This window comes from Humulus lupulus, chromosome 4 (genome assembly GCF_963169125.1).
Source record: "Humulus lupulus chromosome 4, drHumLupu1.1, whole genome shotgun sequence".
NCBI lineage: Eukaryota > Viridiplantae > Streptophyta > Magnoliopsida > Rosales > Cannabaceae > Humulus > Humulus lupulus.
Window position 1 is genome coordinate 201,875,132 of NC_084796.1, and position 72,089 is coordinate 201,947,220.

Here is a 72,089-nt window from a genome sequence, read left to right on the forward strand (position 1 = left end):
GAACAAATGTTATAATAAATGAAAATGTTATAGCATCATGATGTAATCTTTTACACTGCAAGCATCACTACTTGGATGTAACTGTTCAAATAAAAGAAAAGGTTTGCTGCCCATGCAGCAAATTCAAAAAAGGTATTGTCTTTACATCACGACCCGTGGGTCGTATAATCAAAAGAAAGAAAAAATAATAAAGCTCAAGAGGCATTAGGAGTTGGAGGGTCTTTATCAGCATTCTGGTTGGCAGCATCCTCAGCAGCTCCTTCTTCCTCTACGCCAGCAATGCGTGGGGAAGCAGGGACCCTGGCTCTTGCCTCCTCTTCAGCCAGTTGAGCAGTGCAGCGAGCCAGCTCAGCAGTCCTGACATCTTCTGAAAGATAGCTGAAGTCGGCACCCTGATTGTGTTTCCAGAAGTTATAAAATCACCGAAGCATCGTCCTCTTATATCTTTCCAGATTCTTGGAGTTGTCAAGCTCCAGCTGCTTTACTTTGCCCTCAAGAGTAGCAATGGCCTTGTCCTTGGACTTATGCTCCTCTTCCAGTTTCTTGCGTTCGCGATACTGGACTCGGCTGGCCTCCTGATACTCCTCCCTCTGCTTTATTATAGCTGCATTCATAGCTTCAACCTCTGATAGCTTTGTCACTGCGGCATCCCTCTGCTGAGCCAGCGCCTCCAACTCCTTTGCATGCCTGGCCTCTGTAGCCAAAAGTTCTTCGGCCGCTTTCACCTAGTGCCTCTCGATAGCCTTTGCCCGAGCCTGTTCAATGGTGGATTAGGTGCGCGTATGAGCAGCAGTTGCAGACAGCAAAGCCTGAGGACAGAAGATAAAGTTAGAACCTGTTGCAAAGAATAAAAGACTAAGGCCTAAGAAATAAAGAAACACTTACGCTGGCTATTTCGTTTAAGGTCCTGTTCAGAATTTGGTCGACCGCCATACTCTCTGCCTCAACCAATGCATTTTTGACGCGGTCGTTCTTCGCGATGTGCGCGAGGCAGTCTTTGGCGGCTCGTAAGGCATGGCTCGAGAGTTTGACCCCAAGAGCTTCTTCCCGCTTGTTTTGTTCCCTGGTGGGCGCAGCCGGAGGGTTTGGCGGGGCAGGAGGAGTCTGCTTCTCAGCAGGAGCCGGGGGATGAGCAGAAGTTTGCCCAGTTGGCACGTCCTTGGGAGGGTCTTCTATTCGACTCTTTTTGGCCCGTCCCTGGCTTGTTTCGCCAGTGTGTCTCCTTGATGACTTTCGCCGAAGCTGAGGAACTTCCTCTTCCTCCTCAGCCTGGTATAAGTCCAAGATGTTGGGAGTGGCCATATCTGCACACAAGTAAAAACATGCAGAGGGTAAAGATAAAGGCAGATGAAAACTCTTTATTCAACGGAAAATAAGGTCACAAAGTTAATACCCGAGCTACAACTACTGGTCGCTATACTATTGACTCTATTAGTCACACACTCACTATCTGGCACGAAGAAGTCTGGCCCTAGATTTGGAGTATATGTAAAGTTGCCCTCCCCGTCAAACAAGTGACAGGGAATTGGAAAGCTATTTAAAAGCAAAATAATTTTACCGTTCTCATCAGAGGATTCCCCCAGGTCCACAACCAGCTCTTTGGCCTTTTGTTTCCCCTTGCCTTGGGGAGCAGAAGGCCTTTCTACAGAAGGATTGCCCATGGGCTCCCTGATTGTAACCCCTGTCGGCCTCCTTCGAGGAGGAGACGCAGGAGGTTGCTGCTCGGGAACCCCATCGGCAGTGGCATCAGCTACCACAGATCCTCTTGTTTCATGGCGAGGAGCCAGGAGGCCAGACAGCCTCATGTTTTCATCAGTAACCAGGGACTTGATGCTTTTTTCTGCATTTGTCATCCTGGCCAGTCTATTGGACCTCAACACCATGTCTGGTGTTGGGGTCGGACGTAACCATGGGCCTGAAAGACAAAGTACAGTTTGAGAAAAATGAAAGGAAACTCCTTGATTAAAAGTATCGACCAGTCAAAGACGGCACTTACCTCCTCGAGAGAAGGCTAGGTTGTTGCTGGTTATGTCTGGAGTAAGGAAGTACTCCTTACTGTACTGCCCCACGTTAGATATGTGTGTAGTGTCACTCAGGAACGTCCGGTTTGTCTCCTGGTGATAGAAGTGGAAGAAACCCGTCCCATATTGTTGCGGGTTGGATTTAAGGTCTAAAAGATAATTGACCTCGTGGGGAGTAGGTTCTGGCCATTTTTTAAGCTTGTACAGGATATAGAGTGCGGCCAGCATTCTATATGTGTTTGGAGTAATTTGGAAAGGGGCGACGTCAAAATAATTAGCCACCCCCTGATAAAAAGGATGTAGAGGGAGGAAAGCCCCTGCCTCTATGTGATACCGAGACCAGGAGCTATATATACCTCTGGGGAGGTTAGCCCTTTGGTCTGCAGCAGGAATTTTAATGGAAACCCCTGTGAGAGGGTACTTCCTGAAATAGTTAGCAACCATCCGAAGGGTCACTACGCTGGTCGGGGAGGTATACCACTCGACATCAGGCAGATTCTGATGGCGAGGGCGGGCTCTAATTTGGATGTTAGGGTCAGGAACAGGATTGTCTCGACCGCTGGTCGAGGGAGCCCTAGCCTGCGAATCAGGCTGGGTAGGAAGGTTTGGACTATTGTTGGATTCGGGTCTTTTCTTGCGTAGAGATTTGGAACGAGACATTTGTGATGGAAAAGGACGAGGTCTGAAAGAGGATCGTGCGAAGGGAATCTCGTGGATTTGGTCAGCCGGTTGTTCTTCGCCTTCGAGCAGCTGGGCGAGAAGATCATCGTCGATGGGCCGTTCACCTCCCCACAAATCTGGCATCAAGGTCTGCAAACAGAAGAATGGGGAGGTGAGGATAGGGAATTTTTAAAGGCTTTTTAGAATGGCGCTGGTCGAGTATAAAATTCGGGCTTTTATACAATAGCATTCTAACTAAAAGCTAAATTTTTCCACACGAACAGTTTGAGAAATGGATCAGAGGGTGAAAGTAAAAAGTTTTTCAAAAAAGCTTTTTCAACTCCCCTTAGGGCGGGAAAAACCTATTTTCCAACGAGCCTAAAGATCGAATTTTTACTTCGACTTTATGTCCTAAAAGTATCATCCTGACTATTAAACTAACTCGTAACCCTTTTTTCGCCTACAAGACATTCTACTCACAAGCATCTCAAACCAGAAACAGATGAACTCAAACAGTCTACATACAGAAGCATGCATTGCGAAAATATAAAACATAAAGATTCGAAGACTTACCAGAAAGAAGATCGTTGAGGAGGGTAAAGAGTCTTCGGAAGTCGAGGTGCTTTCAAAATGAACTAGGAAAGTGCAGAAGAATGGTTTCTGGGAGAAGACGAGAGCTCTGGTTTTAGGGTTTCTGGAGTGAGTAGTGGCGTGCGTAAAAAGAAAAGGAAGATTTCAGAGATATTATATAAGTTTGTCTGAGGCATTAAAAAGGTGTAATCATCAGTTTCCCTTTTTCGAAGTATGGGGAAGCGGAATAGCCGTCGAATTATTACTGGGGAACCAAAAAGTCATGATTAGACAGAAGTAGGTTACTTTTTCCAAGAACACACGAAGGGTTCTGACACGCATGGTGGGGTTACCAAAGGGTCGTTCGCTCAAAAGTTTATTTATTGCTCGTAATAAATAAACTTGGGGGGCAAATGTTATCCAAAAAATTGGCATTAATGACGTGTCAAGTGATCCCTGGACACGTGGCCGACACCTGGAAGAGCTTTGCTAATGTATCGACCAGAAGACGTATTAAAAGCAGTAAGCTGCCCAGTCTGACCTGCGACCAGTCTGGTCGATGGTTCCGCATGCAATGTAATATTACTGTAAAGATCTTTGTAGATCCCGAATTTAACTCACAGAATCTCCTGAATATCCGGTTATTCAGGAGAGAAAATCGGCAACTAAATCATGTAATCCCCCTTGAGCCTATAAATAGAGAAATATAGCTCAAGAGAGGGACTTTTGGCTTTGGCATTACTTGATACTAGTGTAATTCTATCTGAAACATCGTACTGTTCTTCAGAGGTTGGTGAAACTCATTGAACCCTTGTTCTTTGATCACTCCTTTGACTCACACATCAATAACAATCAAAGTGGACGTAGGTCATTACCAGATCCTGGGGCCGAACCACTATAAAACATCGTGTTCTTTTTACTTTTTGTCATCACGTTCTTCTCAAACACATTAATTCACATCAAGTGTATTCTGACTCCGTGTCAGTTGGCCAAAATCTGGGTCAACAAGTTGTAATCCTCTTTTCTTTATTTCAAACACTTTTACTTTACTTGTAATATTTTGCTTTGAGTTGTATTTTCACTATTCTATTCTTCTTGTTCTTTAGTTTATTTGTATTTTCAGTTATAGAGTTGTAACTCTTTTTAATCAATCATTATTATTTGTAATATATTGCATAGAGTTGTAATTTGTTATTATTTCCATTGAGGCAAAATACATATTTTCCTAACATATACTCATCTAGAATCTCCACCTCAACACCAGGTTCCATCAAATCACTCATCTGATCTTCATATCTTAACCCATTCATACTAAAATAGTAGGATTCTTAATCATTCCAAAAAGATCTCCTCTCTGAATTTCATTGTCCATAGAAATATATCTGCCAACTATCAACTACAGATACTATACCAATCTTGGTCATTACCTCGTCTAACTTTACTAAAATCTATGGCGTTTTATCCAACTAGCACAGACCTTTCTGTTGTCTGTGTTTTCATAAGGACACTTGATCACCCGAGTAAGACATGTGCCTCTTTTTATGAGGCAACGCCCAAGGGATATGTCCTCGGGAGGTCGGTTCCATAGTTGGAGATCTTTCTCCTCGGATAGTGAGAAGGCGTACACATCTCTTCTGGGCCATGTCCCAAGAGTTATGAATGTTTTCCCAAGTTTACATCCCAGGGACGCTTGGTAGTCTACGGTTTTCCTTGCCCTCAGTTATATTCTAGGTCGAGGACCTAGTCCTCGGGACACTAAGGATAAGCCAGGTGTCAGCCAATGCAGGTTGGCTGCCTCAGAGGAAGACCTGACAACCTTTTTTGGGTGATTCGCCTACAGTGTTGTCGATGGTATGACTCGACAACTTGCACTCCCACTGCGCTATCTGACACGAAAATACGTACAGCATGCCCTGATAGCACCAGGGGCTTGTTCCCCGTAAAGTGGTTACCTATCTGTAGTGGGCCCCCCAAATCTCGCTTGAGTCATGGTCTCTATTCAATGCAACCCAATGAATTGAAGTGTATTAATCCCCCAATAATGGGAATAATGTGTATTAATTACTTATGATTAATATTAATTACCCCAGCCACTATTAATGGGGCTGTGAGTTTTATTGTAAAGGGTTCGTGTTTTTGGAGAGAGAAAACACCTTGTACTCAGAGCAATCTAAACGCTGCTGAGAATACACCATTGGAGCTTGCAATCACAAGCTTACAATCCTCTTAATATCAGAGACTTATGGACTAGGCTTCTTTTATAACATGAACCACGTAAAAATCCTTGTGTTCTTATAGTTTGTTTCTTTAATCTCTCTTATTAAGGTTGATAGTGAAAAAGGCAGTCAACACTTTCCAACTCAAGATGTCAGCTTCCATGTCAATTTTCTCTATGCAATCAAAGATTTCCAATGAGAATCACCCATTAATTTCCACTAGGGCCTTGATCTCAAGGTTTTTCTTCTATGGGTGACCAAACACTTTAATTCTTTATACTAGTGTACGCACTACTATTCCATAGGTGTCGTCACCGCACCCTAATCGTGGCTATTTGACATTACCATCAACCTAACACCCCATGTAGAACATTTGTGTTCTTATCCCTTCATCTACCATGAAGCACAGACAACCATCATTTTCATTATGTACATGGGCGCACTCTAGTCTTTGACGCACCACCCTATAGTTTCGTGTCCTAAGCAAAGATAGTATCCATCATGCCGTCCTCCTGTATCAGTCCATTGCATACATATTCTAATACCATAGTATGCTAACCAATCCTTATTCTATCTTCTGAAAATCCAGTACGAAACTATCCATTCAGACAAATTTTAGGTTCTTTTGTTACCTCTATCTTGGGTATGGCTGTCTTCGAAGATCCTATAAGTAGTAGCTGGTGTATCTTACCGGTCTCACTGTACTTCTCACCCCTCAGGTGTTCTTTCAGCAATTCCTTTGTGGTTTCTAACTGAATTACTTCATACATGATTCCATCACCTCCCATAACGTGACCTTGAATACCCTTGAAGAAATCAAAGCTTACACTTTCTGGAGCCTTACCTGTAACCTTGCTTCATTAGTCTTAGTATTATCAACAAAATGGTCATTCACGTTCTGCTTCCAACTGGGAGTAGACCAACACATCCCTAATCAATATGAAGATGGCTTGTCCATCTCATTCTTGTACTCTCTCTACTTGTTGAACTTACTTGTGTCGTTGGAGCATTATTCAGTTAAGAACCTCCACTGATAGACCATCACATCCTACTTAGTGCAAGAAGTGATTCCTCAAATGTCTCATTCCTTGATCCTCAACTGGTAATAACCAAATCAAAGGTCAATTCTTGAGAGCATTGTCCTATCTTGCAACCTGTCGATTGAACCCTTCATTCTTAACAAGCGGTGTCAACGTGTCCCATGATGAGATGCTTCGTCTGATCAATCCTCAAATCAAATACTTCTTCAACTGAACCATTAATTCTTTCTGCTGAGCTAATATCGCCCTTCATGATGTCCCTGATACTGATTTTATCTGTACCTTAATCCCATAGCGTACTCTATGATTCTTTGTGCACCCATCTGAAACCTTACTGGCCAATCCATTTTTCATTCGGTTTAATTTATATATTCCAAGTGGTACCTACCACAATAATTAGGCATCCTGTAGATGCAACTGAGTCCTTTCCTTTTAAATCCAGACGTTACCATCATCTTTTGCAATCCATGGTTGTCCTTTATTTAACAAATTAATCCATACTCAGGATCATATCAAAATCCTCATATGACGAGATCAATCAATTCTATTGTAAGCCTTTTACCAATAGTACTCTAACCCTTCTCTTGGAGGTTACCAATTTTCCCAGCAGGCACTAATATCTCAAGCCCCATCGTATATCAATCTTAAAGCATGTGCCTTATATCTATGTCTCTTCTGGGAGATATGTAGCACCAAACTCATTCGACTCAATATATATTCAGGAACAAGAACTAACAAATCAATCAGTCGCCTCCAAGGGACTAGCCTCAGGCTCTGACTGTACCAAGGCAGACCCTCAAACTAGGGTCGAGTAATCCATACTCCTTGGTTCTTCTAACTTCAATTTAAGGAAATCCTTCCTGACATGCCCAATTGTTCCACATAGAAGACATGCCTTCACTCGGCGTCCTCCCAGATGGCGTCTCTCGCACTTGGCACATACTAGATAACTTCACCAGGCCTCATTACTGCCCTGGCTGTAATGCCCCGAAATCCTTAATGCGGTTTAGTGGCTGGATTAGTAGGCCGGGAGGGCCATAACTGTTTAATTATGCCATTAAATGAATATATGCATGTTTATGTGAATTATATTATAATATGATGTTATATGCATGCATGTGGGTCCACATTTGAATATTATGATGTTTTGATAATTTGGCTCATTGAGGGAAAATTTGTGTATTTGGGTGCATAATGTGATTTGTGAATGAGATTCCATTATTATGGAGATATATTCAAGCTATTCGGCCTAAGACGGTCCTATTTAGTGGATTAGCGGTTTTGTCATAGCGGGGTCAATTATTGGGTAATAAGAATGTTTATTTGATGATAAATTGGGAGTTATTGAGATTAGGATGAAATTCTGGAAGTTTTGACTATAATATTCCGGGTGGTTGTTTTTGGGACCCCGAGCACTAGGTTTTATTTGAGGTTACTTAAGCTTGAAGTAGCTTTTCAGATAGAACGTACATTAGAAAACTTCTCGTTCTTCCCCCTTAGCTCATTTTCATTGTTCGAAGCGTTTTCGAAGATATCTTGAGTTCTAAGAGTCGGAATCAAGCAAGGATCGAGGCATAGCGATCCTATGAAAGATTAGAAGCTTCTTGACCGAAGGATTTGACGAGAAACAACCCAATCGAAGGTAATCTAAGTTTAAAGTTTGAGTTTTTAGAGTTTCTAAGCTTTGAATTGGACTTTGTGAATCGTTGAGTTTTTGGTTTGATTGAACCTTGGGTTTTTATGGTTTTGGAGCATTGGGAAGCTTGGGAACTTTGATTTGATGATTTGGTAATGTTTAGGCATGATTTTGGAGGATTTGGGATGTTGGAGAACGAGTTTGGGCATGTTCTGGGTTGGGGGTCGCGACCCTGTTCTTGGAGTGTCGCGACCCTAGCTCGAAGAAGGAGGTGGGAGGATTTGTGCTTCCTGGGCGCCGCGGCCTTTGCTTCAGTGGTGGCTGGGGGCCACGGCCCAAGGTGCCAGGGCCGCAGCCCTTGAGCAGGGTTGAGCCCATTTGAGTGTTTTGGCCCCGGGAACATGGTTTTAGGCCTCAGAATCGTTCCTACTACCCGGATTAGTGGGGATTGATGTCCCGCAGGCTAGATCTTGGTTTGGGAACCCTTGATTATAATTTTTATTGATGGTGTCCCATATTTGGTTATGATTAGGTGACCGCTAAAGGACTAAAAGCTAGACCGTTCTCAAGGGTCGTTCCTCTATTCATTCTAGCTCGAATCAGAGGTAAGAAAACTGCACCCCGTATGTGACATGCATGATTATTCTTGAGGCATGTTGATTGTGTAAATGTGGACATGGATTGATTATTGAATGCTTAGAAAATCTTGCTCACTTGTGCATGGCACTGACTCATTAGTCAGAATTGGCATAGGTGTCAGTATCAACTGTGAAGCTGTGACTCATTAGTCAGGTTCGGCAGTGGTACTGGGCACTGGTCACATAGTGCTGACTCATAAGTCAGGACGGCCTTAGCATGTTCAACGCAAGCCAATAAAGATTAGATCTAATCGATATCTGCATTGGATAACTCAAAGAGCATTAATGCCGGACCGACCTCAAGTTCGATGAATACTATAAGCGCTTATGTGACTTACCCATCAGTCTATCATCTGTTTAAGGCTAGTGGCTCACCTAGCAGCCACTCTTCTGTTTAAATTAGTGACTTGCTTGTCAGTCACTCAGTATGGTTTTCTAGAACCTCAAGTGATATTCACTCATCTGTTTAAGAGCTATAAGCTTTGTGTGATTATAATGATAATCATTCGATAATGTTTATATTCAATACTGTGTTTTCTTGCTGGGCTTTAGCTCATGGGTGCTATGTGGTGCAGGTAAAGGGAAAGAAAAGCTCACCCAGCCTTGAGTGGAGAGCTTAGGTGGTGATGTGTACATATGCGGCCGCTTGACCACCATGGCCAAGGAATTCTCAGAGGAACTAGGGGGTTTACCCTATTTTTGCCGCTTAGGTCGGCGGGTTTGTAATTTTGAAACAGTAATGACCATTTTGAGTTGTAAATAACTTGTAAATGTTCTTGTGGGCCCATGAACAATTTTATGTATTAAATAAAACATATCCTTTCCTTTTTATTGATTTTCCACCTTAGCATGTTAATAACACTTAGAACACGTTTTTAACCAAAGGACTCGGGTAACGGGTCAAATTTCCGGTTCACCGTAACGGTTCTGGGGTAACCAAGGCGTTACACTGGCGGCCATCATGTAAACTATAACCCCTCCTGTCAGGTCTAGGAGTAATAGAACTATCAAGGGTCCTTCTTTTCCAGTTACTGGGCATCTGCCCCTGCCTGATGCCGCAAATGGGAATACCATTGACTGAACTTCCTGCCCTACAACACTCTCACTCCATATCTCACCTCTTGCGTCTTCTATAACAAGGCCCTCCCTACTACCCGAGCATAGATGGGAGTCTCATGCGCTAGATTGACCCTAACGCTCTGTGCCATCTCAGAGTTCAGCCCTCAAATGAATCGTTCCTTCCAGGCCACATCCGCTAATACCAAATCAAAAGCGGATTTGACCAACCCATCGTATTCATTAACATACTCCATCACTCTCGTACCATCCTGAACCAAGTCCGTAGACTCATTAGTCTTTGCTGTTCAGACGGCGTCGTGGTAGTCTCTTTCATCGAAGCACTGTCTGAATTCCTCCCAACCCATCATAGCAACATACCGGGTCTAAGGTACTACTTCCTTTCACGTCTGTGCATCCTTCTACCGCATATGCAGGCACAACCACTCTATCATGGCCTACCACTCTCATATCATCAAGGACAGAGCTAATCACGCCCATCTACTGATCAGTTCTGAACAGACCCAAACCTCCCTTCGAAACTGGAGGATAATGCTTCTAGAGTCTTTCATACGATAATTCTCATTTGTTTCCACCCTCAGGTTGAACCAACACTAGTGCCACTACTGTTAAGATATACAAAGAAATGTTTCCCCGACGGAACCCGCTGTCTCAACCATCTAATCTCCTCACTCTGATCTGGCAGTTTTGCTTGCATACCAGCAAACATCTGCTGCGAATTCCAGGGGCAGTTGGAGGGTTCTGACCCAAACTATCATCTGCAACCCCCATACTAATGGTACCAGGTCCAGTTGACTATCTTGAATACATAATTTATGAATCAGTCCGCAGTAAATGACTTAACCCCTCAACCCTGATATTCATATCCAGAATTATCCCACAGGCAGGTCCAAACAATCACAATAACCACACACACAATATACATATCAAAACACAAATCTACATTGTTCATGCATCAATTATCAAATCCCATTTTCACCAAATACATTCATACACACCATGCTTTCTATACTAGCATGCAGATAAGGCACAGAGGTTCAATTTAAACAATTAACCACATAATCAAGTCATTAGATACCTAACCAGGAGTCAAGCTTATCTTTAGTGGCGAGTGTACATGCCCAACTAGTCTTCAGTAACCCTTAAGCCTAGACCGCTCTGACACCAAGTTGTAATGCCCTAGTTAACCAAGATCGTAACATTATGTGTTTAAAAAAGTGCTTAACTTGCTAAGCAAGTCGTTTGACTTAAATGTGTAATTAAAGACTAAATCAAGGCCAAGTATTACAAGATTTGGTCAACGAAATGATCATTTTTCATTAAAATATTAAGCTTACACACGGGATCCCAAAATTAGTTTACAGACTTGTAAAAGATAAATAGAATACAGCCTAGCCGTCCTAAGTGGCAAAATAGGGTTTAACCGTAGTTCCTCCCAAGCTATCCCGACCGTGGCGATCGAGCAGGCTGCATATGTACACACCGCCCCTGAAGCTCTCCAACTCATGGCTAGTCCTGCTATCCCTTTCCCTTACTTGCACCACGTAGCACCCGTGAGACAAGGCTCAGCAAGAAAACTTAAACCAACATGCACAACTAGGCAACAATATAAAGGCAGTAAACATAAATCATTAGATTCAGATAGCAATAGGATATAAGTAACCAACAAACAATGATATTCAGCTCAGTCAAATACGTAAACCAAACTCATCAATCAATAGAAATAATTAAGTGTGAGCCACACTTCTATTTATGGTATAATATCCAAGCCTAGTGCCCTTAGGCCGAGTCCCCTGGTCTCTTAGTCGGCCACGACACCCTTAGGCTGACCTTCATTCTGCAAGCTTGCTATCGGCCCTCGACACCCTTAGGCCAACCAGCAAACAGATATAATCACAATTGCACAATGTATAGCAAGTAATCAATGGCAGCGTATACCAACGTGCCCCTCTAGAGATTCTCAGCTACAAATATGTTCATATTCATTAATAGGGACTTACCTCAAGTCGGGTGCAATTTTCTTACCTCAAGTCCCGAGCAGCTAGCGTATGGCAATCCCAAGCACGATCCCTAATCCTGAGCCCTTGCGGTATAACCTAGTCACAATACGATAGTGGATAACCATTAAAATCTTAAACCAATTAAAAGCATTGGAATAAAATACAAGTATCTAGGGCTTTGAATTCTACTAAACCGAGTAGTAGAAACAGTCCTAAGCGCTTAGGTTTAATTCCCCGATCCCCAAAAGCCTAATTGGGTTAAGGCTGTCTAGGTGGGCCGCGACCTAGCCCTAAGGGTCGCGACGCGCCCCCAAGTTAGAGGCGCCAACCCCCAAGACCCAAAGGTGGGCGGGCTGGGACTGGCCCTTTAGGGTTGCGGCGCGCCTGCAAAATATCAAGCCCCCAGGGCTCTTGGGGTCATGCGCGCCGCGACGCCCATGAACTGGGTCGCGGCGCGCCCCTGTGAACCTAGAAATTCTGGTGCTTTTCATTGTTTTCCCTCAACCAATTGCAACAGAAAGTCATTGTAACCTTACACCAAAACCAGAATTGAGTCCAAGACTCCTAACCACACAACCTACGCTTCATAATCACCCTAAACCAACCACATTTCTCACCTCAATTCAAAAATCAAAGCTAACATTAAACCCATCCAGCAATCCAAACTTATCATAGAATTTATAGTAAATTGTGGAACTTACCTCAGAAGTGATTTGGTCCTTGAGCTAATCCTTTGCTTACTCCCAGCTTAATTTCCCAAATTCCTAGCTCAATCCCAAGCTCTTCCTCAAGGATTTCCCTAAGCCTCCAAGCAGTCCAAAGGGAGAGAGAGAGAATGCGTAGAAAAGAGAGAGAGAGAGAGAGAGAAAGTGTTGCCTGATGCTTCTAGCTAACCTCTGAAGCCTTTCCTATCTGTATCCTCCAACATAAAGACCAAAATGCCCTTAGTGAAAGACTCAACCCTTTATTGACCATAGGGGCAAAATGTTCATTTGCCCCATTTCCTGCTAATTCCCCGAGTCGTCCAACAAGTTCCCAATTAATCCCAACATACCCGACTAATTACCAAATATCTGCACGTTAACCAATAAATCATAAATACACACCAAGTCCCTGAAATTTCCCCTAGGCTCGCCCCGTGCTGGGTATTGGACCCCGTTGTGACTTCTCCGCAAATCCGCTCACTAGGATCGTCTCGAGCCGAATATTGCAAATATATCAACATAATAATGTGGTCTCAATCATTTACAAACATATAATCACATTTATGTTCGCAACGGGCCAATACTAGGAATATGCCCTTATTATCAAGAACAGGCCCACATGCATATTTAATACATATAAACATGCATTTAAATCCACATTATCATATAAATCATGTATGCCATGTAGTCACACATTTATTCAATTAATTCAACATGTATATCCTATTATGCCCTCGAGGCACTGTAGTCTAGGATCTTATCCTTAACAGTAAATTCAGGACGTTATAGTTTTCTACGTCATTATTAGGTCTCCTCAGTGCAATGTTATCTAGTAATGTTTTTTTGGGATCGGATCCCCTTCTAAATTCACTACTATGGCGTACTCTCTAAGGCAACTATCTGAGACTATTGCGGTAGTATTGTTTGACTAGTGTACGTTTGAACAGTTCATTATGTCAAAATTTGGTGTGATTAGTGCAATGTTATCTAGTAATATTAGCTCGGAACTGGATCCCCTTCTAAAGTCTCTATTGTATCAACTAAAACCCTATTGTACAACTATCCGAGACTCTGAGATACTATTTGTGTTCTAGGTGAAAAGGGACATGAGAACTTTTCCTTATGTCATGATTCGGTATGCTTGGTGCAATATTATTTAGTAATTAAGATATTTTGTAATATAAGATCGAGATTGGATCACCATCTAAAGTCACAACTCTGTATTACTCTAAGGATAACTATTTGAGACTCTAGCGGTAGTATTTGTTAGCGCGGTGACTGGGTAGGTTGGAATGGTTTTCTAGGTCATAATTAGGTCTCCTTAGTGCAATGTTATCTATTAATATTTTTTCGGGAACGAATCCCCTTCTAAATTCACTACTATGCCTTATTCTCTAGGCCAACTATCTGAGATTGTTGCGGTAGTATTGTTTAACTAGTGTACGTTGGAACAGTTTATTATGTTATAATTAGGTATGCTTAGTGCAATGTTATCTAGTAATATTAGCTCGGGACTGGATCCCTTTCTAAAGTATCTATTGTATCAACTAAAAACCTAATGTACAATTATCCGAGACTCTGCGATACTATTTGTGTTATAGGTGAATAGGGACGTGAGAACTTTTCCTTATGTCATGATTAGTTATGCTTGATGTAATGTTATTTAATAATTTATATCTTTAGTAATATAAGATCGGGATTGAATCACCTTCTAAATTCACAATTCTGTATTACTTTATAGGATTACTATTTGAGACTCTAGCGGTAGTATTTGTTAGCACGGTGACTAGGGTAGGTTGGAACGTTTTGCTAGGTCATAATTAGGTCTGCTTAGTGTAATGTTATCTAGAAATATTTTTTTGGGATCGGACCCCCTTCTAAATTCACTACTGTGTCTTACTCTCTGGGACAACTATTTGAGACTCTATTTGTAGTATTGGTTGACTAGGGTATGTTGGAACGGTTCATTATGTCATAATTAGGTATGTTTAGTGCAATGTTATTCAGTAATATTTGCTTGGGATAGGATCCCCTTCTAAAGTCTCTATTGTATCAACTGAAAACATATTGTACAACTATCCGAGACTTTGTGATATTATATGAATCTCAAAATTTCAATCCAAGATTTCCCTAAAAAATGAAACTAACCATAGATTAATTACCCTCAACGAAAACTAAAATTTGTATGCATGTACACGTACATTTGGCCTTTTTATTTTAAAAAGTAGAGAAAAAAGTAACAATAATTGTTTATGCAATTTAATACAATTAGCACAATTTTTTAATTAAATGAATTTAAAAAAGTTGAAATTAAGTATAAATTTTTTAAGATAAAACTTTCTAATTTTATGATTGGAAGATATTTAAAAATTTAATTAATTTTTCTCAAAAACCAAATAAATTTTGAGAATTTAATAAAACAACCAAAATATAATATTATTTTAAACTTATTAATAAAAAAATTAAATTTAAAATTTTTCGGTTACCTTTTTTTAAATCTAAAAAATAATAAAAAAATTAAATAATCATGTTAATGAAAATGTCACCAAGTGACCACTATTTATCTTCCCTATGTTTTTATCATGTAACATATTTCAACCACTATTATTAATTGTACCGATAATATATATTTTTTTAAAACACAACAACTTCATTGATGTCTTTTATTCTCTCTATTTTATTTGAACACACAAGTTGCTTCTATATATTTTATAGATCTCTTCCTCTTATATTCTTTACATATCTCATCTTTTGCTTATAGTTATAATGCAAAAGTAACCATTCTAGCCCCGGATTATGGCTCCTCATGAAATTCTAGGTGATCCATATTACCAAATAGTAACAGGTGATATTAATAACACCATCAGACTAGGTGAAGGTTCTGATTCTTTCTTTATTATTTACCTTTTCGTAAAATTTTCACGACATCCACTGACTAGTAGGGAACCAAAAACGATAATGATGACTCTGTTTGTTGTGATTATATTGTATTTTTTTCACGACAAATGTAACGCCCTACTTCCTTAGAGCCGTTACTAAGTGAGTTTAAAAATGTGCATTCAACTCGCTAATCGAGGTTTTAAGTTAAATAGTGTAATTAAGCCATAACCAGAGGAAAAACTTTAGAAATAACTCCATTTCATTGAAATTCATAAAAGTTTAACACTTGGGATCCCAAAATACAGTTTAGAAATATTTACAACATATAAACTGAACCAAGTCGACTAAACGACAAAATCTAAGTTTATTTACAATCATCTCCCAAAAATCCACTGGCTGCGGCAGCTAGACAGGCCAAACATGTATACGCCGCTTCACGCCTGCTACACTCATGGTTGGTTGGCTTTCTCCTTGCCCTCACCTACACCACAGAGCATCTGTGAGCCGAAGCCCAGCAAGAAAACCCACAAACAGATAGCATATGCAAAACATACACCAAGTACATAAGCTGGCCACCAATAGGCTAAACACATATGACCTAGCCGTCCCAGGTGCCTTACCAGACCCTGGGTTCGCGGTTCACACCGTGAGGATATCCCAGGTATCCTTTAGGGACTCGCCCTGGCAACTTGCACTCCACGTGCTCAACGCTGCTCCCGGCCCCTTGCCGTACTTGGCCTTGCACTCAATGTGCCTAACGCCGTTTCCAGCCCCTGCCGACCTCGGCCTACACCGTTCCCGGCTCTTGCCGATCATTCACATAATTGCATTCATAGCATAATAAGCAAGTACAAAATACTAGCAAACTCAATCAAAGGGCTACGCCCTGCAATTCAAACACATTGGGCTCAGCCCTGCATACAAGCTCTATGGGAATAAGGGTTTTCTTACCTGAGTCCCGAGCTCTCCGAGCACCGATATCCCGAGCATAGTCCTCTAACTTGAGCCTCGCCGAAACCCTAGTCACAACACATTAACAATATCCATCCATCAAGTTCTAATCCATTAAATAACTTTGATCCATATCTCTAACCTTAGGGACCTTGAATTCTATCAATCCGGGTGATAAAATCCATCCCGAGCCTTAACCATTGAGTTCCCAAGCCTAAACACACTTAAAAACTCAGATTGGCACTAAGAGCCGCGACCCTACCCACAAGCGCTGTGGCTAGCCTCGAAACAGAGGCTAGCATCTCCCTAAAGCACACACGGGCCACACTGCGCTTGGTTAAGCGCCGCGGCGCGCATCAAACATCTCGGCCGCCCATGGCCGCACGCGTACACGGGCGCGGCATGCCCCTCCTAGGGCCGAGGCCCTAGCCTCCAACCCAGAAATCTTCATCATTTTTCGGCGTTTTTCCTCAAACCAATTCACCCAAAACTTAACTAACAGTCCCAGATTATCACCAAAAAAGTTCTAAACAGTCTCAACATCAAAACCTATCAAGATCCAGCTTCAAAACTCAATCAAGCCATCAAGAACGTCCCAAACATAGCTAACATGCAATCTCTAATAACCAGCAACAATTCTAAACATAATCTTTATAATTAAAGCTTACCCTTGCTGGATTGAACCACAGATCCAGCTATCTATGCTCCAAGCTTCAAGCCCCCCTAAATCCCCAGCTGAAATTCCTTAGGTTCAAGTTGATTTCCCCAAGTTTTCCTTGCTAAGCCTTAGAGGAAGATGAAGAGAAGAAAACCAAGTGATGAGGGAAATATATGGGTCTGATTCTATATTTTCTAAACTATTCCAAGTTTTGTTTTATTTAACTTAAGCTTTAAGGTTACCTCAAGGCTCGGGGTACCAAAACGTCCCCGGGGTAAAATGGTAAATTTCCTCGGTATTCCCTCCTAGACATTCTATCCTCAAATATATCTCCAAATATTTATTTCCACAACCCGATAACCCCATACAATAACTAAAGCCCAAATTACCCCTCGACTCGCCCCGAGTCGGATTCTCAACCCTGCTGTGACTTTCTGGCTAACCGCTCCCCAGGACTGTCTCGGATCGTGCTGCACAGATATATCACATATATATCGCATTTATACCCCTAATATCCAAACGAGGCCCACATGCACATTTAACTCAACTAAACATGCATCATTATCATATATTCGCATAAATTCACATATTAACATTTTAAATCATTTATTGCCCTCCAGGCACATTAATCAAGGCCCTAAGCCCTATTAGCAAATTCGGGTCATTACAACAAACGTTGATGGCCAATGAAAATAATCATGTGAAAGTTATCATTGACGAGATGCTAGATGAGGCTCATCTCCATCCTTCTATATTTTTTCTTTATGATGAAATTATTGATTGCGCTAGAAAGATGTGGAACGAAGAGGATTTTAATTTTTGTGTAAAAGTGGATGTTCATGTTTTTGTTTATGATCTTCCTTCACAACAAGATTCTGACATTGATGTTGACGTCGATAGTGAAGATTATATGGATAATATGACTATTAATTTTGTGGCGGAAAGTGAGCAATCCAGTGAAAGATTGGTGAAAGTTTTGATTAAAGATGATCAAATTGTATGTTCTATTTGTTTTGAGAATGCTCATGTTGATTTGGAAGCTACAAAGTTACCTTTCACACATGCACATATCATGAAAAATGTATTGTTTAGTGGCTACAAACTAGTAAATTTTTTCCAATATGTCAATTTGAGATAGTTTAAAAAAAATCGTTTTTATATTCATTACACAAATTTTAGCCTGTACTAAATCCTATTATTTACTAATAATCTGAATTTTATTTACAATTTTTAAATATAATTTCGAAAATGTGGGAACATTTGAATTTCAATATTCATAGATCAAAGCATTGCATGTTTAATTAGAAAGGCACCTATTCATCTTCCCAATAAAATAATAAAATAAATATAATAGTTATATATTTTTATAAATGAATCAATCACATTTATTCTATCAACACAACTTTATGTACACTTATTAAATGACATGTTCACATTAAAAGGCAAAGGTTCATAGAACCTATACATATTTTCGAAATACCCTATTTTAATGCAAAAAAAATCTAATAATATTTCGAAATTTATAATTTTTTACATCAAAGATAATTATTATGGATGTAAAATTTTCAACTTCTCATATTAATTTATGATATTCTCTATTTTTTTATTAATTTTTAATTGTTATTATCTAAATCCTATTATCATTATCATGTTTAAATATAATATAATATAATACTTTCAAATTTTCAACCACCTCACTAATGATATAAAATGCATATCTTCATATTCAAAGACTCTAACCAACTATCTATATCCTTGCATTAAAAAAAAAATACTAATATTGCAGAATTGTGGTTCTCTAAACCCTAATTTAAAAAATTATAATGAAAATTTTGAAATATTATTTGATTTATACATATTTTCAAATTTTCAAAATTATATTAAATGCTATTATAATTTCAAAATTTATAAGTATCAACTTTTCAACCACCCACTGATATATTAATTAATGCTATTTTAATTTCAAAATTTATAAGTATCTAATTTTCAACCACCCCACTAATTATATTAAATGCTATTATAATTTTTAAAAATTTAAGTGTAGTTCTATTGGTTAAACATTTTTGTGATTCTTAATTACAAAGTAAAGGTTCATAGAATCTACACATATTTTCGAATTACCTATTATTATGCCAAAAATTATATATAATTATTAAAATTACAACTTTTCAACTTCCCATCAAAACACAATGGTTTAAAAAATGATTTAATAATTTTTTAAAATAATTATAACAATTATATTATTATACAATAATTAATTTTATTAATTCTTTCATTTTTGTGTGAACTTTGAAATTAATTAATAAATATTATTGTGTAATTCCTATTGTCATGTGTATTTAATTAAAAGGAAAATGTTAATAGAACTTACACATATAGTTTTTTTTTTAAAATAAATAAATATAGTTTTGAGAATTGGGAAAGTTCAATTATTTTACATAATTAGGGCTTACACTAATTAATATTTTGAACAATTAATTATTGAATATGTGTTAAATATTAAATACACACCTTCATATTCAAAGACTCTAACCAACTATCTATATCCTAGCATTAAATAAAAAAAATTAATATTGCACAATTTTGGTTATCTAAATCCTAATTTCGAAAATTATAATGAAAATTTCAAAATATTATTGGATTTATACATATTTTCAAATTTTCAAAATTATATTAAATGCTATTATAATTTCGAAATTTATAAGTATCAACTTTTCAAACACCCCACTAATTATTATATAATTAATGCTATTATAATTTCAAAATTTATAAGTATTAACTTTTCAATCACCCCACTAATTATATTAATTAATGCGATTTTAATAATATAATCAATTTAAATATAAAAAAATATTGAATAGTGCTGCACACCATTCGAAAAAAAATAAGAAGGAATAGGTTGGAGAAATGACTAGTTGCGAAAATGGTTTGGAAGCTAAACAAGAAGATACAAAATCTTTATCTTCTGAACATGAAGTAGACCTTGCTGGGGGAACACATTTGGAAGAGACAAATAATGAAGATGTATCAGAAGAAAATGTTGAATGTGGCGTTAACGAAGAATGGATCGAACCTGATATTGCGCAATGGAGGAGCTTGCTTCAATTTTTGGATATTGACAAAAGAACCAGAACATATACAGTTTTTGGACTTCGAAGGGAAGGAGTTTGTAAGTATTGAACAAGCAGAATCTTTTTATTTTTTGTATGCAAAAATGATGGGGTTTAGTGTTAGAAAAAAACTGAAGAGGGAGGACAAAAAAAATATTTTATACATTAGAAGTTGGGTGTGTTCAAACAAAGGTTTTAGAGAACAAAAATATTGTAATCTTGATAATAGGTGTAAAGAAGCTCGTGCTCTAACAAGAACGAGTTGTAATGCAGAGTTTAGAATAAATTTAAATAGGGAAACTAATCACTGGATTACTAAGTGTTTTAATAACCACCACAACCATAAGTTTTCCTTCTTCTGTGAAAAACCATTTCTTAGATCTAATAGAATATTTAGGGACGAGATGAGGGAACAAGTTATGTCAATGAAGAGAGCCGGAATTAAGACATCTCGAATTTGGAATTACATGGTAGAAGTTCATGATGGTTGGGAAAATGTGGGATGTATCAAAGATGACTTGTACAAGAGAGTTTGTAAAAAATATTCAACTTGGGATAATTGTGACACATCCACAACAATGGGTTATCTCGAAGCAAAAAAAGGGCTGGACAATACGTTTTTCTACAAGTATGATGTAGATAAAGAAAATAGATTGACAAATTTATTATGGTCTGACAGGACTTCCCAAGTTGATTACCAATTATTTGGTGATTGTATGACTTTTGATTCTACTTACAAAACCAATAGGTATTTAATTTTTTTTTTACCTTATATCGATTTCTTAGTTAAATTTCAAATATCATATTAATTTTTTGTTCAACAGGTACGGAAAGCCATTAGTAATACTACTTGGGTCTAATAATCATGACAAAATGTGTGTGTTTGGAGCTGCACTTCTTGATAACGAGACTTCGACCACATATGATTGGGTATTGGAAACATTTTTAGAGTGCATGGGTGGTAAGATGCCTTCAGCAGTTTTGACGGACTGTTGCAAAGCAATGAACAAAGCACTGGATAATATTATGCCCGATGTTCCACATCGTATTTGCTCATGGCACATACTCAAAAATGCAATGCACCATGTACACAATATAACATTCCATCAAGAATTGAAATTTTTTATTTTTAGGTAATACATTAAATGGTGTTTTATCTTATTCTCTCAATTATAATATGAAAACATTTATATTTTTCCTTTTTACCAAAATATAGGTATTACAAGGAGGAAGAATGGGAGGATAATTGGAAAGTGACAGTGAATAAATATAGATTGACAAGAAATGCATTGGTGGAAGCACAATATGGCAAAAGAAAGCAGTGGACATATACTTTTCTTCGTGGTATTTATTTTGGTGGAGCTACTACTATCGGTAGATGCGAATCTATAAATGCATTCTTGAAAAGATATTTTCAAAATAAAATACCATTGTGGACCATGCTTTATTTATGCTACGCTACAACGAGATGAAAGAACACTACAAAACTAAATTGACTGAACCAGTTTTGAACCAGACAATTATGCCGTGTGTGGAGGATGAAATTTCTTCAATTTTCACAAGGGAAATTTTTACAAGGATAAGAAAGGAGATACGACATGGCGATAATTATATTGTCCTAAAGGATGATAAGATACCAGATTACACTCTTTGTTTGGTCAAAAAATACATTGGTTCTGAATTAAAGCGCAAAGTAATCTCCAATGATGGGGATGATGTTCGATGTGATTGCTATTCTTTTGAGACAAAAGGAATTCCATGTAGACATATTTTTATTTCATTGAAGAATTTGGAGAGAAGAAGTTTGCCAATTTGTTTGGTAACTAGACGTTGGCTAAAAGATGCTAAAGAAGTTCAATTGTTGACTCAAGGTAATGAAAGAAAGTGTCATCATCCTGAAGTTATTGAAAATTCTAGGTACGGTGGTGTAACCACACAAAATACTATTACATCGTACCTTGATACAAGATCGCGAGAAGCATTTCAAAAGGCTATGGAAGTTATATCAGAGTTGAATGCAGAATTGGAAAAAAAATGCCACCAGATGAAGAGTTAAAACATCATCAAAATGACGAGTGAGTGTTTCTTAATAATATTTTGGACTCTCTGATTAAAAAAATAAAAGGCAGACCAACTGTAATGACCTACAACCCAGGGACCGTTACATTGTGTATTTTAAATAGTGCTAAACTCGCTAAACGAGTCATTTGGCCATAATCGTGTAACTAAATGTGATTAACAGTTTAGGGTTAAATTTTTTTTGCGAAAGATACAAATGTTTCACTAAAACGTTTACTGTATACATTGGGATCCCAAAATACATTTAAAAGGTTAATTACAATAAAAGATTTACAACCACCCGACCTAAGTGACAAAATAGGGTTTAAAACCTAGTTCCTCTTGAAACCCTCGGCTGTGGTGGTCGAGCAGCCACATATGTACACATCGTCACCTAAGCTCTTCAACTCAAGGATGGTCCAACTTTCTCTTACCTTTACCTGCACCACATAGCACCCGTGAGCCGAGGATCAACAAGAAAAATTAAACATGCTCATAAGCAGTAAATAACATGTCACCAAATCATAATAAACATGCCTAGCAGTAATAACCTTACTAATGCATGCAGGCAAGTACAAATAAATGATTAGGGAATCATTCTGGCTTGACACCCTAGAACATGAGACTAATAAGTCACCTTGGGGCCATGTGCCCTGTCCTCTGTATAGCCAGCTTTCTAGCTGATCTAGCGTACTCGACGCTAGGTTTTCTTCGATCAATAGATCGGTCAAGCATGTGATGCGCTTCAGGTTAGGCTAGATAATATGGACTAGCGCTTAGCGCGCTATTGCCCTGCTTGACTAATAAGTCAATGTCTTACGACACGCATTCAATGTGTTATTGCTGTCCTTGACTAATAATTCAGTTCCTTTCGACCAACACTCACCGTGCTAATGTCGTCCTTGACTAATAAGTCAGTGCCTTTTGACCAGCGCTATTGCCGATCTTGACTAATAAGTCAATGCTAGGATATGTGACTATTAAGTCACCTCAGGTCTCTTAGCCATATCCTTTGTATAAGCGTACTTGGCGCTGACCAGTAGTCAACGTGCTAAGGCCATTCTTGACTAATAAGCCAATGCTAGGATATGTGACTATTAAGTCACCTCAGGTCTCTTAGCCCTATCCTCTGTGTGAGCATACCTGACGCTTCTGGTTAGCCTAACCAATATGACTAGCGCACAACGCTATTGCCGCTCATGACTGATAAGTCAGAGCTTTACAACTAGCACTCAGCACTATTGCCGCTCTTGACTCATAAGTCAATGCTCTTTGACCAGCACTCAGCGCTATTGTCGCTCATGACTGATAAGTCAGAGCTTTACAACTAGCACTTAGCACTATTGCTGCTCTTGATTGATAAGTCAATGATCTTCGACCAGCACTCATCACTATTGTCGCTCATGACTGATAAGTCAGAGCTTTACGACCAACACTCAGCACCATTGCCGCTCTTGGCTAATAAGTCAATGCTCTTCGACCAGCACTCAACACTATTGCCACTCATGATTGATAAGTCAGAGTTTTACGACCAATACTCAACACTATTGCTGTTTCTGACTGATAAGTCAGTGCATCATCAATGAGGTAATGAAACACATGCATATATCATATGTCAAATATCCAGATTTAAGGCATTCAACATGCTTAATCGATAATCACAAGCATAGTCATAATCATGCACATTTACAGAGACTCAAGCTCTAATCAATTCCATATTCAACATTCATGTCATGCCATAATCACATACATCACATGCATCATATACTGGGTGTAGTTTTCTTACCTTTGGTCTAAGCACAAGTTACCAATAAACGACCCTCGAACACGATCCTAATTCTGAACCCCTATCGAACACCTAGTCACAACCAGAATATAGAATCCTATACAAACGAGTATATAAATTCTTCCAGAATGAGTACTAGCCTCTGGGACGTCGAATCCTACCAAACCGGGTAGTAGGATCGATCCCAAGCCCTTAGGTTTAAGTTCCCATGACTAAAAACCCACTTTGTCCATTTTTCCCCTTTTGAGTTGCGACCCCAAACACTAGAGCCGCAGCCCTGCTAAAGTCAGGGGCCCAAAGCCCTTCTCTGCCTGCACTAGCGCCGCGACGCTCCTAGCAAGCGCCGCGGCTCAAATAGCCCAGCAACCCCCTTCATCTTCTTCGTTTAGCTTGTGCCGTGACACCCAAGAATAGGGTCGCGGCTCGACCTCGAAGCCAGCCATAAACCCTCAATTTTCTCATTTTAAATCCTCCATAAACCTATCCAAACATCTCAAAATCCAAAAAACAAAGTTCTCAAACATCTCAATGGCCCAAAACCATCAAAACTCAAGCTTTAGACAACTCAAAAACTTATCAAAACACAAAATCCAAATTCAAAACTTAAGAAACTTAGGAAACAGAAACTCAAAAATTCAAAGCTTAAATTACCTTTAATTATGTCGTTTCTCGCTAAATTCTCCGGCTAATAAGCTTCTAATCTTCCCTAGAATCACTATGACTTGATCCTTTCTTGAATCCAAGTCCTAAAACTCGAGTTTCCTTAAAAAATGCTAACGGCGCCAAAAAGAGAACAGGAGGGAGAGAGAACATACTAAATGTTCTTTTATGTTTCTGACAAGTTACTTCGAGCTTAAGTAACATCAAACAAATCCTAATGCTCGAGGTTTCAAAAACGCCCCTGGGGTAAAATAGTCAGAGTCCCAGAATTCCCTCATGATCTCACTAACTCCCAATATATCATCAAATAATCATTCCCATTACCCAATATCCCGGTAATGTGCTAAATACCCAATATATCCCTTGACTCACTCTGAGTCAAGTATGGGTCCCGTTGTGACTTTCCCACTAGCTTGCTCCCTAGGATTGTCTGGTGCCGAGTAACCCAAATATATCCTCATAATGTGGTCCCACACATATATGACATATATGCCAAATATACCCATAACGGGCCAAATTACAAAAATTGCCCAATTAATCATAAATGAGCCCACATGCATATTTAATACACCAAAACACGCATATAAAGTCATATTATAATATAACTCACATAATCACATATTGATACACATATATATCACATAATCACATCATTTTCATAATTTTCCATCCTGGCCCCCTAATCAAGGCCCTAAGCCTTATTAGGAAATTTGAGACGTTACACCAACTACAACCAGTTTGTCGAAATCATTCCCTAGAGGTGCAAAGAAGAGAAAAACAAAAAAATTGCTATTATATTGCAAGTATTGTGGTGAGGTTGGACATGATTCATGGAATTTTCCTATGGAGCCAAAGTCAACTACCGAGAAAAATGGTCATTCGCGAAGAAGAAGAAAAAAATCAATCCATGACTAGTGATGTCTTTTGTATAATTGTTTATAAACACTTTTTACATTGTAATTTTAATTTCGACTATAAAAAATAAAGCTGAATTGTTGTATTTTAAAAAATATATATTTTAAATATGGTATTGAGATTTGAGAAAGTTAATTCATTTGCATAATTAGGATTTAAAGTCATTACATCTTATTTATAATTAATTTTGGCTTCAAAAAAAAATATAGGGCTTATTATTTTTTTTTTAAAGTTAATTCATTTGCATAATTAGGGTTTAAAGTCATTATTTTTTTTAATAAATTCAAAATAGGAGAGAAGTAGTTTAAATATGGTATTGAGAATTGGGAATAGTTAATGCACCTCTTGAAATTGAAAGATTCAAAGGCTATCTATATCCTAGCATTTCATAAATAATTAATTATATAAAAATATATTTTTTTATCATTGATTTTGGCTACAATAAAATAGGGTTAATTATTATTTAAAAAAACAATAGTTTAAATATGGTATTGGTAATTAGGAAGGTTGATTCATTTGCATAAATTCATTATTTTATTTATTTTTAAAAAAATTTCAAAATAGGAGATAAGTAGTTTAAATATGGTATTTAGAATTGGGAATTGTTAATGCACCTCTTCAAATTGAAAGATTCAAAGAGTATCTGTTTACCCAAAAATTGACTACTTGATGACGTGGCAGAATTAGCCTACACGTGGGATACACGTGGCCGTTTAAGTAAGTATGGTCAGTTCGACCATCGACCAGAAGAGAATTGGCTCATCAGACAACATAATTATGGGCGACCAGTTTGGTCGTATATTTTCATTTATTTCCTTCAGATATGTAATCTTACAATTACGCATTAATTGTAATTTCCATTATTACTTAGATATGCATGTATTAAATGTAATTAAGGCACGTTTTCCCATGTAGAACTCCTTGAGCCTATAAATATGAATCAAAAGGCTCAAAAGAGGGGACTTTTGGACTTCAGAATTCTAAGAGAGAAATAGAGTATTTTTATCCACCACAATTGTATTCATCCAAGAGTTTGTGAAACTCGTGAACCCTTAGTTCATTGATCACAGTTTTTGGGATTTTATATCAATAAGAACACTAAGTGGACGTAGGTCATTACCATTTTATTGGGGCCGGACCACTATAAATCTTTTGTATCGTTTATCTTTTCATCTTGATTTCATCTCGTTTTCTATCGTTTTACTTAACTCCGCGTTGTTGACCAATTTGAGGGTCAACATTTTGGTGCTTTCATTGAGAGCTGAACTCAAGACCTCCAAAGAGATCAAATGGCGAAAACATCTAGAAAGACTGGACAAACCTCCGGTACTGCACCAACCCAGCCTCCTCCGCAAAATGTGGCTGAGGATGAGCCACAAATAGATTTCAAAGAGGAGGAAATGGAATTTGAGACCTTGAGGACAACACTGATTGTGTTGTAGGAAGAGTTAGCATATATGAGGGATAATCAGGAAAATGTGGTTGAAACGATGGCATTGCAATAAAGAGAAATTGATTGGCAACGCCAAGAACTGAATGAGGGGCAGGCCGACATGGATCGCTGACAGAGGGATGCCATTGCCACCCTGGAGGCAGCCATTTAGTTGGCTTGAGGGTAGCTCGCGCCAGCTTCTCAACCGGATTAGCCACCTAGTTTACTGCCACAACAAGATCCACATTCAAATTGTCCACAACATCACCACACTCTGCCTCCAATCAGCAAGCCCTCAGAGGTCGGAGCAGCCTCCTGCTGCTCAACAGGATATTCCATTTCAACATCCTGAGCAGGAAACTCCTTCTCGCGCTGGTCGAGATAATCCCCAGCAGCAAAGACAAAATAGGGACGGGCAGCCTCCCCGAAGCCCTAGACGCCAGACTGCTGAAGAGCAAAATCCACCGAGCAGGCGACAACGTCCTTTTGATGGCAAGAGACAGGTCGAGTCAGGGTCTGTGGTCAGGGGACCCCCACGACATAATAATGCCCGGGGACCCACCAACCAACGCAGACCTCCACTTGACAGACGAGACGTGCCAGCGAGGGGAGGGGGAAATAGCATGATCAGCAGGTCGCACCGTAGTTGGTCACATTTTAGGGATGAGCATGACTATAATGAGGCAGATTCCGGCAGAGGAAATGCTGGTTGAGGGCAAGGAGATAGGGGTGGGGAACGTAGTCCCCCACCAAGAGAGAATCGGCTGACGAGTCAAAATGCTGGGGGGTAGCCTAGGCAACCTAACGTCTTTGATTGACTAGGCGCTAACGAGCAAGGGGGTAGGGATGAGGATTTGAGAGACGTACTCAATGATAGATGGGAAAGGCACGTCAAGTATGCCCCTCCGGCACTGGTCACCCCAATAATACCAGACGTTGTACAGGCCCATCTTGATGTGTTAAATCAGGTCGTCTAGCAGTTAGTGGGGAGCCGAACATCCAACATTGAGTATGATCGGAGAATAGGCACTCCGTTCATACAAAGAATAGCAATGGCCGAAACCCCAAGAAAATTTAAGATGCCGGTCTTACCCAACTTCAATGGATTTAGAGACCCAGTATCTCATGTGAATAAATTCAAGATACAAATGGACATCCAGAAGGTGTCAGATGATGCTCGATGTAGAATCTTTCCGGCCACCTTATCCGATACAGCTTAGGAGTGGTTTTTCAAATTCCCTCCTACTAGCATAGTGTCTTGGGAAATGTTCGTGAAAGAGTTCTACGAGCAGTTTTACACTGGTCGAGTACATCCGACCGAAGCCAACCAACTGGTCGAGATACGCTAGAAGGAGGGTGAATCCTTGAAGGAGTATGTCCAGCGTTTTATGCGAGCCGCTGCTGGGGCTAAGACAATTGGTGATGAGGGGAAGATGATGGAACTTACTGCTGGAGTACGATGCCATTCATCCCTTTGGAATAGTTTAAGGGAAAATGGGGTGAAAAGCACCCAAGAGTTTTTGGACCAAGCAAATAGGTACATCAAACTCGAAGAGGCCATCACCAATGAAGGGAAGGTGCCCGCAGACGACTAGGGTCCGAAAGAAGATCCCACCAAAGGTGCCAGTGGGTTTGGGAAACCCAATGGAAATGACAAAAATAACAGGAAACACGGAGGAAAAATGGCAAACCATGAGCCATCGACGTCTGAGAGCAAGCACCTTTAAAGTAACAGATATGAGCCGAGGTTCACCAATTATACGACCCTAGTCGAAAGCAGAGCATAAGTGTACTAGGCTACTAGCACCACTGTTCCTTTCAAGTGACCAGCCCCGATCAGGAAAGATATCTCCAAGAGAGATACAACCAAGTTTTGTCGTTTTCACAATGACTATGGTCATGACACCAACGAGTGCAACCAGCTTAAAGATGAGATTGAGTTCCTTATCAGAAAAGGACACCTGAGAAGATATGTACGAGCCACTGGAGGTTCCCAGAGACAGGCTCAAGGAGGCAATGAGCAGGCACCTATACGCAAACGCTCGCCCCCTTTAAAGCGAACTCCAGTGGCGGGTACATTGTTGACCATCTATGGCGGCCAACACCTTGTAGGGGATAGTGGGAAGGCAAGGGAGTGATATGCCCGAACCTTACGACACGACCAGGACATTGAAATGCTGAACGTAGAGGAGATAACTACCAAAAAAGCTCAAACAGAGGAAGAACTGATAACTTTCTCTGAGCTTGACGCCCAGCATGTCCAGTTTCCCCATTCGGATCCTCTGGTCATGGATGTCCGGATCGCCAATATGATGGTTAAGCGGGTGTTAGTGGATACAGGAAGCTCAGTAAACATTCTGTACAAGTCTTCGCTGGAGAGGATGAAGTTGTCAGTGAAGGATTTGGAGCCATGCAACCAAACCATTTATGGTTTTTCTGGTGAAGGGCTCGCGCCAACGGAGTCGATCAAGCTTCCAGTCACAGTAGGAACTGGACTTATGAATAAGACATTACTCACTACTTTATAGTAGTTGATTGTCCTTCTGCATATAATGCTGTGATTGGAAGGCCTATTCTAGTTGACCTACGAGCTGTGACCTCGGTCTGACACCTGGCCATGAAGTTTCCGACCGACGCAAGGGTAGGATGTGTGTTAGGAAACCAATGAGAAGCATGAGAATGCTATAAGTTCTTGATTACCAAGGCGAAAAGGGGTGGATCGAGAGAAGGAGCCGAGAAAGGGTTGCTATTGGCCAATGAAGTACAAGACCAATCAGATGAGCAAGTCACCAAATAGGGTGTTGCCCAAAGTGAGGATAGAGATTTATATCCTCGCTTTGGGGATTTTGAAGAAGATGTAGGACTAGTCGATGACCTCGAGGAGGTCCAACTTGATGAGGCAGATCCGACCAAGGTTGTGAAAGTCGGTAAAAATTTAGAGACAACAACAAAGCAAAAACTGGTGGAATTTTTAAAGGAGAACCAGGAGGTGTTTGCCTAGTCGCATAAGGATATGGTTGGGATTGACCCAACAATTATCAGCCATGTCTTAAACATAGATAAAAGTTTTCCACCAGTACAACAAAAAAGGAGGCTGCTCGACAAAGATAGATCAAAAGCGTTAAAAGAAGAGGTCGAGAAGCTAAAGGAGAACATATTTGTAACGCCCTACTCCCTTAGAGTCGTTACCAAGTGAGTTTTTTTTTTTTAAAAGAAACTTTGTGCAAAGAACTCTTTAACCGAGGTTTTTAAAACCAAAGTGTGACTAAGCAAAAGTTAAGGCTATAATCTTTTGAAAATGCTTTGCTTTATTGAAAACTTCAAGTATATAACATCTGGGATCCCAAAATAAGGTTTGAAAACTATTTACAACTTAAAATAAGTTTACAGTTGATTAGTTATTAAAATCACAGATTATTACAGCCATTTTTCGTAAATTCCCCCAACTAAAGCAGTCGGGCAGGCCAAACATGTACGCGTCGCTTCATGCTCTCCGTACTCATGGCTGGTTGACTCATTCTTTGCCCTTACCTGCAACACAGAGCACCCGTGAGCCGAAGCCCAACAAGAAAACTCATACAGTTCATAACATGTGCAAATTATACAGTTAACATATCCGGTAATCCACAGATAAACAGGTCAGCCATCAAACTAAGCAAACACGGCCATGCCGCCCCAGAAGCCTTACCAAAGCCTGGGGTTTCGGTCCTCACCGTAAGGATATCCCATTTATCCACTAGGTCCTACCCTGACTATAATCATCCCATGTGCTAAGTGTTACTTCCGGCCTCGCTGCCGTTCTCAGCTCATTAACCGTTCTCGGCACCTTTACCGTTCTCGCTACTATAATCACATATAGTATAATTCAAATAACATTCAATAAAAACTATACCATAATCATGTAATACCATTTAGGGCCGTGCCCTGCATTAACACTATGGGTCCATGCCCTGTCCTACGGGTGCTACAGTTTTCCTTACCTGTATCCCGAGCTTTCCAATGCACCAAGGCCACAAGCACGGTCCTCTAGCACGAGCCTCTCCGAAATCCTTGAATGAAGAATCCAATCCTAAGCTTCCTTGATTCATCTCCTAAGTCTCCAAATTTCAGCTCCTTCAACTCCTCTTCTTCTTCTTCTTGCCCTAGCTTTTTCCCTCTAGCTTTTCTTCTCTCTATTTTTAACAAAACCAAAATATGACCAAGCCTAAACCGTGTACCCCTTTAACCCAGCTGAACATTGACTAAAGCCCCTGCCAAATGACCATATTACCCCTCCTAATAATCATTTCCTAACTAACCCATCAAGGGCACTCTAGTCCATTCACTTCTATTTAAATTCTACCATTTCCACCTAAACTTGTTACTCACAGCAGTTACAAATGGTTACTCAGGTTACTCAATCACCAATAACTATAACCACTAGTTCTCACTCAACTCACAAAATTCCCCAAGATACCCCTAGGCTCCTCCCGAGCCGGGAATAAAATCTCGTTGTGACTTTTGAGTTAACTAGCTCTCTAGGACCGTCTCGGCACGTGCATCACAATAATAACACCACCCTCACGTGGTACAAATCACATAATACAATTATCACATATATGCCCACAGCGGGCTAAAATTACCAATTTACCCCTATCATACAAACGGGGTCCACATGCATATTTATTTCACCTAAACATGCATACTAACCACATAGTCATGCATCTCGAATGTTCAATTAGTCATATAACATGCTTTAAATCATAATCATGAATTTACTCATGAAAATCACACATAAATCCCATTATGCTCTCCAGGCACACTAATCAAGGCCCTTAAGCCTTATTAGCGATTTTGGGTCGTTACAAGATTCATCAGGGTAGCGTTTTATCCATCTTGGGTCTCTAATCCCGTGCTAGTTCCCAAGCCGAATGGCAAGCGGAGGACATGCGTGGATTTCACAGACCTCAGTAAAGCCTGCCCAAAGGATTGTTTCCCACTCCCAAGGATCGACCAGCTGGTCGATGCCACTTCAGGGCATGAGATCCTATCATTTATGGATGCATAATCTGGATACAATCAAATCAGTATGCACCCACTTAATGAGGATCACACTAGCTTTCGAACTGATACAGGGATTTACTGTTACAAAGTAATGCCCTTCGGTTTGAAAAACGCTGGTGCGACTTACTAGTGACTAGTCAATCACATGTTCAAAGAGCTGATCTATTTTAATATGGTGGTATATGTTGATGACATCCTGGTTAAGTCGAAGAAGGCAGAAGAACACATTGGGGACCTGCAAGAGTGCTTCAACATCTTGAACAAATATTAGATGAAGTTGAATCCCCTTAAGTGTTCCTTCAAAGTTGGATTAGGGAAATTTTTGGGATTCATAGTGAACTCGCAAGGTATCGAAGCTAATCCCAAAAAGATCAAGGCCTTGATCGAGATGAAGTTGCCAGCTAAAATTAAAGATGTTCAAAGTCTAACCGGGAGGATTGCTGCTTTGAGTAGATTCATTTCCACATCAACAGACAAATGCATTCCATTTTTTAATCTGCTTAGGGGCAATAAGAAATTCGAGTGGACAGAAGAGTGCGAGCAGGCTTTCAAGGCTCTGAAGTCTCATATGTCGCAACCATCGATTTTGTCTAAACCGGTCGAGAAAGAAACTTTGTTCATCTATTTGGTGGTCACCGAGTATGCTGCTAACGCTGTCCTAATCAGAGAGGAAGAACATGTTCAAAAAGTTGTGTATTATATAAGCAAGAGGCTAATAGGAGTAGAACTGCGATATCTACCCATTGAAAAATTAGCCTATTGCTTGATTTTAGCCTCCAGAAAGTTGCGACCATACTTCCAAGCTCACCCCATCGTAGTACTCACCGACCAGGTACTACGGCAAGTCTTGCAGAAAATAGAAGCCCCCGGTCGATTGTTAAAATGGGCAGTTGAACTTGGACAGTTTGATATTTCTTACTCGCCATGAGCAACTATGAAGAGACAGGCTTTAGCAGATTTTATCGCAGAATTTACTGGGCTCCAAGATACCGAGCCGATAGAAGAGCCTGAGCTCCAAAGCCAAACTCCTTCCTGGAAGTTGTTCGTAGATGGCTCTTCCAACAAGAACAATGCTGGAGCAGGTTTGATCTTAGTCATGCCTGAAGGACATCGATTCCACTCTGTAATCAGATTTGACTTCACAGCGTCCAATAACGGAGCCGAATACGAAGCTCTACTCGCAGGATTAAGATTAGACAAGGACATGGATATAAAGTCACTTGAAATCTACAGTGACTCCCAGTTAGTGGTTAATAAAATTATTGGAGAATATCAAGCCCGGGGTCTGAAGATGGTTGCTTATTTGAAAAAGGCAAATGACTTATTGGCACAGTTCAAAAAATATACTCTCCAGCAAGTACCTCGCGACCAGAACTCAAACGCTGATGCTTTGGCCAAGTTAGCAAGTGCGAAGGATGCTGACACCTTGAATATAGTACACGTTGAACATTTGTTTGCACTGAGCATTCAAGCAGAAGAGTCTTCTCTGGTAATCCAAGCAACAGACACATGGATGATGCCCTTCATTGAATACTTAGAGCATGGAGTGCTACCAAGGGATAGAAACAAAGCAAGAGCCCTCCAAAGACAATCAGCTCGATTCATTCTGGTCGATGGAGTTTTATACAGGAGAGGATACTCAATGCCACTTCTAAGGTGTGTTTCAAAGGAAAAGGCCAAGGAATTAATGCGAGAAGTCCATGAAGGTTTCTGTGGAGATCATGCTGGGGGCAGAGATTAGCAAAAAAGATCCTAAGGCAAGGATACTTCTGGCCAACGATGAATGAAGACTCTGTAGATTTTTTTCGGAAGTGTGACAAGTGCCAAAGGTTCTCCAAGATACCGCGAGCAGCCCCTAATGAGCTAAAGCAGATGCAAAGCCCGTGGCCATTCGCAGTGTGGGGAATAGATTTGATTGGGTATTTACCCACGGGAAAAGGCAATGTCAAGTATGTTGTAGTTGTTGTTGACTACTTCACAAAGTGGATCGAAGCTGAGCCACTTGCAACAATAACAACCAAGAAGGTGCAAGATTTTGTGGTCAAGAACATTGTGTGTCGCTATGGGTTGCAAAGAAAGATTGTCTCAGATAATGGCACACAATTCGATGCGATCTGTTCATAGATTTTTGCGAAAGGCACGGGATTATCACGAGTTTTTCTTCAGTAGCTCATCCGCAGGCAAACAGACATGTTGAAGCTGTCAACAAGACATTGAAGGATACCCTGAAGAAAATGCTTGAAGAAGCGAAGGGGGCATGGCCAGAACAGTTACCTGAAGTCCTTTGGTCGTATAGAATGTCCCATCGAACAGCAGCAGGCCATACTCCATTTTCCTTGGCCTATGGATTTGAAGCCATGTTGCCTGTTGAATTAGATCCACCATCGCATAGAAGGTTGGCGTATGATTAGAGTGTGAATAGTCAGTTATTAATGGAATCTTTGGATTTGGTCGATGAAAGGCACGAGCAAGCTTAACTCTGAGTAGCAGCTTACCAGCAAAAGGTCGCTCGGTATTTCAACTCTAAAGTACACAAAAGAAAATTTAATGTGGGAGATTTGGTACTTAGAAGAGTTTTTCTAAACACCCGAGATCAAGCTGCTGGAATGATTGGACCTAACTGGGAAGGTCCGTATCAAATTGAAGAAGTCCTCAAACCAGGCACCTATAAACTTGCTCGCTTAAATAGAGATCTCATTACTCGCTATTGGAATGGAGAACACTTGCGCAAGTATTATCAATAAATAATTATTTTTAAAGAATTGGCTTGTATTAATTTCACTTTTACAAGTTTATGAACAAGGGTTAGTCAATAATATGAATAATCGCTTATAAGTGTAAGATCAATTTTTTGATCACTCGCACAGACACGATTGTCCATATATTACGAGAAATTAAAGGAACTGTGCGCATCCATTTATTCTTTCCAATTATTGTATTCATTACAAGTATTTGCTCATTACGTGTGTTGTTTTGCTATATAATTACTTTTTATAAGTATTTTTATGAGCAGTAATGTTCGAATAGGTCTTGGTCTTGGCAAGTGACCGAGGACCTTAAGCTCCTCAATCACTTGGGGGGCATATAAGGTACTAAGCAAGCAAAGCATATCAACAAGTATATGTAAACACATGAGCAAAATAAGGGAAAGCATACTACGATACTTAGAGTATTTTTCAAAATTTTGTTTAAATTTTGTCAAATCAAGTCAAAGTGCTATGCTAAGTTCGGTCATACGAACAAATATTATAATAAATTGCAAATATTATAATATTAAAGTAAAATGTTTTACACCGCGAGCAATTGCTGATCGAATGTAATTGTTAATCAAAAGGGAAGCTGCCTACGCAACAAAAAAATGTCTTCACATCACGAACCGTGGTTCGTGTGTCCTAGTTACAAATTAAAATAAAATAAATAAAATTATGGAGCAGCTGGAGGATCTTGTTGAGGCTGGTGGTCGATGGAGGTCCCAGCATCCTCACTGATGCCGTCAATACCCATCGCCAAAGAGATCTCGGGAGATGCCTGAACTTTCTCCTCCTCTTTACGGTGAGCAATGCATTTAGCAAGCTCATCCTGCTTTATACGCTCTGGTAAATAATCAAAGTTCGCCTCGCGGTTGTTTTTCCAGAACATATAAAAGTAGTTGAAGGTTGCTCCCTTGAACCACTCCAGATCACTAGCGTTGGTTTCTTCGAGCAATTTAACTCGCTCCTCCAACTCAGCAGTTTCTTTCCTGCTGATCGCCAGTTCGTTTTTGAGTTTGGAGGCCTCTTTGAAGTTCAACACTGAAGACTCCCTGTACCTCTCTTTGGATTCGGTGTCTTTGGCCAAGGCCTCCTTATGTTGCTTCAGCTCCCCGCCCAGTTTGGCATTTTTCTCCTCAGCTGCTCTTAGCTCCTCGAGCAGTTGGGCGTGTCTATCCTTGACTGCTTTGAGCTTCTCGATGAGTCTTCCCTCGACAGCTTTAATTTCTTTAGCATGCTTGGCATACGTCTCCTCCGAGCGACGCCAGTTGGTACTCAGGGTAAAAACTCCCTACGATCAGAGAAAAAAGCAAAGTTGTTAGTATAAATAAAAATGGCGAGATAGACAACTAAGACACATGAAAAAATAGCAACTTACACTGAGTATTTCATTCAATGAGCGACTGGGAATCTGCTTGACCTTCATGGAGGAGACATTACTGAAGGCTTCCTGACTGCACCGATGTCTTGATAGCTTCTTCAATTTGTCATTTGCCGAGTTATAGGCTGTGTTCAGAATAGCCTCGGCCTGAGTTTTTCCTGACTGGTCAGGAGGCATTGGGTTGACAGTAGTTGGAGGAGTCGGGTCGACGGGAGCTGGTGGAGGAGTCTGGTCGACGGGAGCTGGAGGAGTAGTTTCCTTGGAAGGTATAGGTGCAGGAGGATCCTCAGTCCGAGCCCTTTTCTTTGAGGGATCACTATTGCTTTCCCCAGGATGCCGCATGCTTCCCCTCTTCCTGCTCGCAGGAGCAGTGGTTTTGGGCTGTCTGTACAAATCAAATGCGTCGTCGGAAGGCATGACTGCATGATATAAACAAATGACCAGGCAATATAAATTGAGATACTAAAGCAATGAAATAAAAGTAAGAAAAAATCTAAGTAATATACCTGTTATCCAAAAAACTGGCGTAGATGACGTGGCAAGTGATTCCCGGACACGTGGCTGACATTTGGAGGAACTCTGCTAGGGTATCGACCAGAAGACAAATTATAAGCAGTAAGCAACCGAAGTTTACCTGCGACCAGCTTGGTTGCAGGTTCCGCATACTTCATGATGTTTCTATAAAGATCTTTGTAAATCCCGAAATTGACTCTCACAATCTCCTGAGTATCCGATTATTCAGGAGAGAATATCTGTAACACATTCATGTAATCCCCCTTGAGCCTATAAATAGAGAAATATAGCTCAAGGAAGGGACTTTTGGCTTTCGAATTATTTGAGACTAGAGTAATCCTATTTAAGATATTTGTATTGTTCTTCAGAGGTTAGTGAAACTCATTGAACCCTAGTTCTTTGATCACTCCTTTGATTCTCACATCAATAACAATCTAAGTGGACGTAGGTTATTACCAGATCCTGGGGCCGAACCACTATAAAATATCATGTTCTTATTATTTTCGTCATCACGTTCTTTTCAACGCATTCATCCACATCAAGCGTATTCTGACTCCGTGTCAGTTGACCAATATTAGGGTCAACAATACCCGAGCTATTACTACTAGTCGATACATTATTTATGGTACTACTGCTACACTCATTCTTTGCTTCAAAGAAGTCTGAATTTAAACTACTGATCGCATATTTAAAGTTTCTGTCCCCGTCGAATAAATGACAGGGAATGGGAAAACTGTCTAAGAGTGTGAAGTCAATACCATTCTCATCAGAGGACTCGAGTATGGGCTTAGAGTGTTTGGGAAGTTTCTACTTGCCCTTCCCATGTTGAGTAGGGACAACAACAACTTGTGGGGTGCTGGAAGGTTCCCTGATGGTCATTCTTTTAGCCCACCTCCTCGGGGGCTGTGACACATCCAGGTGCTGCTCGGGGATCTCTCCTCCGGTAGCACTCCCTACTGTGGACTCCCTTACATCCTGGTGAGGTGCCAGAAGGCCGACCAGCCTTAAGTTGCTCTCCGTGACCATCTCTTTGACGCTATTTTCGATGTCCGTCATGCTGGCCAAGGCTGCTGCCCTTATCTCCATCTCTGGAGTAGGGACTGGTCGGTACCACGGACCTAAACAACACTAAAGTTCAAAAGAATGTATAGGGAAGCTAGAAGAAATTAAATGACCACTAAGTAAAAGATTTACCTCCTCGGGTGAAGGCCAGGTTATCAGTGACCAGGTCTATTGTAAGAAAGTACTCCTGGAAGTACTTCCCTACATTGGACTTGTGGGTGATGCCACCCAGGAAGGTGCGAGCGGACTCTTGGTGGTAGAAGTGGAAGAACTCCGTGTTGTTGTGGTTGGGGTTGGATTTGAGGTCGAACAGGTAGTTGATCTCATGTGGTGTTGGTACAAGCCACTTCTTATGGTTATAAAGGATATAGAGTGCATATAGTACTCTAAATCCATTGGGGGTAATTTGAAAAGGGGTGACCTCAAAATAATAGGCCACCCCTTGAAAGAATTCGTGCAGAGGCAAGATTGCCCCTGCCTCAATATTGTAACGCCCTGGTTACTCCAAGACCGTTACTGTGAACTTTGAACCGTGCTTAACTCGCTAATCAATTTCTTTTGTTATAAACGTGCATCTAAGTGTTATTAATAGGTTATGGTGAAAAACCAATCAAAAGGAAAGGATATATTTCATTTAAAACATAAAACTGTTCATGGGCCCATAAAAACGTTTATAAGTTATTTACAATCCAAAATGGTCATTACAGTACTAAATTTACAACCCGCTGACCTAAGCGGCAAAAATAGGGTTACCCCTAGTCCCTTTGAGAAACTCCTTGGCCGTGGTGGTCAAGCGGCCGCATTTGTAGACATCACCACCTAAGCTCTCCACTCAAGGCTAAGTGAGTTTTTCTTTCCCTTTACCTGCACCACTTAGCACCCATGAGCCAAAGCCCATCAAGAAAACTCAATACTGTATGTATATAATATCAAATGATGATCATGATAATCATCCAGAGCTTATAGCCTCAAGCAACTGAGTGACTGATGTTATAAGTCACTAATGTGGGTTCTACACCCATTACAAATGAGTGATCGAGTCACTAGCTTATACAGGATAAGTGACTGATGAGTGAGTCACCAATGTAAACAAAATGAGTGACCATGGGGTTACTAGTGTGGGTTCCATACCCTTAGCCATGTGATGATGGAGTCACCTGGGCCTTCTGGCCCTGGTTCTGTGTAACTAGTCATGGAACTAGGCAAGCGCTTTTAGTTTTCATCGAACTTGAGGTCGGTCTGACATTAATGCTCATGATGAGCCATTCAATGCAGATGTCGATTAGATATAATCTTTTATCGGCTTTGCATTCATGACGCTTATGTCTCTTCTAACTCATAGGTCAGTAGCATACGACCAGTGCTCAATACCGCTGTTGAACTTGACTAGTAAGTCACAGCTTCACAGACGGATCTGACACCATTGCCGATTCTGACTAATAAGTTAGTGCCATTCACAAGTAAGAAATATTTGCTAAGCCTTTGATATGAAATCAATTCCCACATTTAAATACTCAACATGCCTCAATTATAACCATGCATGTCACATACGGGGTGCAATTTTCTTACCTCTGGTTCGAGTGAGAAATAGTAAAAGAACGACCTTTGAGAACGATCGACCTTTTGATTCCTTAGTGATTACCTAGTCATAACCAATTATAACCTCCATTAATGAAAATCAACAATAAAAGGGTCTTGACCTAAACCTCACTCCCGGGACCCCGAATTGTACTCAAACGGTGAGTAGATTCGATTATGAGCCTTAGGAATTGAAACCCCGTGCCAAACACCCTTAAAAATGTCCAAAATAGGAATCTGATGTAATAGGGTAGCGCTGTAGCACCTCAGCGCCCAGAACAGACCAGAATTCTCCCTGAGAAGCGCTGTAGCGCCCACTTATGGGCGTTGTAGCGCTACACCCAGCCACAATGGCCCTGAAACTTTCCCCCTTTGACTCCACCATTTCCAACCTGAACCAAAAGCTTCCAAACCTCATTTTAAGTCCCAAATGAACCCAAAAACCATCTACATATGTCCTAAGCATCACAGGCCAAGTAACCCTAGCCAAAAACTCCCAACAATTCCCTTTAACCAATCTAGAAAACCAAGCTGAAAACCAAACCAAAAACAGGGCAAAGCTAGAGTTTTAATGGCTAGAAACTTACCTCAAGCTCAGTTTAGGTTCCTCTTCAATGGTGGAACACAATCCTAAGCCCTCAAGATCCACTTCCCTAGCTTGAATCCTCAAGAACAACTCAAAATCCGAAAGAAAAAGGAGAAGAAAAGAGGTATGGGAGAGATGTTTTATATGCTCTGTTTTGGCCAACTTCTACAGCCTTCAATGGCTTATATCAATCTTAAGGTGAAAAGACCTTTTTGCCCCTAGGTCAAATAAAGTTTTCTAAAAGCTCCCAAGGGTAAAACCGTCCTTTCCCACCTATTTCGTTAATCATAATCAACACCCTCCAATTCCCGTTGTTCCCAAAATTCTCAAATACCAATAATTCATATCCCATTACCCTTAGATTCCCGGCAACACTCTAATCACCAAAATACCCCGAGACTCACCCCGAGCCCCGAACTTAATCCCGTTATGACCAAACTGCTAATTTTCCCTCAAAGATTGTCTCATGCCGAATGACTCGAACAAATCCACATTATAATGTGGCCTAAAAAATAGATAACCGACATGCATACAAATATACAATTACGCCCTCAACGAGCCAAATTACCAAAACACCCCTGTGATAAAAAGTGGCCCACATGCATGCATTTAACATCATATTGTAATATAATTCACATAAACATGCATATAATAGTTTAATGGCATAATAAATCAAATATGGCCCTCCCGGCCTACTAATCTAACCATTAAACCGCATTATGGATTTTGGGGCATTACAACTATCCCCTCCTTACAGAAATTTCATCCTCGAAATTTACCTGAATAGCTCGGGATACTGATTCTGCATATTTGATTCCAGCTCCCAAGTCACTTCCTCGACCTTGCTGTTCCTCCACAATACCTTAACCAAAGGTATCGTTTTATTCCTGAGGACTTTGTCCTTTCTGTCAAGTATCTGGACTGGCTGTTCCTCAAAGGAGAGATCTGCCTCAAGCTCCAAATCTTCATAACTCAAGACATGAGTCACATCAGATACATACCTCCGAAGAGTTGAAACATGAAACAAGTTATGCACTGCTGAAAATGCCGGAGGCAAGGCCAACTTGTAAGCCACCTAACCAATCCACTCCAGGATCTCAAATGGACCTACAAATCTAAAGCTCAGCTTGCCCTTCGTCCTAAATCTTCTCACCCCTTTCCATGGCGAGACTCTAAGGAAAACATAGTCTCCCACCTGGAACTCCACGTTCCTGCGCTTGGGATCTGCATAACTTTTCTGTCTACTTTGAGAAGCGAGCATCTGAGCTCTAATCTTCTCAATGGCCTCATTGGTCCTCTACACTGCCTCAGGACCCAAGTATCTCCTTTCACCTGTCTCATACCAATGAATGGGAGATCTGAACTTCCTACCATACAACATCTCATATGGTAGCTGATAACTGTTGTTGTAGGAAAACTCTATCAAAGGTAGATACTTACTCCAAGATCCACCAAAGTCCAGCACACATGCTCGCAGCATGTCTTCCAATATCCGAATCGTCCTCTCAGATTGTCCATATGTCTGAGGATGATAAGCAATACTGAACTTCAACTGTGTTCCCATGGCCTTCTGTAAACTCCCTCAGAACTTGGAAGTGAAAGTGGGGTCACGATCTGACACGATCGACCTCGGTGCTCCATGAAGGCGCACGATCTCTCTCACATAGAGATCTGCATATTGGTCAACCGTATAAGTAGTCCTCACTGGCAAGAAGTGAGCTGACTTGGTGTAGCGATCCACTATAACCCAAATAGAATCATGTTGACCAACAGTCCTGGGTAACCCCACCACAAAATCCATCGTCATGTCCTCCTATTTCCACTCTAGGATATCCAGAGGCTGCAATAACCCTGCCGGACTCTGATGCTCAACCTTGAGCTGTTGACATGTCAAGCACTTAGCCACATACTCCACTACATCCTTCTTCATCCCGGGCCACCAATACAATGATCTCACATCCTAATACATCTTCGTGGTACCTGGATGCAAAGAATAAGGTGTAGTATGAGATTAATCCATAATCTCTCACCTCAATGAAGTGTTTAACGGAACACAGATCCGACCCTTGTATCTCAACAAGCCTAAATCAGACACTGTATAATCTGTGGATGCTCCAGCCAAAACATCCTCTCTAATCTTGATCAGCTGTGGATCACTCAACTAACCCTCGTTGATTCTTTCCAACAGCGTAGACTGTAGCGTAATATTGGCCAACTGGCCCACCAACAACTTTATACCAGCTCTGGTCATATCATCTACTAATTCTCTGGCTATCAGCCTCGCACTATAAATCATCCCCGGACCCTTCTAGCTTAAAGCATCAGCTACCACGTTGGCTTTTCCTGGATGATACAAAATATCATAGTAATAATCTTTTACTAACTCCAGTCAACGCTTTTGTCTCATATTCAAGTCTTTCTGCGTGAAGAAGTATTTTGAGCTCTTGTGGTCTATATAGATATCACACTTCTCTCCATAAAGATAATGCCTCCATACCTTTAAAGTAAAGACCATAGCCGCCAACTCTAAATAATGAGTAGGATATCTCTGCTCATACTCCTTCAATTGACGTGAGGCATAAGCAATTACTTTCCCTGACTGCATCAGAACACAGCCCAAACCTTGATGTGAAGCATCGCAGTAAATCACAAACTTCTCCTGATCTGTTGGAAGACTCAGAACCGGAGCTGTAATCAATCTCTACTTAAGTTCCTGAAAGCTGTTCTCACACTTATCTGACCACACAAACTTCTGATTCTTGCGTGTCAGCTCAGTTAATGAAGTAGCAATCTTAGAGAATCCTTCCATGAAATGCCTATAATAACCTGCCAATCCAAGGAAAATTCTAATCTCATAAGTATTCTTTGGCCTTGGCCAATCTCTGACTGCCTCGATCTTTGCTGGATCTACCTTAATCCCTTCCTTACTAACAATGTGTCTAAGAAAAGATACCTGAGATAACCAAAACTCACATTTCTTGAACTTTGCAAATAGTCTGTGTTCCCTCAATCTCTGTAAAACCAATCTCAGATGTTGTTCATGCTCTGACTCTGACTGAGAATAAACCAGGATATCATCGATGAAGACAATCACAAACTGGTCCAGATAATCCTTGAACACTCTGTTCATCAGATCCATAAAAGCATCTGGGACATTAGTCAATCCAAAAGACATGACTAAGAACTCATAATGCCCATACCTGGTGCAAAAAGCAGTCTTCGCTATGTCTCCCTCCTTGACCCTCAACTAATGATAACCATAACGAATGTTGATCTTTGAGAATACCTTTTTACCTTGCAACTGATCAAACGGATCATCTATCATTGGAAAATGATACTTGTTCTTAATTGTTAGCTTATTCAGTTCTATGTAATCAATACACATCCTCAGAGAACCAAACAGAACTGGCGCACCCCAAGGTGAGAAGCGAGGTCTGATAAAACCCAAATCCAATAGTTCCTGCAATTGTACCTTTAATTCTTTCAACTCAGCTGGGGCCATTCTATAAGGTGCTCTAGACACTGGCTCCATCCTTGGTGCCAGTTCTATAATGTACTCAATTTCTCTGTGCGGTGGCAACCCTGGCAAATCTTCTGGAAACACATCTAGGAATTCACAAACAAGTCTGGTCTCTTCTGGTCTCACTGGCACGACCTGGGTGGTATCAACCACACTGGCTAAGAATCCAATACAACCTCCTTGCAGTAGATCCCTAGCCCTCAATAAATAAATCATAGGTATGCGAGGTCCATGCACAGTACCAACAAACACAAAAGGATCCTCACCTTCAGGCTCAAAGGTGACCATCTTCCTTCTGCAATTAATGGTTGCCCCATAATTTTCCATCCAATCCATACCCAATATCATATCGAATTCAGTCATAACCAACTCTATCAAATCCATTGACAACTCTCTGCCCTCCACTGTCATTGGCAAAGATCTGACCCATCTCCTGGATACCACTAACTCTCTAGTGGGTAACAAGGTTCCAAACCCCACAGCATAAAAATCACAGGGTCTACACAATCTATCAATAATACTACTAGCAACAAAAGAATGTGTAGCACCAGAATCAATCAAAACATTAAAAGGGGTTCTAGCACTAAGAAGCTGACCTGTAACTATTGAGGGTGAAGCCTCAGCCTCTACTTGTGTCAACGCGAACACTCGAGCTGGGACCGAGCTATCTGCTTTTCTGGGTTCTTCCTTTTTTTCCTTAGGGCAATCTTTCTTGAGATGACCCACTGCTCCACATAAAAAGTTGGCCCTTGCCCTACACTCTCCCAAATGACGCCTCTTGCACCTAGGGCATTCAGGATAAGTCTTCCAGGCCTCACTACTACTCTGGCGGCCCATTGAAATACCACGGGGTTGCCTATCAGGACCTGGAGCTGGGAAGGTGTCACGAACCTTCCTCTTCTATTCACTGGGGCCTCAACCCCTACCAGAACCCATAAATGGATAACCTGTCCTCCTAAATTCTTTTCTGGCTGTATTGTCTCACCAAATCTTGTTCTCTGCACTCTCAGCTGTGAGTGCCTTCTCAACCACCTGTGCATAGGTAGTAACCATAGCCACAGTGGTAATGTGAACATCCCGGGAAAATCTAGGCTATAGCCCCTCGAGAAACCTCTCCCTTTTGGTCCCGTCAGTGGGTACCGGCTCCATGGCAAACTTTGCCAATCGATCAAAATTCAGGGCATACTGAGTCACTGATAAACTCCCCTGAAGTAACCTGATAAATTCCTCAGCTTTTTCTGCCCTGATGACATCATTATAGTACTTCTCGTTGAACAGAGTCAGAAACTCTTCCCAACTCAGGGCATTGATGTTTCTGGTCTGAGATATAACTTCCCACCAAATTCGGGCATTCTCCTGAAACATATACGTGGCACAAGCCACTCTCTCATTACCAGTTACCCTCATGAAATCTAAGATGGTGGTAATCATGCTCATCCATTGTTCTGACTTTGCAGGATCTGCACTGCCCTCGACTGTAGGTTGCTGCTTCCTGAACCTTTCATAAAGAGGCTCCCATTTGTTACCAATCTCTGGCATTTACTCAACTGCTAGCACCGATACAGGGGTGCCTCAGATACACTGGCTACTACAGGAACCTGCTGTTGTTTCAGGAGGCAAAGTTCTTCTCCCCGCCTCAATATTGTGGCCTACATATCATTAAATAATTGCTACCAATTCTCAGGAGCTGGATGTGGAATCTGATTCTGGTCATTCTCTTGACCCTGATTGTTATTCTGGCCTTGATCACCCTAGCCAACTAATGAATCTGTCTGTCTTGGAATCATTCTTATCAACTTAAACCTTGCTGCAATAGTCAATATGACCAGTCAGGCAGTGATAACTAAACCTATTGCCGCCTCACGATCCAAGAACAAGCAGATAATTATCATATTCCACAGTTATACAAATATACAGATGGATACATGATCATAGAATTTAGCATCTAACATGTATCAAATAATAATTCACAATGAACAATACTATTAAGTATGTTCTGGCAATATCAATACTAATAAGCACGCTCTTGTTGATGATGCATTATTCAAGGCACAACCTTATCAAGGAATGTCATGTAGACAGGTAAAGCATTTATACTATATTTAAGCAGATAAATATATAACCACATAAATAGTTACCAAACCATGAGTCGAGCTTGTCTTCAATGGTGAGTGTACATGCACAACCAGTCTATAGGAACCCTAAACCTTGTCATGCTCTGATACCAAGTTGTAATGCCCTGGTTACTCCAAGACCGTTACTGTGAACTTTGAACCGTGCTTAACTCGCTATAATATCAAATAAGCCAAAGCCCAGCAAGAAAACTCAATATTGTATGTATATAATATCAAATGATGATCATGATAATCATCCAGAGCTTATAGCCTCAAGCAAATGAGTGACTGATGTTATAAGTCACTAATGTGGGTTCTACACCTTTTACAAATGAGTGGTCGAGTCACTAGCTTAAATAGGATAAGTGACTGATGAGCGAGTCACCAATGTAAACAAAATGAGTGACCATGGGGTTAGTAGTGTGGGTTCCATACCCTTAGCCATGTGACGATGGAGTCACCTGGGCCTTCTGGCCCTGGCTCTATGTAATTAGTCATGGAACTTGGCAAGCGTTTTTAGTTTTCATCGAACTTGAGGTCGGTCCGACATTAATGCTCATGATGAGCCATTCAATGCAGATGTCGATTAGATCTAATATTTTATCGACTCTGCGTTCATGACGCTTATGTTACTCCTTACTCATAGGTCAGTAGCATATGACCAGTGCTCAGTACCGCTCTTGAACTTGACTAGTAAGTCACAGCTTCACAGACGGATCTGACATCATTGCCGATTCTGACTAATAAGTTAGTGCCATTCACAAGTAAGAAATATTTGCTAAGCATTTGATATGCAATCAATGCCCACATTTAAATACTCAACATGCCTCAATTATAACCATCCATGTCACAAACGGGGTGTAGTTTTCTTACCTCTGGTTCGAGTGAGAAATAGTAAAAGAACGACCTTTGAGAATGATCGACCTTTTGATTCCTTAGTGATTACCTAGTCATAACCAATTATAACCTCCATTAATGAAAATCAACAATGAAAGGGTCTTGACCTAACCCTCACTCCCGGGACCCCGAATTGTACCCAAACGGTGAGTAGATTCGATTTCGAGCCTTAGGAATTGAAACCCCGAGCCAAAAACCCTTAAAAATGCCCTAGTGCCCCAGCGCCCAAGACAAACTAGAATCCTCCCTGAGAAGCGCTGTAGCGCCCACTTATGGGCGCTGTAGCACCCACTTATGGGCGTTGTAGCGCTACACCTAGCCAGAATGGCCCTGAAACTTTCCCCCTTCGACTCCACCATTTCCAACCTGAACCAAAAGCTTCCAAACCTCATTTTAAGTCCCAAATGAACCCAAAAACCATCTACATATGTCCTAAGCATCACAAACCAAGTAACCCTAGCCAAAAACTCCCATCAATTCCCTTTAACCAATCTCGAAAACCAAGTTGAAAACCAAACCAAAAATAGGGCAAAGCTAGAGTTTAATGGCTAGAAACTTACCTCAATCTCAGTTTAGGATTCTCTTCAATGGTGGAACATAATCCTAAGCCCTCAAGATCCACTTCCCTAGCTTGAATCCTCAAGAACAGCTCAAAAATCCAAAAGAAAAAGGAGAAATAAAGAGGTACGGGAGAGATGTTTTCTATGCTCTATTTTGGCCAATTTCTACAGCCTTCAATGGCTTATATCAATCTTAAGGTGAAAAGACCTTTTTACTCCTAGGTCAAATAAAGTTTTCTAAAGACTCCTAAGGGTAAAATCGTCATTTCCCGCCTATTTCGTTAATCATAATTAACACCCTCCAATTCCTGTTGTTCCCAAAATTCTCAAATACCAATAATTCATATCCCGTTACCCTTTAATTCCCGGCAACACTCTAATCACCAAAATACGCTGACACTCACCCCGAGCCCCGAACTTAATCCTGTTATGACCAAATCGCTAATTTGCACTCAAAGATCGTCCATGTCGAATGGCTCGAACAAATCCACATTATAATGTGGCCTCAACAATAGATCACCGACATGCATACAAATATACAATTACGCCCTCAACGGGCCAAATTACCAAAATGCCCTTGTGATAAAATGTGAACCCACATGCATGCATTTAACATCATTTTAAAATATAATTCACATAAACATGCATATAATAGTTTAATGGTGTTTACCGAGTTTTTCGGAAACGAATACAAACAGAATAATAAAAAGATAAGAACTGTAGAAGTGCTTAAATGTAACTAAACAAACAGTGTTTTTACGTGGTTCAGGCGTTAACAAGCCCTAGTCCACGAGTCGATGTTATTATACTTGGAAAAGGTTACAGTAAGATGGCTGGTGTACAAGAACTTCACACACTCACAGTGTTTCTCTCGGGTTCTCTTGAAGAAGATGAAGCTAGAGAGATTTTAGTAGAGTTCTTGCTATATGATTTGTTCGCCTTCCCTCTTCTTATAAAATGAAGGGGTCTTTATAGCTAGGGTTTTGGATTAGGGTTTTTCTCTACGTACATGAGTCTTAATTACACCAGCCATAAATAGGGGATACAATTACTGTAGTAGCATGGCTACAAGACTCTATGTGGGTATATTTACGTGAAAGTATGGGGAACACACAAAGTCAGCCGTCTTTTCCAAATTGTCAGCGGAACAGTAGGCGAAAAGGTACCCTTAGGCGTGCTGGGATGTGTGCGGCTTTGACCTGACGGGCGTGTCAGGCGGGATCCTGTGTCAGGTGGATATCATTCCAAATACGCCTCCTCCATGACTCGACCGCTTGGTTTTGTTCCGTGCGAGGTACGGAACTGTTTCCGCGGAGACCACTCGAAGAGCTTCTCCTGGAAGGGGCTTCCCCGAAGGATACCCCTTCGGGATTCTGGGAGATTTGACGAGTTTTCCGTGTCGTGTTTGCTTGGAAGAGTAATCCGGACACTAAACGGGAGAGTCGAAGCCTTTCTGTCCATCCGCGAGCTCTGGTCACCTACCGTGAAAGACATCGATAATTCTGCTTCCCCGAGGACATCAATCTAAACGCCATCCGGAAATCTGGATAACATTTACCCCCCAAGGTCACGGAGCTTTGAGAGATCCGGGAGCTTGTACAGTCCTCCGGGTATTTCGGTCTCTTAGATTAGGCGAGGGGCCACCTTCTGTGTTCCCAGAAGGGTTCCTTTTTCCCGCCTGAGTGTTAGTATGAAAAAGAAAGGGAATTTCTTCTGTTTGAACTCAAGTACTCCAGTGCGGCAAGGACCACGTGTCATGCTGGGAATGGTTCTGCGACCAAGACGTGTGCGTGAGGCGACTGGTTGAGTATGCGTGCGTCAGTCATCTGAGTAATGATTTGACGGTTTTTAATGGTACTCCGGGCCCGAGGTGGTGTAATGATGGGAAATAAATACTTTATTCCCATCCGAGGAGTCATAAATAGGATTGTCGCTTCATCTCCAGCCGTTGGATCTGATGCACACGGAATGGGAAGATCGGGACCGTCCATTTGAGGAATTCGAAACGACTTCTTTCCAGATTTCAAAACGAGGGAACGGACCTTTCTTCCTCTTTACGCTTTCAAATTCTCTACCTTTCGGATTTTCAGATTTCCAAACCTTCAAACTCTCAGGCTTCCAAGCTTCCGTTCCTTCGAACTTGCCACTTCTCTTGGTAAGGGATCTAGAAACTTTTCTTTTGATTTGGCAGTGGGTTTATTCGCCGAAGTTCATGGTTTGAATCGCCGTTCGTCTTTGCAGCTTTTACTTCTCGCGATCGTGCTGTGCAGTGATCCGGTTACTCCTTCAACCTCCGACTACCCGAATACCAGTAAGTATTTCTACTTTGCTCTTTCCTCCCAAACCTTAGGTTGTTGGTAGTTGTTAGAGTTGAGGTTTCTGCCATTATCGCCTATGTGCATGCGTAAATAGGGCTTTGGTAGGCATGTGATTGATGTGAGTCGATAAGTAGCCTTTTTTGCATGCTTTGACGATTTGCGTTTGGAAAGTCGTTCTTTGTTTTGCTGTTTTAGGGCATAAGCATGAACGCCTTTAGGGTGTCTTTCTCTGGAAAAACACTTCTTTTGGTGGGCTTAGGCTCGGAGTCTGAGTCTGGTTCCTTGCTGCCCTTCGGGTGGCATGGTGCCAATCCCTCGGTAAGCTCGGTGGGAGCCTCTCCAAGCAGTTTTCGGGGAGGGTCTCCCCGACGCCTTTGATACCACTAGGGTATGACAAGGGTTCTGACTGCTTAGAGTGTTTTCTTCTTTCTTTATTTTGTCCAGTGACGAACATCTCAAAGGAACAACTCCTTGCTGTGGGGGAGGCTGATTCTGCCCAGGAGAAGGGTTCCCCTGTCGCTGGTGCAAAGGGGAAAGGAAATGCGAAAGTGGTCGCGACTAGCCCACCGACTTCCAATAGTTCAATCTGGGAGATGGACCAAAAGTCGAACCTTTTCAGGAATTATGGCATGCTGGAGCTGTATTCCTCCGAGGCAGGCCTGAAGAACATCCCAGGTCTGATGTGGCACCGTCTGTCGGTGCTGGGCGAGTCGGCTAGCCAGAGTCACGAGGGCTTTGGTGCCTGGAGCTGGGCACACATAATGTGTGGGGCGCACTTGCCCCTAAAGAGTTACTTCGCCAATTTCTGTGTGAAGGTGGGGATTGCCCCCTTCCAGTTGATTCCTCCCAGCTACAAGCTCCTAGCGGGGTGGTTCATCTTTTGCAAGTCCCAGAAACTGGAAGCTCCTACCCCGGAGGAGGTGCTGTACTTCTACGGGTTGAAGTCTCTGCCTATGAGGGGTCATTCAGACAAGGTGGGGTTTTACAGGCTGGAAAGGCACCCGGACGTGATGTGCCCCACCTGTCATACCGCGAGGGTTCCAGACCTCCGGGAGTACTGGTTCCTGACGACTGGCTTTCCGCTGAAGAGGGTGCCAGCCCTATCTTTGGACTTCAAAATCCCTGGTAAGTGCTCCTTCCTCTTCTTTTCAACTTTGTTTCTTTGCGTTTGATTTACCTTTTGGTAGGATCTCTAATGCTCGTATTTGAATTTTACAGAAGTCGTTCCGCGGACACCTCGCTGCGCGGAGATGATAAGGAGGTCCAAGTTCTACGAAGGGCTTTCTGAGGAAGAGTTGAAAGTGGAGGGACTTGTGACCTCCGAATCGCTGAGGGAGTATGGGCTACTCGCCTTTTTCCAAAACATTGAGCCAGTGAGTGGCAGGGGGCAAAGTCAGGTGTCAGCTGACATCCGGGAGCAGATTGCCCTGGAGCTGTCCAAGGTGATCACCGAAGCAGCCCGGGACGAAAATACTTTATCTCCTAGTTGGGCGGAGAGGTTCCCCGACCCCCAGCCGGAGGAAGAGGAGATCGAGGCTCGCCACGCCGCGGCTTACCCTAACGAAGGGGCTCCGGGGGCTAGTACCTCCGGGAGAGGTAAGACTAGTTTTCGATTGATCCACACCCCTAGCCTGTCTGAAGTTTCCCGGACCTCTCAGATGGGGTTTGATCCCTGTTTCCTTAGGCTAGATCCGCGTAGGATACCCTTCGACAGATATTGCGATAGGGTAGATGAGCTCCTCGGGTGTCTGAGTGACGGTAGTCTGCCAGAAGGTGTCATCATGGTTGACCCTTCTTCCCTCAGCATGTCATTCCCGGACTTCAAGGAGTATGGGAGCTTCCTGGAGCAGGAAGCGATGTTTTGTTTTGCTCGGGGAAGGCCATCCACGTTTCTCGTGCATGGTCGTCCCTTTCAAACTTTTCTTTTTCTTGTTTCTTGTTCCCTGCTGGCGGGCTTGCTTGTGCTTTTATGTTGTTGATTGTCTTGTCTTCCGCTTATCTTCTTTCTCATTGCTTGTTGGTTCGTTAACCTTGCTTTGTATGTTTCTTGCAGAGTATCCAGAAGCCAAGATGTTGGGGAGGGTTACTTTGCTCATTAAGAAGGCTGCCACTAGCCAAGACCCGTCCACGGGGAAAGGACGGAAGACCAAGGCTGGTAGGGGAGGTAAAGCTGCCTCCCCCAAGAAGACAAGTGGCGAGGCGCAAGCGTCTCCGAGGGTAGAGAAGTCTCCTGCCGACGGGCCTTCCGAGACTATGATGGTCTCGAGTAGCAGCAGCGACGGGGAAGGGCTTGTGTTCCCCGTGAAGACAACTGGGGTGAGCAAGCGTCCCGGAGATGATGCTGAGGGCGCTAAGAAGAAACGCCTTAGACACTCTTCTCCTGGTCGAAGGCAACAGCAACAGCAACGAGAACAACATAGACAATCACCAACGCCACAGCGGCAGCAACTACAACATCCAAACCAGCAGCAGCAACAAGGGCAATTACTTCCGCTGCCGCAGCAGCAAAAGCAACAGACTGGGGCCTTAATACCCCGTCTTCCTCCTCCTCCAGCCCAAAGGGAGTCCAACCTTTCGGGGTCTCCTTCTTCTCAGCAAACAAACCTTCCTCTGCCTGGCCTGAAGTTCCACTTCCCTCGGAAGCCAACCAGTTTCCCCCGCTGCCCTCCTGGAGGGTGTAAGACGGGCCGATAGTTTTTTGAAGAGGCGGTTAGAGGCGGAGAAGGCTGTCACTCAGGGAAGGGCAGATAACTTGTCTGCCGTGAAGAGAGCTGAGCTGGCCGAGGGGGTGAGATCCCTTCACTCGGCCGGAGCGGTTTTGGATGGCCCAGCCTTGGAGAAGAGGCTGGTGCCTAGGCTCGGACGTGCATTGGCGCCGTTCGGAGCTGAGATGATGGAGGACATGGCCCTGAGCTTGTGCGAGCTTAATTCTGAGAAATGGGCCATCAGTAGCAGTAAGGATCCGCTGTTGCTGACACACGCTGTGAAGCAGCAACTGTCCGGGGTAGGCCGTCAGTTGCGTTTTGGGATCACTTGTCTTAGCACATTTGGTTCTGCTTAACTCATTCTGTTATCTTTCCTTGTAGGCCTCTATGATCGCGGAACGCTCGTTCCGGGAGGTTGGTGCAGTTCTGGTTCAACTGGAGGAGAGCCAGCTGGCTCGCCAGGCCTTAGAGGCGGAGAAGCAAAAACTGACCCAACAGGCCTTGGAGGCTTCGGAGAAGATTGATCAGGTCCGGCGCACGGCTGAGGAAGAGGCGGACAAGAAATATCTTGCCAAATACCAAGAGTACCGGGCCAAGGCAGAGAATGAGTTCAGACAGCGGTCGGATGAGATGAAGGCCGAAAACTCCAAGCTCCGGGAAGAGCTGTCCCAAGCCAGGGTGGAGAAGGATACTTTGGAAGCCCGCTTGCAAGCGAAAAATGATCTCGTCCTTAAGCAGCAAGGGGAATATTCCACTCTTTAAAATAAGCTGCACGAGGAGGAGCAACTTCACAAGAGGAGCAGGGATCTCGTGTCTATGCTGGAGTTGGGGATCGCCGAGAAGGATAAAGAGATCGGAGCCTTACAATTCACTGCCAGGGGGCATGTGACCGAGAAGCAATCCGTGCTGAACCAAAACAAGGAGCAGCGCAAGGAGATTGATTCTCTTAAGGGAGAGCGGGATGCCTCCAAGGCCGAAATGGAAAAATTGAGGGCTCAACTAACTGTCGCGGAGGCACAGCTGGCAACCTCCGAGGCGGAGCGCTTGAAGGAGAAGGAGGATGCTGAGGTGATACTGAACAGGATGATTAATATATCGCATGTGGTCCTCATGCATCAACTCTGGAAAGTGAACCCGTAGGTACTAGGTTATCTGGGAGATGATGCCGAAGCCATGAGGGAGAAGCTACTCGTGTGGGATCAAGGCCCAGAGGCGTACGTCCAAACTTACAACATTGACGAACGTGCTGGAGCCCCTGAGGCGGGAGATCCCGGAGAGGCAGGGACCTCTGAACCTTCCCGTGACAAAGTTCTGCCTTCCAATGAGCCGACTCCGCTAGCCTCAGTTGAAGCCGATGCCCCCGAAGCCGCGGTCGTGGAAGCTGCAGCTACCCCCAATGCTTGAAGGGGTTTTATCTTTAATTATTTTTCATTTTGAGTTTTTCATTGCGGACATATTTGCCATAATTATAGCATTCTCCTTTCCTTTCTGCCGAGTTCTTTATTTATCTTTGCGCTTAGGGTAGACTTTTATACGGTAGAAACTGTTGTAGGGGCGCAAGAGGTTTTGGTTCCAACGGCCAAAACCTATGCACTTCCCACTTGAAGCTCTAACGGCTGATGTCTTTTCCCACGTAGTTTCTAGGTTACGAAGGTTTCCTGGTTCCAACGGCCAGGCTCCTTTCACCATATTTTAGCTTTCCTAAGGAAGATAGCCAATCCCGGGACTTGTAGTTATACTGTTCGCTGGGATTGCTAAGGTGAGCCGTTCCATGGTTTGGAACGGGAGTTCTTTTGGTGAGCGTCGCTAGACTTAAGGTTAGATCTTTGTGAAGCAAAACTAACCGTTGTTGCGAACCTCATGGTGGCTGACTTCAGGGACCTGGCATGGAGCCCTGCGAGGCAAGGCTCGTTGCTGTTGGGGAAATCGCCACGCCCACCAGGTGTGATCCCGGAGCAGGGGCTTTGCGAAGCAAGGCCTGCTGTGAGTGGTGGATCGACCATGTCTGCTCCTGGAGCTGAAACTTGCAATGGTCGAGGAGCTCGCCATGCATTATTTTGTGAGATCCGGAGCTGGAGCTTGCGAAGCAAGGCTTACAACGGTCGCGGATCTTGCCATCTTTCGCCTTGCGGGACCCGGAGCTGGAGCTTGCGAAGCAAAGCTCTACAGCGATCGCGGATCTTGCCATCTTGCGCCTTGCGGGACCTGGAGCTGGAGCTTGCGAAGCAAAGCTCTACAGCGATCGCGGATCTTGCCATCTTTCGCCTTGCGGGACTCGGAGCTGGAGCTTGCGAAGCAAAGCTCTACAGCGATCGCGGATCTTGCCATCTTTCGCCTTGCGGGACCCGGAGCTGGAGCTTGCGAAGCAAAGCTCTACAGCGATCGCGGATCTTGCCATCTTTTGCCTTGCGGGACCTGGAGCTGGAGCTTGCAAAGCAAAGCTCTACAGCGATCGCGGATCTTGCCATCTTTCGCCTTGCGGGACCCGGAGCTGGAGCTTGCGAAGCAAAGCTCTACAGCGATCGCGGATCTTGCCATCTTTCGCCTTGCGGGACCCGGAGCTGGAGCTTGCGAAGCAAAGCTCTACAGCGATCGCGGATCTTGCCATCTTTTGCCTTGCGGGACCTGGAGCTGGAGCTTGCGAAGCAAAGCTCTACAGCGATCGCGGATCTTGCCATCTTTCGCCTTGCGGGACCCGGAGCTGGAGCTTGCGAAGCAAAGCTCTACAGCGATCGCGGAGTATTCTGCAAAGGACTTGTCAGGGAGTTGGGGGTGTTTCGGCGTGGCTCTATGAACGTGCCTCAACCCCCAGTCCTGTCCATCGCTGGGCTACACAGGAGATAATTTTCATGATACATAATGGCAGGCATTTTCATGGCAATTTTCACATAAGCACATAATGCACATAGGACACGTAATGCAAGCATGTTCATGGCAACAAATAAACCTAAGCTTAACAATTTAAACATTTCAAACAATTTAAAAATTTCAAACACAATGCTAGCACAATAGTGGTGTTCTGTGTACGTTTTGTTCAAGGGGCGTATGGCTATGCCTTAGCCATGTATACCCCCCCAAGTGAGCGTGGGGTCCGGACGTCTCCGGACCGCGTGGTCACTTGTTAAAACGCAGCTTTGAACATAGGGATGAAAAGTGCAGTAAAAGCGGAGTGAATCTCTCCGTGTTTCATTACATTAGCCTGCTAGGCGTGAGTTTTACAACAGGGAGGATTATTTCCACATTTTTCACTTTTGCTAATTTCACCAAGGACTTCCGACTAGATGGTCCGGGGCCTACTGGTAGTAACGGCGGAGGTGCTCCGCGTTCCAGGCGCGCGGGACTTTAGATCCGTCGAGTCTCTTTAAGTGATACGTCCCGTGGCCCCCTTTTTCTTGGACTTCGTAGGGGCCTTCCCAGTTGGGTCCGAGGACTCCCACTCCCGGATCCTGCGTAGCAGGAAATACTCTCCGTAGGACAAGATCCCCAACTTCGAATGTACGGCTCTTGCTCTTGTGTTAAAGTGTCGGGCTACCTTGCCTTGGTACATTTTTAGTTGGACCTGCGACTGCTCCCGGAGCTCTTCGATCATGTCCAAGGACTCCTGGAGAAGGGCATGGCTCCGGGTAGGGTCGTAGGTATCTTGCCTGTGAGAGGGGATCATAGTTTCTACTGGGATGACGGCCTCGCAACCGAAGGTCATGGAATAAGGCGTGTGCCCCGTCGAAGTTCTCTCTGTTGTGCGATAGGCCCAAAGTACTCGCGGAAGTTCTTCCGGCCAGTGAGCCTTGCAGGCTTGGAGTTTTTTCTTCAACGTGGTCTTTAGTATTTTGTTTACAGCCTCCACTTGCCCATTAGCCTGGGGTCTGGCGACTGCGGAAAAGCTTTTGATAATTTCGTGCGAAGCACAGAAGTTCGTGAAGTGTTCACTGTCAAATTGCTTTCCGTTGTCGGACACAATTTTTCGTGGAAGCCCAAAACGACACACTATATTCCTGATGACAAAGTCCAGTGCTTTTTTAGATGTGACCGTGTTCATAGGTTCAGCTTCAGCCCATTTGGTGAAGTAGTCTACCGCGACTATGGCATACTTCACTCCACCCTTTCCAGTTGGGAGGGAACCTACTAGGTCAATGCCCCAAACGGCGAACGGCCAGGGGCTGGTCATTAAGGTAATTTCTGTAGGTGGAGCTCGCGGAACCTTGGCGTACCTCTGGCACTGCTCACATTTCCTGACATATTCCACACAATCCTTCTTCATGGTGGGCCAGAAGTATCCTTGTCGAAGGATCTTTTTGGAGAGGCTCAGCCCGGAGGTATGATCGCCACAGAAGCCTCCGTGAACCTCATGGATGATGGCGCTGACTTCGGTTCCGGCAACACACCTAAGAAAGGGTATGGACAACCCCCTGCGGTAAAGCTTTCCATCCATAACCACGTATCGGGGAGCTTGATACTGGAGCTTTCTTGCGTCAGCTTTATCAGTGGGGAGCTCTCCGGTGGTGAGAAATCTGAGGATGGGCCCTATCCAGGAATGGGAATGGTCGATGATGGCGTTTATCCTTCGTGTCTCAGTACTGGGGGCTTCTAAGTGCCCGATGGGGACTAGGCCATACTGTTCAATCTCCGGGTCCGTTGCAAGCTTGGCCAGCGTGTCCGCGAGTGAGTTCTGGTCCCGGGGGACCTGGCGGATTTGGTAGCCTTTGAAATGCTGCAGTAGGTCGCGGGAGAGAGACACGTAGGCAGCCATTCTTTCGCCTTTCGTCTGGTATTCCCCGGATATTTGGTTTACCACAAGTAGGGAGTCGCTGTATACTTCGATTTTTTGGGCTCCGACTTCTCTGGCCAGTCGTAATCCAGCTAACATGGCTTCGTGTTCTGCCTCGTTGTTGGATGCTGGGAATGCGAAATGGATGGCGCTCTGGAGCTGATGCCCTTGGGGAGATATTAGGATGACCCCTGCTCCAGCTCCTTTTTCATTTGAGGCTCCGTCTACATAGACCTTCCATGTGGGAAGTTCCGGGACAGGATCTTCCGGGAGGACATTCATTCCCGAGCATTCCACAATAAAGTCCGCGAGAGCTTGACCTTTTATGGAAACACGTGGTTGGTAGTGGACGTCGAACTGGCTCAGCTCCATGGCCCATTTAAGCAATCTGCCAGAAGACTCGGGCTTCTGCAAGACTTGTCGGAGAGGGTGGTTGGTGAGTACTTTGATGGTGTGCGCCTGGAAATATGGCCTCAGCTTCCGTGAAGCAATTAGCAAGCAGAGGGAGAGTTTTTTGATCATTGAATATCTGGACTCGGCGTCCAATAACCTCTTGCTTACATAATACACAGGGAGCTGGATACGGCCATCTTCCCGGACGAGAGCGGCACTCACTGCGTGCTCAGTCACGGCTAAGTATAAGAACAACGCCTCTCCTTCGACAGGTTTGGACAGAATGGGAGCTCGGGTTAAATGTTCCTTGAGGTGTTGGAAGGCTGCTTCGCATTCGGGGGTCCACTCGAACTTTTTGTTTCCTCGCAACACGTTGAAGAAGGGGATACACTTGTCAGTGGCCTTGGATACGAAGCGACTGAGAGCAGCTATCCTTCCGGTAACACTCTGGACATCCTTATGCTTCCGGGGGGAAGGCATATCTATGAACGCCTTAATTTTCTCAGGGTTGGCTTCCACTCCGCGGGAGCTGACAATGAAACCGAGGAACTTCCCAGACGAGACCCCGAAAGTACATTTCTTTGGATTCAGTTTCATTCCGTACTTTCGGATCACGGCGAAAGCTTCCTCAAGGTCGTCACTGTGGTCCCCGGAGGTCTTGGACTTTACCAACATGTCGTCCACGTACACTTCCATGTTCCTCCCCAGTTGGTCCTTGAACATCCTGTTTACTAGACGCTGGTACGTCGCCCCAGCATTCTTCAAACCGAAAGGCATGACCACGTAACAGTAGACACCTTTGTCCGTGAGGAAGCTGGTGTGTTCCTGGTCCGCGACATGCATCTTGATCTGGTTGTATCTGGAGTACGCATCCATGAAGGATAAGAGTTCGTACCCGGAAGTAGCGTCTACCATCTGATCGATTCGCGGAAGAGGGAAACAATCTTTCGGGCAGGCTTTGTTTAGGTCCGTGAAGTCAATGCACATTCTCCAGGACCCATCGGGTTTCGGGACCAGAACTGGGTTGGCCAACCACACGGGATAGTGTGACTCCTGGAGAAAGCTTATGGACATCAACTTGTCCACTTCAGCTTTGACGGCTTCGGCCCTCACTGGGTCTAACGGCCTCCTCTTTTGGCGAATTGGAGTTGCAGATGGGTCTATGTTGAGTGCGTGGCACGCAACATTAGGATTAATCCCCGTCATATCAGCGTGGCACCATGCCAGGATATCCTGATTAGTCTTCACAGTGGCCACGATCTTATCTCGAATGGCCGACGGCAGGTTTTTCCCCACCTGAATGACTTTGGTGGGATCTCCCGGGTTGAGGATCACCTCTTCGACTTCCTCCATCGGCTCTATTGCTTTCTCGATTCCCACTCTTGGGTCGAGTTCGTCAAAGTATGCCTCTTGAGCACCCCCAGTTTCTGGTAATTCTTCCACCAAAGGAATGGCAGCAACCGTCTCCTGGACCGTGTAGACGGATCGGACGGAGACGTTATAACAGCTTCGTGCACTTCGCTGATCTCCTCGGAGAGTGCCGATACGCCCATCGTCGCATGGAAACTTCAAGCATAAGTGGCGTATCGAGGTTATGGCCCCACAATCTATTAGGACCGGTCGGCCTAGGATGGCATTATACGTCGTGGGGCAGTCGACCACCACGAATGTGCTGTGCTTGAAGGCACAAGCGTCGCTTTCTCCCCTTAGGGTGACTGGAAGTTGAATTTTTCCTAATGGCATGAGTGCATCCCCATTGAACCCTTGAAGCTGGATGGGGCATGGGGTCAGGTCTGTCTCGGTTAATCCAATCGCATGGAAGGCCGCTTTGAAGAGGATATTTACGGAGCTTCCGTTGTCGACCAAGATCCGTGAGACCTTCTTATTGGCAATTTGGGCTTCCACCACGAGGGGATCGTTGTGGGGGAAGTGCACATGTCGAGCATCGTCCTCCATGAAGGTGATGGGAAGGTCCATCATTCAGGGACGTTGAGCGGGTGATTGAACCAAGGCGCACATCTCCCCGGTGTGTTCTAACTCCCTCAAGTACCTCTTCTGGGAGTTGCGGGTGCTTCCGGCAAGGTGCGGTCCTCCGAAAATGGTGGCTATGTGTCTGTCAACGGGTGGCGGAGCAAGGCCGGGCGGATATGGGTTGCCCGGTCCTGGAGCCAACAAGGCAATGGGTGCCGGAGCGGGTGGAGCAGGAAGCGCTGGGAACTGAGACCCGGGAGCTTGGGGGTGACCGGCTCCAGGAGCGCTAGCGGTCCCCCTCTGTCCCGGGGAATATGCAGCTCCGTGAACTACCCCCTGTCCGGGATAGATAATGGGTATCCTCACCCACTGACCGAGGTGTCCCGCTCTTGCCAGGGACTCGATCTCATCCTTCAGCTGAAGGCACTCGTTCGTGGTGTGCCCCACGTCTCCGTGGAACTCACACCTCTTATTGGAGTCTCGCGGACGCCTTCCTCCGTGAGACACTTTCGGGGGCTTCCTGTAGTTGACCATATTACAGGTCGCCCGATAGACATTCTCTCGCGAGTCTATCAAACTGGTATATTCCGTGAACTTGGGCTCATAGTCCTTCCGGGGTTTCTTTGAATGGTCTCCCCGGTTGGAGTTTCTTCCGCTTCGTTTGCTCCGCGATTGGCTCAAATTTCGTTCTGGGCCTTCCGCTTGCGGCTGCGGCATGCCAGGAGCGATACTACATCCGGTTTGTACAGCTCCGTACCCAGAGAAATGGGTTTGACTCGGCGTCTGAGCAGACGCAGAAGGCCCATACACACTTGGAGTGAATTGGGCTCCTGGAAGCGTGAGGGCTGGTGCGGGAGCTTGCGAAGCAAAGCTCGGCGCAGTCACGGAAGGCGTTGGAGCCGGGGGAACTCCAAAGGCCTGCTGGTAGGCATCCTCAAGGTTGATGATTCCCTGAGCTTTTGACATGAATTCGGACAGCGTTTCCGCCCGTCTCCTTTGCATTTCCCCCCATAGCAGGGAGCCGACAGTAAGGCCCGATTGAAGGGCGATCAGCTTCATGTCATCGCTGACCTTGGTTTTTGCAGCAGCTTCCATCACAGTATCGGGGTTGACCCTAGCATTTTTGTCAACTGCGGATTTTCTCGTAGTCACCATCTCTTTAGCACGAAGTGAATACAAAAAACGTACACAGAAAAAGAGCTGACTAACAACTTCCTACAGCTCTCAATGAAAGCACCAAAATGTTTACCGAGTTTTTCGGAAACGAATACAAACAGAATAATAAAAAGATAAGAACTGTAGAAGTGCTGAAATGTAACTAAACAAACAGTGTTTTTACGTGGTTCAGGCGTTAACAAGCCCTAGTCCACGAGTCGATGTTATTATACTTGGAAAAGGTTACAGTAAGATGGCTGGTGTACAAGAACTTCACACACTCACAGTGTTTCTCTCGGGTTCTCTTGAAGAAGATGAAGCTAGAGAGATTTTAGTAGAGTTCTTGCTATATGATTTGTTCGCCCTCCCTCTTCTTGTAAAATGAAGGGGTCTTTATAGCTAGGGTTTTGGATTAGGGTTTTTCTCTACGTACATGAGTCTTAATTACACCAGCCATAAATAGGGGATACAATTACTGTAGTAGCATGGCTACAAGACTCTATGTGGGTATATTTATGTGAAAGTATGGGGAACACACAAAGTCAGCCGTCTTTTCCAAATTGTCAGCGGAACAGTAGGCGAAAAGGTACCCTTAGGCGTGCTGGGATGTGTGCGGCTTTGACCTGACGGGCATGTCAGGCGGGATCCTGTGTCAGGTGGATATCATTCCAAATACGCCTCCTCCATGACTCGACCGCTTGGTTTTGTTCCGTGCGAGGTACGGAACTGTTTCTGCGGAGACCACTCGAAGAGCTTCTCCTGGAAGGGGCTTCCCCGAAGGATACCCCTTCGGGATTCCGGGAGAGTTGACGAGTTTTCCGTGTCGTGTTTGCTTGGAAGAGTAATCCGGACACTAAACGGGAGAGTCGAAGCCTTTCTGTCCATCCGCAAGCTCTGGTCACCTACCGTGAAAGACATCGATAATTCTGCTTCCCCGAGGACATCAATCTAAACGCCATCCGGAAATCTGGATAACAAATGGCATAATAAATCAATTATGGCCCTCCCGGCCTACTAATCAAACCATTAAACCCATTAGGAATTTTGGGGCATTATAGATATGGTACCTCGACCAGGCGCTGAAGGCACCCCCAAGCACGTTTGCCCTCTGGTCAGGTGAAGGTTTGATGAGGGTTATCCCAGGAAGAATGTACTTCTTGAGATAGTTAGTTACCATCCTAGCTGAAATGATGCTAGGAGGCGCAACGTACCATTCGACCTCTGGCCTAAGGCCGTCGTGAGGTCGGGCTTTAGTTTGGATTTCAGGTGGTACAATGTTTACAGGTTGTGGATTTGTAGAAGGCTCTTCGGTGCGAGGGGCAGGCTGGTTAGAAGGAGGGTTGGCTATTCTCTTATTTCTATGAGCAATATACTTCACGCGACCCATGTTCAGTTGACTAGTCGGAGGTCTGGTCGGTGGGTTGTGTTGAGAAAATGAGACTTCTGAAAAAGGCAGCGACGACTGTCCTTGATCCTTAAAAAGTAGTGCGAGCAAGTCGTCATCAATCGGCCTCTCACCTCCCTAAGGATCATGCATGAAAACCTGGGAACAGAAAAGGGGAGATGGGAATCTACGGCCAAAAGATAGGAGAAGTGGAAACGTTGGGATAACGTTGCTCATTTATAAAAGATAAGCTATTATACGACTAGCAACATTCTAACGTTAACACTAGAAACATGTGAATAGTTTGGAAAAATGGATTAAAAAGCAAAAGTGAAAAGTTTTTTCAAGGAAACTTTTCGACTCCGAAAATAGGCGGGAAAAACCCAGATTTTTTCGAGTGCATAAAAATCGAATTTTTACTTCGATTTTGCGTCCTGAATTAGTAATCCTACTTCCCAAGCCAATTCCTAAGCCTCATTAAGTGTTTTTTCAAATTTAAACTTATGTCCTATCATGCTATTACCTACGAGCCCGATTACCCCAAAATAATTTTTTCTCAAGAACATTCAAAAACTCAAATACCGAATATTAGAAAACAAGAAGAAGTGAACATTGCACGATATAGCAGAGATGAATCGATCAAGAAACTTACTTGGATGGAAGATAGAAGTGAAATCACGAGCGTTGATGAGTGAGATGAATGGATACACCTTGGATCAGCAAGTTTTTCTGAGTTTGTCTTGCTTTGTTCTTCATAAATCTTAAGGAAAAGAAGAGTGGTAAAAAGTGAAAAGTTAAAAGAATGGGTTATTTATATTGATCGAGGCACATATAAAAAGGTAATGATAGGGGGTAAGTTTTCAAAACGTTGGGAAGCATGTTAGCGGGAAACTGCAACAACATGATTAGTTACTTTTTCGAAAGGGTGCTGACAGACATGACAGGTCAAAGGGAAGGTCGGTCAGTTAAGTTTACTTTATGCTAGTTGTAGTAAAATAAACTTGGGGGGGGGGGGGGGGGGGGGCAAATGTTTACCCAAAAATGGACTACTTGATGATGTGGCAGAATTAGCCTACACGTGGGATACACATGGCAATTTAAGTAAGTATGGTCTGTTCGACCATCGACCAGAAGAGAATTGGCTCATCAAACAACATAATTATGGGCGACCAGTCTAGTCGCATATTTTCATTTATTTCCTTCAGATATGTAATCTTAGAATTACACATTAATTGTAATTTCCATTATTACTTAGATACACCTGTATTAAATTTAATTAAGGCCCGTTGGCCCATGTAGAACTCCTTGAGTCTATAAATATGAATCAAAAGGCTCAAGAGAGGGGACTTTTGGACTCTTAACTTTTGAACTTTAGAATTCTAAGAGAGAAATAGAGTGTTTTTATCCACCACGATTGTATTCATCCGAGAGCTTGTGAAACTCATGAACCCTTAGTTCATTGATCACAGTTGTTGGGATTTTATATCAATAAGAACACTAAGTGGACGTAGGTCATTACTATTTTATTGGGGCCGAACCACTATAAATCTTTTGTGTTGTTTATCTTTTCGTCTTGATTTCATCTTGTTTTCTATCGTTTTACTTGACTCCGTGTCGTTGACCAATTCGAGGGTCAACACTATCTATATCCTAGCATTTCATAAATAATTAATTATATAAAAATATATTTTTTATCATTAATTTCGGCTACAAAAAAATAGGGCTAATTATTATTATTTTTAAATATTTTAAATATGGTAATGAGAATTGGAAAAGTTAATTCATTTGCATAATGAGGGTTTAAGGTCATTATATTTTATTATTATAATGAATTTCAGCTACAAAAAAATAATGCTAATTATTGTTTTTTTTAAAACAATAGTTTAAATACGGTATTGAGAATTGGGAAAGTTAATTCATTTGCATAATTAGGGTTTAAAGTCATTATTATTTCTTAAAAAATAAATTTTGAAATAGAAGAGAAGTAGTTTAAATATGGTATTGAGAAGTGGGAATTGTTAATGCACCTCTTCAAATTGAAAGATTCAAAGACTATCTATATCCTAACATTTAATAAATAAATAATTATATAAAAATATATTTTTTTTATCATTAATTTCGACTACAAAAAAAGGGCTGATTATAGTTTTTTTTAAAATATTATAAATATGGTATTGAGAATTGAAAAAGTTAATTCATTTGCATAATTAGGGTTTAAAGTCATTATATTTTTTTATAATTAATTTCGGCTACAAAAAAAGGGCTAATTATTGTTTTTTTTTTAAAAGTAGTTTAAATATGGTATTGAGAATTAGAAAAGTTAATTTATTTGCATAATTAGGGTTTAAAGTCATTATATATTTTTTATAATTAATTTCGACTACAAAAAATAGGGCTAATTATTGTTTTTTTTTTAAATAGTTTAAATATGGTATTGAGGATTGTGAAAGTTAATTCAGTTGCATAATTAGGGTTTAGAGTCATTATATTTTTTTTACAATTAATTTCAGCTACAAAAAAATAGGGCTAATTATTATTTTTTAAATATTTTTAATTCATTATATAAAATTATATATTTTTTATAATATATTTCGGCTACATAGAGCTAATTATTTTTTTTTTAAAATATATTTTAAATATGGTATTGAAAATTTGGAGAGTTAATAAATTTCAAAATAGGAGAAGTAATTTAATCATAGTATTGAGAATACATCCAGAAAAAACTATAACATTTAAAGAAACTAAAAACTAAACAAAAAACAGCAAGGTCAACATTATTATATTAATCATAAACTAAACAAAAAACATTTTAAAAAAAATACATCAATAAAAAACTATAACAATTGTAATAAAACTCTTAGAAATCTATTGACCTTGCTTTGTAGTTTTGATTGTTTCATCATCTGTTAGCATCTTCATATACTTTTCAAAGAGTTTTTGTCACCGCCTATTAAAACTTCGAAGATTCGTTGTTCACCAATCTTAACTTTTACCATTTCTTCATTCCAAATTTGGATCTCTAACATCAAGTTTCTGACCATAAGCTTGGTTAACTCCGCTCTTTTCTCTTGTTGGACGATGGAGAAGTTGATAAGATCACAAACGTTGCTCCGTGGGACAGGGTAGTCTCTTTCCTTGGCCAATGTTTCTATTATTGACAATTGCTCCCTTAATACATCAATCATAACTAGAATTGGTAATTGAAAGGTAATGAATTCTTCCATGTTCAACATCTATTCTAACTCTAACCAAATATAAAGGTGTTTCTTTTTTCTATCTGTTTTTGAAATGTAGAATATATAGGACAATACAACTGTATCATGAAGCAATGCAACCTTTTCAAAGTTTCTTTTATATAGAATTTCGGTTTCCTTAGGGATTTTTTTGGGAAATATTCAATAATATATTAAATTATGGAATATATCTTAAATATTAAATGCACATTTTCAAATTCAAACACTCTAACCAACTATCTATATCCTAGCATTTAATCAAAATTTGTTAAATTATTTTTTTAAACCCATATTCGGCCACTACATTTATTAGGAGAATAATTGTTTTATTTTTAAAAAAATTAAATATAGTTTTGAGAATTGTGAAAATTCAATTAATTTGCATAATTTGGATTTACACTAATTATTATTTTGAACAATTAAATATTGAATATACCTTAAATATTAAATGAACCTTTTCAAATTCAAACACTCTAACCAACTATCAAAACCTTAGTATTACATCAAAATTTATTAAATTAAAATTTTATGTACCCATATTTCGGCTACAACAAAATATTAGAGAGAATAACTGTTTTTTTTAAATTAAATATAGTTTTAAGAATTGTGAAAGTTGAACTAATTTGCATAATTAGGGTTTACACTAGTTATTATTTTTAACAATTAAATATTGAATATATTTTAAATATTAAATGCACCTTTTCAAATTCAAACACTCTAACCAACTATCAAAATCTTAGTATTAAATCAAAATTTATTAAATTAATATTTTTATATGCCCATATTTCGGCTACAACAAAATATTAGAGAGAATAATTTAAAAAAAAAAATTAAATATAGTTTTGAGAATGAGGAAAGTCGAACTAATTTGCATAATTAGAGTTTACACTAATTATTAATTTGAACAATTAAATATTGAATATATCTTAAATATTAAATGCACATTTTCAAATTCAAACACTCTAACCAACTATCAAAATCTTAGTAATAAATAAAAAAATTATTAAATTAATATTTGTATAAACCCATATTTCGGCTACAACAAAATATTAGAGAGAATAAATATTTTTTTAAAAAAATAAATATAGTTTTGAGAATTGGGAAAGTTTAATTAATTTTCATAATTAGGGTTTGCACTAATTATTAGTTTGAATAATTAAATATTGAATATATCTTATATATTAAATGCACAATTTCAAATTCAAACACTCTAACCAACTATTTATATCCTAGCATTTAATCAAATTTATTAAATTATATTTTTTAACCCATATTTCGGCTAATACATTTATTAGGAGAATAATTTTTAACCATAAGAGAAGTCAAAAATTTTCTTCTTTGTCGTTGATTCTCGACAAAAAGGACAATTTCAGACTCCGATTTACTTTCGCTTTGAGAAGTCTCCTTCTTTGGCAAATGTTTTGACGATGGATGATTGGTGTTCCAACAATTCAATCATTGAAAGAATAGGTACTTGGAAAGTTATAAAGTCTTCCATAATAATGAAAAATTATTTAGAAGAGATATATGAATTTTCTAGAGAGACAGATGAAGAGATAAATATATATATTTTTTGAAAACTATTTAATCTACTTTAGAATATATATAGCCTAATAAGATGTTGTGTAGGGTTATGAAAAAAGATTTTTTAATTGTTTGTTTATGAAAATAATATATTTAATGAGTAATTGCAACTTTTCAAATACATGCATATTTCCACTTTTCATTTAATGTGCATGTATGATACCAATAATTGCATCTATTAAATTTGAGGTGGTTAATCCTATTTTTGAAAATATAGGGTATTATTCGGCCACCTATATTTTTCAAAAATTGTTCATATTTTATTGAAATGGTGTATGAAAAAAAGACAACTTTTGGAAACCAATTAGGTATATTTTTAATGGTCATATATTCATTGAATATTAAATCACATTCCTTAATTATTTATTGGGTAAAATAAAGATTTTTTATTATTAAATGACAATAATCATTTTTTTAAATTTCATTATTTTTGTTTTCAAATTTCACTATATTAAATATAATTTTGTAAGATGTTAAATAATGATAAGAAAACCAATAAATTTTAAACTTTTTAATGAGAAACTTAAAATATTTGTTCATATTAAAAATTAAGCAGAAAATAAAAAAAATACAAATAATTAATATTCTCTAACTTAAAATCTACTCTTCATTTCCCTTTATCTTTTTCTTTGAAGATTCTCCTTCTTCATCATCCATAATCATCTTCTTGATGCTTTCATGAGTCTTCTTCATTTTGACAAGTTCTTTGTTCCACTCTTTACTTTTTTCCTTCAAGTATTCAATATACATCTTGTTCAATCCCCTCCTCATTTTTCGAGATATTATGGCAAACTTTAGGGAAAATTATTGGGAATTGTGCCCTGAAAGCATATGTAGTAGACATTGTTTTATGAAATAAATAAATGAATTGAATTTGTTATGCATATATTTTGTGCACTATATTATTCTGTGTTAATATTATGTAAATATCAGAAAAATTCCTAAATTCATATATGTGATCTCAAACACGTATTGGTACGAGAGGATTGTGTTTGAGATAAATGAACTTGAATATTTCACAGTAAAATAAAGTTATGGAATCTTTAGATTAATTACTACAAGTACGGTCCACTAGTATTATGAAGACATGTGATCTAGATCCAGATCACTAGTGTGGTAGGACACTTTAGTGGAGGTGCTTTATATATTAGAGAATATATAGAACTGGACTAGATATGTTTATTAATACTTAGTTAAATACCGTTTTGAAGTATTAATTAAATATATCAACTGATGATCATATACAAATACATCTTAATTCTGAAGTTACTATGAACTCGTGTTTATGTTATATGAGTTCTTTGATTCACTCGTTAGGGCATGTCAGAATGATCAGGCTAGAAACATTTGTTTTAGGAACTCATTAATGTAGATGGCTAGGGACATAGTATACAGATATGGAATCTATGCCTTCTCGCAAGAGATTGAATGATGGTTCTCTTAAGGGTTGAGTTTTAGGACTGAAAGGTTATTGAGCTCAAATTCATAATTTAGTTATGAATTAACCTTCACTAGTAAAGTCAATGGTACTTAAGGAAACAAGAAATAATTAAAAGGGTAAAACGGTAATTTTATTCCCGATTAATTATGAACCATTATTAGAGGGTCAATTTGTATGCAATGATTATGTCAATGGACGCTTCATAATTATAAAGTACTCAGTAAATGAAATGTCTATAATTACAAGAGTGCAGTCTCATATTTAGAGTGGAATAATCATGAGATTAACAAATTAAGATTATTTAATTAAAGAGTTTAATTAATAATCTCAAATTTATTGGAGCTTGGAATTATAGGTCCATAAGTCCCCATTGCAGCTCTATCAGCACTATTCAAGGTAAGAGTTGATATGAAGGGAAAAATAGTTTAAAGATATATTTAAGAAGAAATTTGTTCTTCAGGCAAAATATGCAATTATATGATAATAATGATTAATTAATTAATTACAAATTAGTTGTAGTTAACAAAATTAATTAATATTTAATTATTATATAATTTTTGAAATTATATTAAATAATTAAATTAATTTTGAAATTTAATTAAATAATCAATTAATTATAATTTTTGAAATTATAATAAATTAAATATTTATTTTCAAAAATATTGGATTTAATTAATTGGTAGAATTAATTAAATATCTTTATTTGAGTGGGAGATAATAATTTGATAAGTTCAAATTGGATTTGAATTTAAAAGATTAATATTTATTCAAATAATTAATTATATTTGTTAATTAGTTATCAGGTTGTTAGATTTTATCTGATAAAGAAGTTTGAATAAATAATTAAATAAAAATTGAAAAGACCCCCTAAAAAGAGGGATGCTACACGTGCACACACAGTCCATGGACTGTGTGTGGCGTGTACTGCTATTTTCAGGGATAAGATTTTTATATTTATTTAATTAATTAATTAATTAATGGATAATTCAAAAATTAGTTTTTGGATTTTTTCATTAATAAAATAATTAATTAATTAAAAGGTAAATTGTAAGTTGGTACAGATTTATTTTTGAATATTTTCTTTTAAGTATGACTAATCAGAAAATAGAATAATAACAGAATCTCAGAAAACTAAGTATAAGATTCGCTCTGTGAAAAATAGAACGATAGTTTTCTCTCCCTGAAAAATAAAGAACCCATTCTCTGGCCTATTTTCTTGATCTCATGTGTTGAGTACATCAAGTAGAATCACAAATAAACTATCCTTCATTCTCTAACTGCCCACACACTTCTTGAGGTGTAGAGAATGCTTTGGAAAATCTTGGTGTGAGTACCTGGGAACGGCTTGGATAGGAAGATCGTTCTAAATACGAAAAGATAGCAAGGACACTTGATAGGCTTCAAGAGGTATGAATTCTATTCTTAACTTGCTTATGATTAACGTATGTATATTTATTGATCCGCATATTTAAAGGTAGTTTAAATATGTTACAAAATTTTTGTTGTACACTGGGCCAACCCCACCACCATTCCGCTGCGTATTAGGAAACTCGTTCCTAACAATTGGTACCAGAGTGGTAATTAATCTCTGCATACATTAATTATTGTGTGGGCATAGTGTGCATTCTTATGTTATTATATTATATGTGAATGGATGGATGTATATATGATTATAGTTTATTCTTAAGGGTCGTTAATTATATGGTGTTTTGGGTTTAGGAAATGTTCTTAAAATTCTAGATGAAAAATGTAAGCCATTTTGGGGCATAGGAATTTTTTTAATTTTAATTTTCAGCGTTAAAATTATTTGAAAATTTCTGTAAGGCCCAAGCCACGGATTCTGTGCCCTGAAGCCTGAGCCTCACCCAGCCGCATGCACGTCGAGCCCCTGCGTGCTGCCTGCCCAGGTGCCATGTGCACCTCACCCAACAACACGCCAGTGCACCCCTGCGCCTCGCCCAATTGCACACTAGCGCGCCCCTACGCCTCGCCCAGCCGCACGCCTGCGCGCCCCTGTGCCAGCTGCTGCTGCACCCAGCCACGTGCCCCTGCATGCCGTGCCCAGCAACGCACCCCGCGCCTACGCCTGTCGCATGCGCACCGTGCGCCCCAGCCAGCAGCTGTCGTTCCCCATGCTGAGCCACCATATGCAGCCGCCCCTAGGATTTCTAAACCTTAGTGCTTGCATATAAAATTATCCATTTAAATTATATGGTTAATTAATTTAGCCCATAATTAAAATTGTTTTATTTTGAATTAATTGTATGAGCCCAAAATTCAAAACTGGGCCTAATAACTTATCGGGCATTAAAGCCCAAGTTAATTATTCTTAAAATTTGTTTAAGATAATTAAAAGTTATTTTAATTCAAAATTAAATAGATAAGTGGCTTAATGGATAAAGACTACTTGTGAAGGCCCAAAGTTAAAGATAAAGATCTCTTTAGGTCTTATTTAGTTTCTTACATTTTTTTTGTATAATTTTGCAAGTGTTGTAATTTTTCTAGAAATACCCAAGACACCGAGCCCGCATTTATTTATTTAGTTAGTATTTATTTATTTAAATGTTTGAATGTGATTAAATTGTTTAATACTTTATCATGCATTTTTTGACATGCCATACATATAACTCACACAATATTTAAAATTGTGCATGCATCTCATATGAGTAGAAACATGCCTTAGGATTGTCCTATGTAATTATATGCTGGACCATATAATAATAAATCTAGTTTTTTAACTAGTTCAAGAGTGGAAATAGATTTTAAAAGTTGTTTAATTTCTAGTATTTAATAAAATTGTTTTATTAAATTATAAATGATATTCTTAGTAATTATAGCAAAATAAAATCGAATTAATTAGGGCATAGTTCTATAATTTTATTTTTTCTTAATTTTATTAGTAATTATTAGAATATCATTTGGTAAAAATAGATCACTTTATTTTTACAACCAATTAAAAAGCATAGGATGTTTTGAGAAAACACATATTCTAAAATAGTGAGTGGGAGAGGGAGTTATGACAATAAGTCCCACAGTCTCCATTATTAATTAGCACCGAGGTAACATGGAGAGGGCCTCGCGGCACCATTGCTTGTGTCCTGATGGACCCAAAACGGGTATGTGTTTAAATATTTATACTCGCAAGCGCACGAATCGTATTTATAGAATAGTGTTCGTGTAAGCACGAGGTCGAACCCAAAGGAGTTGTCTAAAATCGAAAAGAAAACTATTTTAAATCAAAATTAATAAATTCTAACCTAGCCCCAAAGATTGATGAGAATTTTGAATAATGAAAATAAAATAAAAGACAATAATATAGAAATTAAAAACAATATATATTACTAAATTAATAATTGTAAACAAGATGGTAAAATAAGATTGTTAATGATTAGAATCCACAAAATATAAGTTTAATAATATTTATCAGTACATTAATTCCCAAGTTTTAGTGATAGTTAAAATAAATCAAACTATCATTTTCCAAATAGATTTATAATTTTAAGTACAAATTACTTCTAAAAAGATAATATTTTTCTTCACTTTTCAAAATTATAATTTCAAAGCATTTAGTGTAAATCAATCTAATGAAATAACAAATAAATCAATGAACATTATTTATAAGGCAAAACATAATATTTTTGTTCTAAGCATGGATGTGTACAATTTAATGACAAATCTTACACAAAGAATGTTATGTTTTTGCACTAATGAAGAACAAAGTGTAAATATGTGCTAACAATCCAAAATACATGATATTTAAGATGAAAGAAGATATTTGAAGAAGAAAATTTCATAAACTTTGTTGCACAAAATGGGAAATCAACATACAAAATAAATACTATCTAGTTACAAATTGTTTCATCATCACCTTAATAATCTTAAAAAGATTATAAACACATAACTAGAATAGCAAATACAAACTAAAAATTACAAACATAAATAGGAAAATTTGGAGGAGAAACCCCAAAATTTTTCCTCTAAAAATACATAGAAAATAACCAAAAAGAAGAAGAAGATGAAGAGAATAGAGAGGTTTTGAAATGTGTAGAATTTTTGGTATGGTAACCTCTCCCTAAAAATGGACACCCTAAATGGTCTTCAAAACTCCCTATTTATAGCCAAAA

The 72,089-nt window shown here is 40.9% G+C and overlaps 2 protein-coding genes across 2 annotated transcripts; one reads left to right on the plus strand and one right to left on the minus strand.

Annotated features, from left to right (window-relative positions):
- The first annotated feature begins 20,565 nt into the window (after nucleotides 1-20,565).
- On the plus strand, nucleotides 20,566-22,217 carry LOC133832805 (protein FAR1-RELATED SEQUENCE 5-like). Its single transcript, XM_062263099.1, has 4 exons — nucleotides 20,566-20,909; nucleotides 20,986-21,219; nucleotides 21,378-21,535; nucleotides 21,667-22,217. The coding sequence occupies exons 1-4, from the start codon at nucleotides 20,566-20,568 to the stop codon at nucleotides 22,215-22,217; spliced, it is 1,287 nt and encodes a 428-aa protein (XP_062119083.1).
- Nucleotides 22,218-35,478: 13,261 nt separating this feature from the next.
- Nucleotides 35,479-36,603, minus strand: LOC133832806 (uncharacterized). Its single transcript, XM_062263100.1, has 2 exons — nucleotides 36,184-36,603; nucleotides 35,479-36,096 (listed from the first exon to the last, which is right to left on the minus strand). Exons 1-2 carry the CDS (start codon nucleotides 36,601-36,603, stop codon nucleotides 35,479-35,481), a joined length of 1,038 nt encoding a protein of 345 aa, XP_062119084.1.
- Between the last annotated feature and the right edge of the window lie 35,486 nt (nucleotides 36,604-72,089).

Bases quoted from the DNA above. Each gene is read 5' to 3' on its own strand.
- LOC133832805 (XM_062263099.1), top strand. From the start codon at position 20,566: ATGAGGGAACAAGTTATGTCAATGAAGAGAGCCGGAATTAAGACATCT. The intron at 20,910-20,985 runs GTATTTAATTTT...TTTGTTCAACAG, and splicing joins TCTACTTACAAAACCAATAG to GTACGGAAAGCCATTAGTAA. The intron at 21,220-21,377 runs GCACATACTCAA...ACCAAAATATAG, and splicing joins CCACATCGTATTTGCTCATG to GTATTACAAGGAGGAAGAAT.
- LOC133832806 (XM_062263100.1), bottom strand. From the start codon at position 36,603: ATGCCTTCCGACGACGCATTTGATTTGTACAGACAGCCCAAAACCACT. The intron at 36,097-36,183 runs GTAAGTTGCTAT...CTCTGATCGTAG, and splicing joins CATTGAATGAAATACTCAGT to GGAGTTTTTACCCTGAGTAC.